Below are 62,929 nucleotides of genomic sequence, written 5' to 3' on the forward strand. Positions count from 1 at the left end.
CTACATCCTTTTTTTAAGGTCTGGTTTTAAATTTCTACTAGAGGTAGAATTCAAGACACATTGCCATTCTTCAGCTTTGCCTGCTCATTAACTTTAAGAACTTCCAGCTGAAGATTGCTCTGTTTTGAGAAGTCCCTAGTTCTCCATGTTTATCGCATGGTAAAACTAGGCAATCAATCAACTCTATTCTGGGTTCCCAAGGAGGCATAATCAACATGACTTCACTTGAGGTGCATTGAAGATGGCAATGAAAACTTCAGGAAGAAGAAGAAATAAATACTAGTAACAGAGCCTGCTCAAGTGGAGGACCTAACTTGAGGATGCAGTTGGACTGGCATTTCCTAAAATGTCAAGTAGTAGATTTAGTAGTTCACAGGTAAACAAGGGACAGAAATACTTCTGATGCAGTCTAATAGTTATTCATTTTCCATGATATTTAAACAAAAGATAGGGGAAATTAACTGAACAGTAGCTCGCACTAGTGGAAAACATATTTTCTCTCTTAATTGATTCAGTTTTTCAGTGCCAGATACACAAATGACTGTAAATGGGAATCATTATGTCTGAGTTCGCACTTCCTTTCGGTGGAAACTGCTATTAAGATCTAAGTGCCTACAGAAGTAAAGCTTTTAGCCTCCCCCTGCTATGACAGTTTATGATGATGACTTTCATTTCAACATAGTGAGCCAAACAAGGTGCACAGATGAAGTAGGATACAATTTACTTCTACACAGCTAATACATTGCTAATTATGCCTGAATAAATATTGAAACAGGAATTTCTAATAACATTAACCATTACACTCTTTTACATGTGCTTTGCTGGAGGACTGTTCAGAACTGTAATCATAATTTCAAGTATAATGAAGCAGAAATAAAGGGAGTTTTTATTATTTTTCGCTTTCAGTAGTGAGGTGAAAATAATTATTTTTTAGCTGTTTGCCTACAAGAGGCCAATGCAAACATCCAGTAGTGCGGAGGTTTCTGCCATTAATAATAAATAAAGTCACTCTGATGAACTCATAGAACTTAATTTATTTTTTAAATTCTTAAAATACTATAAAAAATTTAAAATCTCTATAGAAGCTTTCTATATGGCTACATAGAAAAACTATATAGATGTCGCCCTGCCTGTTCATCATGAGAGCTGGAAAAGAATGACCTTTCCAAAACTAGAAAGATTCCCTGTCTGTACCTATCAGCCAGTCCCAAACTAGGAACTCTTATCCCTTTTCTAGCTACCTGCTGCTGTTGGCTTTCTCCAGTCAGCTCCTCTCCTACCTTCCCCGAGAACACCTACTCTATGCATTCCCAGGCTGACACATCTCAGCTGGGACTGCTTCTGCAGCTATTTGTCCTCAGCCAAGGTCCTCTCTGCCAGAAACAGCATTTGGAGCTTTTCTCTTGTCCAAAGGGGAATTTACAACTGAGGATAGCTGGAGGAAGGGGAGTGTAGCCATCTTGCAACACCATAGAGAAGTCATAGTAGAAGAGCGTTATGTCATGCTGATCCACAGTAGAGCAACTTGCTCATTTTGAGTCACCCTGACTTGTACTGAAAGCACGTTGCAGACACTCCAGGATCTCTCTCTCCTTTTGGTACTCGCTATTAAGAAGCAGAGTACCCCGGGGCCTGCCCAACAGCCGGTGTGGATGTGCTTGGCAGCGTGCTAAGGCTGGGCGTGCTCTGGATGGCGTGCTCTGGCAGGGCATCTCCAGAAGCATTACAGGGAGGGCAGGAAAGTCCTGAGAACATTGTTGAGGCAATCCTTAGCCAGCCGTGTTGACATAAACAGCAAACCTTCAGTCAGTAATGCACTGGCACTTAATCTCTAGGCCACTACCTTCCTGGGTCACAAATATAGAGAAACTTTTTATAGGATGCAGCACACAGACTCGTGAAATAATGAAATAAGGGGATTTTACCTATCCACACTTGAGCAGGTTCTGAAAAATAATCTCAACATGCTGTAAGGTATAGGGACAATGCAGACACTGCTGGTAAAGTTCCTTTACATCATCACAACACATTTGGAGGTAAAATAATGGGCTTGTGTTCCCTATGGAAAATGAAACAGTTGCATATCAAAGATCATAAAGAGTAAGAGTTCATTTGTGTCTCGGTTTGTGGTCCAAGGGTTGCTGAACCTGCACTCAGACTGCTGCATGCTTGCCCAAAAGATTATCTGGTAGGTTTAAAAAAAGGCTTCTAAAAGCCATGTCCTAATTTATGACAGTAGAAATCCAGGGGAAATTACTACAGCCTTAAATGCGGTATAATCTGATCATTTGTACAGCTTTTATCTTATTTTAGAATTCAGGTTCATGTTCCTGTCATAGATACCACAATCTTAAATATCCTTACACTGAAAAGGAGAGAATATTAATGGTGCTGACACAAGTCCTGTTTCAAATTTCTTGTCAGGTCACAGAAACACAGAGCCCAAGTCTCAAAAATTTGTGGTATAATCCTTTGGAATAATTCTCAGATATGTTCTCAGTTGTATCCAGCAATAATTACAGAGAGCAGACAGAGGGTGGGAGGGAGGCGTGGAAAAGGGAATCTCATCTGTGAGGAGGGAACCCTGAGCTTGCTGGTGTTTCCCTGGCTCCGGCTGCCATCTGGTGTTGTGTCAGGCCCAGTGAGGTGCACGGCTTATTTTGAGTCTGCGTGAATCTTCTCCGAGATGGAATTCTGCTTGTATACACAGGATTTAGCACAGCACGTTGAGGAAGAGCTCCTATGAAATGAGTTGTCAAGTATTCAAGGTAGCATCACTTCTGGTGAATTAACCACTTTACCTGGTTTTAAGTGTGGTCTCTACCGAGCTAAGGACAGACATAACAAAACAGAAACTTTGATCTTCCACTGCATGAACAGGGGGTAGGCTTCTGTGCGTCGCTACTGCTGCAGTACAGTAGTTGCTGTTGTATTTTTGGCTTCTTTTGCTTTACTCAAATGGGTGTACAGAAGGCCTGATTCCTAACTAAAGCAACACTGGTGTAGGGAGAATCATCTCAGTGTAAAACTCATCGCTTCAACCGTGCAAACCAAGCGTGAGTATGACACACTGTATGAACTCAAGCTAAGGTAGCAGTCAGCGGTGTAGGCTATTAAGTTTCTTGAACAAGATGCATATACACCCTTATTTTTAGCACCTAACTAGCTTGAATTGTGCTAGGAAATTATTTCTGCTCTACTGTGGAAGAAGTAACACATCTTCCTCAAACAGGCAAGGGTTTGTAGCTCTTTAACAGAGTGGCATGATGTGCTCTCCGCTGAGAGTTTGTTTGTTCTGATGTTGCACATGGCTTAGAAGTGAGGCAGATTTTGTTTGCCCTGTTGTAGCAGGCAGACAGCAGATAGTGGGCACAGAGAACATTCCAGAAGCTCTTGCTGATCTTTGGAAAGCCGCAGATATTTGTGTGAAGACTGTACAAACCGAAGAGTGATGTGATAGCTTACATTCACTGTCACTTTTGGTGCAGCACGAGCAGTAACCAAGGGATCAAATGGATCATGTTATCCAGGAGATCTGGCAGACTCTGGCTCTGGCAGAGACTCTTGAGGTAACAATCTGCTTCTGCTGCCTGCAGTTTATGCAAACAAAGGAAGCCATGCCAGCTGCTGCAGATCCCAAAACAATGTGCTGCTGGAAAGGTGCCCGTCAGTACTTCAGCAACAGGATCAGGCTTGTGAAGCTTGGCTCACAGGCTAGGAACAGAGCTGAATTAGTAGCTGGCTTTAAGAGGATGGGAAGAAGCTCAGGAAAAGAAAGGGATCTCCATTATTTGAATTGCATCATACTGACATCACAGCTTGACATTTTCTATCCAGTCAGAATGTCTGGTTCACACCATTAGACTATGCAGAATTAAAACCATAGCATTGGGTCACAGATATTATGAGGAACAGTCCACATTTCATTGGCAGGGGCAGGGGTGGGATTTTCTGCAAGGCTGCTTTAACAGGGCTGGATGAGAGCCTGAAGCCTTTTATGACTTCACCTTTGGCAGTATTTCATGCTGGTAAAAGCTCTGAAGGATTTAATCTACTGCAACACCCTGCTTTGAAGAAGGAGCAAATCTTTGCAAGTTGTCATAGAAAACAATTGCAAACTATGAACAAATCAATAAATGGAGAGTGCTAGCCAACAGGGATGATAGCCAGGATGGTAGGCTAAGGCTCAGTGCTAAAACTCAGTATTACCTATTTTGTAGTACTGATGATTGTTTTAGGCTAACAATGAGTACCCCTACTCTGAAGACCTTTGTTAAGAATAGCAGCAGGGTCTGTAGCAACTATAGCGATGATGTTGACCATACAAATTCTCACAGTAAAGGTGAAGGGACTGGCTCCATTTGCCCATGAGGTCCTTTAATTTCCAGTAGTTTTTTTTTTTAATTTTTCAGTTGCTCGTGTTGCTGAATCTGTCTGCCTGATCTCCTCCTTTTTGCACTTTTTTTTGAGTTTTGAGTGTTCTTCACTCATAGTTGAGATTCAAACCACAGTGGAATTGGCCAGCTGAAGTCATGAGTTGTTCACTGAAAAGCTGTGCAAGAAAGCTTCCTGTATACCGGACTGTTGATGTATTCATTACCTTAATTTGACAGTCTCTCTGTTCAATCTGTGCTAACTGGTTTTCCTTTCAGATTGTCCAGCAAAAGCTATCTTGTAAATATATAACTTTAATTATTAAAAAAAAAATCTAAGATTATGATCTCTGTCACTCCATCTTTCAAAGCAAGAAAAACAGGTATTTTGTTGTTTTGAGAGGAACTACCTCTCATATATAATCTCTCAAAAGCATTTTGATTACACAGCAATTACAACTTCTGTTTTACTACAAATAACACTTACTACAAAAGTTTGCCAAAATTGCAGGCTAGCATAGAACCAAAAAGAAAATGCCTTTAAACTTAATAATTACATTTTGGTGTCCTTTCACATGATGAAAGAAGTGGCCACATATTAGATGAAGGGTTATCTGAGAAGATAATGCTTAGCAAAGTAGCAAACAACAGGGATTTCGAATGCCCTTGAAAGGGAGACTGAAGTTAAAAAGAAAGCAGACAATTTATAAAAGTTGCCATTTATAGAGTAAAAAAAAAAAAATTAGGTTGGTCTCCAATGCAAAGAGAGTGAGAGGGCCAAGATGGGAAATTCATGTAAATTTTTCCTCTAAGAGCATTATTAGGAAAGCTAACAGTGAGAAAGCTACATGCTTCAACCAGCTGACTGGCCTCCAAAACAAATCACAGGCAAGATAATCCATAAAGTTTGAGCTCTGATGCTGGAGATGACTAACGCACCGTGATCCCATTGGAAGTTGTTGAAATATTCACTTTAAAAACCTTCTGCAGGTGTATGCATAATCTCACTTCTATAAAGGCACAACAGTTTATGATCTAGGTACATCAGAGGCCAAAAAAAGAAAGTGTTCAATTCAGAGCAAGTTTGAAGCCCATAAATCCAGCTTGCTGGGACCCAGCTTTGTACTCTGATGAATGTTAAGAAAGGAAGCACATCTGAAGCCGCTGCTGCTAAAGCATATTTATTTTGAATGTGTTCTCCCATCTCAAGTATTTTCAGACATGTCTCTATTTCACAAATAAGTCAATTTTAAAAAGTTATGCAGAATTTGTCATACAAAAGCCACAGAAATCATACAGTGAACATACTTCCCAAGAAACAATGATGAACACATACAATTTACAATTTACAGTAATAAAAGTACAGTGAAATGCCTAAAAAGTTTCTATCCTTGTCAATGGGAATTAAAAAAGTAAAATTAATATAAGCCTGGCTTTTTGACAACACCTCTAAATAGCAGGCTGATCTCATTAATGTTACTCATCTAGCATTAGATACAACTTAAATACTTCTGCAAAACCTGCAAAAATCAACTGATATAAAAGACTGAAATTTGTAATAGAAGATCCACTGAAACTTCAAGACAAAGAACACTGTTTTTCAAAATAAAAATAGTGGGACAGTAGTACAAAAAGTCAGGTTTTCCAAAGCACTGCTGTGTCTTGACTGGACCACCAATGAGAAGACTTTGTTTGGGACACTTTAGACATGGAAAAATTAGTCTAAAAACTGATCTAAGTTAAATCTTTTTTTTTTAAAGTGCATTAATTATTGGAACAGTACACTGGTACTTTTAACAATCTTAAATACAAAAAAATCAAACAACCAGTACAGTTTTCAAAGTCTAGAACAACTGACACCAATAACGAAATTACAAATATTTCTTAGATTTATAAATCCTTTAGGTTTAGAGATGTATCCTCTTTTGTGTCTGTACACTCTGTAATACAATAGAAACCTAATCCTGCTTGGTCACAGCTTTCATAACTTACAGAAAATTATGTAAAAAATCTGAACTATGGGTTTATTTTTTCACCATCTGAGTTACTGTAAACTCTCTTAGATTTTAATGATTCCTTAGACTTTGAAACATACTTATCCATGGAGAAACTCAAGCAAAATTAACAAGAACTATAACTGCCAAGAATAAACTAGAAGACCTAGTATCAGCTGATTCCAATGGTCAAATGTAAATCATACTTCATCTTATTTTACAGTAAGTCCATTTGGTGATAGAAGGTGTGCTCAGAACTTATTTCAGGGACATGCACATATTTTCTGGAACAATAAATATTATTTTTGCAACTGTAATGAATTTGCAAGCGTAGTGGCCACAGTAAGAGGCTAAAGAAGAGATTGTGTTTATCTACCATAAGAAAGGTAGAATGATGACTACAAAAACAATGATAGCTAAGTAACAAAGGCTTTAAATTAGAGCCAAAACTACAGACAACTAAAGTTTGGAAATGTGTGAACTATAACTTTACAAGAACTGTAACCAGGTAAGGAAAAGGATACACTGATGACACTGAAGAAAACCACAGACAAGATAGAGAAAGACTGGATAAACAATAATGCCTTCATCTTTGGGGGTTCAGGATCAGATGTGATGATGTGGTGTTACGACAGTGAATTTTGTTCCACTTAAGGAACTAGACATTTTTATCTACCTATACATCAAAGAGTGTCTTGCTATTCCTTACAGTGTAGCATAAAACTTGAAAATATTAGTTTTATATATTTGCTTCTTTTTGTAGATCTTTACGTAACCATGATGTTAAATTGAAATACTTAACAGTAAAAGCTTACTTAGAACATTGGCCCAATCTAAAACACTACAAAGCAGTCACATCTGTACTGAAAGACTACCACCTATTTGTCTATCTTTTTATCAGGTTCAAGGTATAGAACAACCATCACATGAGAGTATGAGACAACATTATATAATTACATTTAAGATGTAGTTTTTGTGCTCAGTTAGTTGCATCATCCCTTTTCAGAGGAATTATTTGAAGTGCTTTGGCTATTCTCTCTCCTATAGATCGACTACTTGCTGCAATTATTCTTCGAGACATCAAATCAAACGGTCCCCCTAGAAATCAAAGCAAGCAAAGTAACTAGCTTATATCTGGAGAAAATTAAAAGTTGTTAAGAAAGTGTGCATTGAAAAAACCCAAGTGTAAATGATACATTACTATTTAGGACCAAGTTTGGCCCCTGGATAAAAATGCATTTATGGCAACGGGTATGTCACATGAGTTGCATTTAAATTCTCTTCAGTGTACATTTACTGTCTTTTTACACTCTTCCAGGTGCTCAGCCAAGAGAGTAAAGGTTGTCTTGTAGCTTAAGCTTGACTGTCTCTTTGTCTACTAATTGGATGGGAATTTTGTTCAGTAGTGGTAACTTGGAAAGAGGACTGAAAAACCTCTGCCTTCTCACTTCAGCTATGTTTTGCTCCCAATTAGCTATTTAAAAGGACAAAAGAGTATCACACATGCCCGTGTATTTACCTGATACGTCTAGCAGTACTCCCCCTGCTTCAGTAACAATGATTCCAGCCCCTGCCATATCCCAGCAGTGAATCCCCATTTCATAATAGGCATCAGCTCCACCCGTTGCCACAAGGCACATGTTCACAGCTGCTGTACCAACGGCTCTAATCCTAAAGGAGACACAGTTGGTTTTTTTAATTGAGAACAGTTTGTCAGAAAGTCACAATGTCTGTGTACACTGCACAGAGAACACAAAAACATCATACACAAAGGGAAGTGAGCTAGAGAAATGTGATGGAATGCTGCAGTGAAACAAATAAAAAATTCAGAATGAAGTTTTGCTTAAGTAGCTTGAAGAGGTCTTTGAATTAGTCATTTTTCAGAAATAATATTTATGAATTCTATTAAACAATTTTGTTTCAGAATGAAAACACATGTTGAACAACTTCTTAACCTAAAACATATTATGGAAGGTATCTACCCATGAAACAATTAGAGATATTCTACTTTGCTTTTTGAATACAACAATTCAAGTAGGGTGTACACTGTTCTCAGCACTGAAAAAAAGTTACTTCAGTTTCTTTGGTGATGCTCAGTAAGCACCTCTGACTTGCAAAAACCTGTAACAGCAGTAATCACAAAAAATAAATTACACAGCATAAATTTGGTCTGTAACTTCATCAAAACCCTTGTGTTAAAAATTCCAGTTTCTTTTGGAAATGCTGATGCACTTAGTAAGTGTGACTTGTACAAATAATTGCAGTTATTTCAATTATCAGTAAAATGTACATTCAATTTTAACTGATAGCAGCTAAATTACTGCAAGAAGCAATTTAAATCAACTCCAATCTCAACTTACTGTTTACAAATAAAATGCCAAGGTTGAACTGATAACATACCTAAAATGTATTCCCTACTTAAAATTAAGCATATATTCTCAATTACATCAGAAGACTTTTTGAAAGTACAAAAAAATCTACCTGTTAAGTGTCAGAACAAGAATCCTGAGAATCTCAGCATAAAACTATTAGATCAGAAACATAAGTAGGGTTGAGTAACCAAGAACTGTCTGCTGAAAACACCTGTAGACATAAAATGGTGTGGGGAAATCTAGGCTTTAGCTTATCTTGAGGAGAGGAAGTAGGGAATGTAACCAAAATAAGAGCAGTTTATGGACAATTTCACCTACTCGGACAAATTAAAAAAAATTGTATAGTGTTGAAAGAGGAAAGGGAGATCTACTTTCATCTTCTGAAATATATAAAGAAAACCAACAATGATTTTCATTACTACAAGGAAACTAATAAATGTAATATAGATTCTGTTTATACAGTTTTACTCTTTCTCTGTCTCTGAAAAAAAAAAAAACTCACAAAATTGCATTTTATTTTTTTAACTAGTAAATACAATACGTTTTAGTCCTACAAAACCGGACATGCTTCACTTCTCAATACTGATTGTCAGCCTTCTCTTACACGTGTTCCAGTTTGAAAAGTTAAGCACACTTAGAGTTTCTCTGCAGAAGCTACTGGAGGAAAACATTTAAACCATATTTCACATTTAAGGTGTCAAATGTATTGCAACCAATCCTTCCTAAAAATGATCATATTTACATATTTACAATACTAACACTATCAGTAAAAATAAAAAATAGGAAGTATCTTACCCGTGAATAGGAATACTGAGAAGTCTTTCCATGTTAGAAAGAATTATTTTTATAGTCTCCGGATCACGATTTGATCCCAATTCTGTTACTAAAAGGGATTTTGTAATGTCTGGAAAAAAAAATAAAACCTCACTTTCCCAATAGCACGACTTATATAATAACAGTAATTAGCAGAGTTTACTTCATTGCTTTCTTACAAGTTTGAATAAAAGTAAGGTATTTTAATATAAATATAACATGTATTGAATGTATAAAAAACTGTTCTTATGTGGAAAATGGCAAGGAAAAAAAATACAGTGAACAAAGCATGATCTGGTTCAATTGTACATATACATTAATCAATGTCATTAGTAAATACAATTCTACTGCTGTAAAAATTAGAACAGTCCTCAGATCTTTAAAGGTCCCATTTTAAGTGTGAATTTTCCTTCACATAAGGTAGTAAGTATATAAGAGTGATACTGATTTAAACCGCTAGTTCACGCCTGGAAGAAGTTGAATTGTTTGGCAGATTTGTTACAGACTCTAAAGAACAGATATGTTACAGGCATATAGGGAATTAAAAACAAACAGACAGACACACACACACAGAGAACACAGATACATAGGGAATAAAATCTTCAATTGCTGAGTCCTGATTTTGCAAAGATCACTATCATCTTATATGCATGAAAGAGAACATAAAAGCTCTCTCAAAACTGAACAACCCACAGCCAAAAAAAAAGCCTGTTTTACAAAGCAAAATTATGAGGTAAGAAACAGGAATACATCCAGGTCTAAAACTATTGATGTATCATTTGCAAAACAAATGTAATTAGTGGAAATAAGCTACTCAATTCAGCTTACCTTCTTGGCCAGATACTTGAAGTTTTTGACCATTGCAAAATGCACCTTTTCCTTTTCTGGCAGTATACATCTTGTCTTCTACACAACTATACACAATTCCAAACTCTATCTGTAAGAAAAAGTAAAGATATCTTGAGTTTTTTTTCCCTTTCTTCCTATTTACTGTGAAAATACAGCTCTTAGTTATAACTAGCAACAAGGAATTCATTTGGTTTTGCTTGATTAGATATTAAGTAATAAAAAGTATACCTTTTTGTTTACAACAAAGCCAATTGAAACTGCCACAAATGGAAACCTACAAAACAAAACATTTCACTAATTTATAGTGAGGTACTATGCTTCTTTCATTACCACGCTTACTCTTAATAAAAACAATGTTCAGTTAAACGTAATGTATATTTCAAAAAGAAACTTGGGCTACATAGGAAATACTAGTTTTCTGAAACTGGCACAATTTACTATGAAAATAGACCCAACAACACCAATTACCATTTAAAATACAAGCTTTTCCACCCACTGAAACTAAGCCTGTTACAGCTTACGGACTGTCATCTCTGTTACAGCTGTTACTAGTCTAGGGACTGTCATTTCATAGCCAAAGAAAACAAGCAAGCCTTTATGGTACTAACCTTTCTCAGAAGGAACTAGGTGACCACAATGGTCTCATTAAAAGAAGCAAGTCACCTCTACCCCCATCTCCACTTTCTCCAGCACAGCAACGAGAAAGACAGATATTGAAGTGAGAAGGAAGAATGCAGAGGGAAGAGTGAAGGCAGGGGGAGTGTATAGAACATGGTGGGCTGCATCACGGTCTGTTTTTAACAATAAACCAATTGACTTTTTTATTATTATTTTTTACTCTTCAAAATTTGCAGTTCCAAAGCATTTGCTTTACTACTATCTGGAAAAAAATACAGACTCTTAAGTCTGTAAATCCAGCAGAATGGGTTCTTTTCTTACAGCTTTTCTGAATATGCTATTCAGCAGGATTAGGCAGCTGCTTAAAGCTGTGGCTCACATAGCGGTAGTCATTTCAAAACTGGAACCAAATACGCTCAGAAAAGCTTACCAGGGCCAAAATCTGTCGTGTCTCAAAGACAGAGGGAATGGGTAATCAGCCGATTATTACACCAAAAGGCTTCTCCTCATCCTGGTGCAAAATACCACTACATAGTTACTGGCAATATTCTGCTTTCTTTCATGGTAGTGGCTCCTAAATCCCAAGGAATTGGAAATTTCTTGGAAATCAGCATTGGAGTTGCTATCACCTCTCTGAAGATGCTGCAACTCCTAATTCTGAGTCCTGTTGCTGTACTGCTAAAATCTGCCCACCTGTCTTTGGCTCCCATGCCAAAGGCTGCTGACCCCTGCTATATAGTACAAGCCTCTTGTGGAACAACTGCTGTTGGTTACAGAGTGAGAGTATTATAATACTTACAGGAATATTAAAATTATTACAAAAACTGCCCAATGGCTCTTAACAAATGCAAATAGCAATTTGTAACTATTAACAATTTCATAGTGTCTCTTTTAAAGCAATGTAGAAGTTAAAAAACCTTAGTTTCATGGAATTGGAGAAAGAAAAAAGGTAATCAGTTGAAGATGCTAACATAAAAAAATGAAAGGTGGACCTGTGTACAAAGTTGGTAGTTCCATCAATGGGGTCTATAATCCAGGTGGGGTTATCTGTCAAAATGCTGCCCTCTCCAGCTGCAACAGATTCTTCTCCGATGAAGCTAGAGAAGCAAACACATTTAAAAGATACAAAGAAATTGCTTAAAATGTCTAAATTACAACACTGTCCTTGAAATTAAAAGTACTTGTTTTGAACTGTAAAATTATTGGGATGTGCCTAAATGAGTGAATTCTCTCTTTTTTTGCATGTTAAATTCATCATATATTACTCAACCTATGAAAAGTATGCATCAAACACATGCTTTCCTCCACAAAAATGTAAAATGAGGAAAACTGCTGACAGTAAACAAATAAGGTCCCTTTAATATTGATTAGGAGTTTTATGATTAACTATGAAAGTGAAGATGATTGCTCAGAAAGAAACAGCATGTTTCCTAAAAGCAGCAGATCTTCACTAAGGGAAGAGAGAGACTGAATAGTTATTTAGGTGGATAAGCAATTCACTAGAAAAAGAAATTCAACACCAGTATGTCTAATGTGGTATCAATTATCTAAAAGAAAAAGAAGCTAAAATGTTCTAAAATATTTATCAATGTCACAGAAACTGTTATTTCAAGATCATTCCACAAGTTTGTATGCTTACACTAATTTTGCTAGGTTACAGACATTTTGCATCACCTCAGTTGTTCCAATTCTATGCATATTTATTATGTTTCACATATACAGCTACCATAAGAAAGTCTTCAAGAAAATTTAAGAAAAATTAGCAAACTCACTTTAAGGAAACTGTATTAAATTTGAGTCATTATGTCAAAATGGGAAAGAAATTCCTGCGTAAGTAAAAGTAAGTAAAATACATACAATTCATCCTTCAAGAATAAATTTATTTTGGGTCAAGGAGGAGGGGCAGAGGGAGGAAAAAAAAAGGGAAGAGAAATAAAAAAATCAGTACTTTGTATGACAGACTTTCAGTTATGCAGAATCAGAAGATCCTGTCTTCTTTTAAGGATGTTTGATGTTCTTAAATTGCATGAGATTTGCCAAAGGCACATTCAGTCCCGTGGCACCCATCCAGTACAGCCAGCGAAGGCGTGCTAGTTTCATCAGCCAACAGCAGATAAGAAATTTAGGTTTCAGGTATCTTGGGGCCATGTTTGATTCTCTAACACAAATAACCAAGAAGTTATTTACAGCTGGCTCAACTAGAAGTGACTTTCAGCATAAGTTTTGAACAAGGCTAAACTCATGTCAGTAGATCCTGGGGACACCTTGTGTTGTTACTGCATTCCTGGGCAAGACTTCAACCCACTACTACTCTAACATATTTAATATCTTGAGGGTAAGGGAGAATTCTGTAACTTTCCAGAATTTCAATCGTAATGAAATTTTAACAAGCAAAATAATAAACTTTCCATTGTCTTCTTCCAGTCACCTCTCTCCTTCTTCTATCAAAAGTGTAAAGTCATACCTGTGAGAAGGATACTTTTCTTTTATCGAAGAAATAATGAAGTTTTCTACTTTTTGATCAGTTTCTGTCACTAGATCTACTGGTGAACTTTTAGTCATAACAGATATTTCTTCTTTGAGTGCTCCACGGATTATCTGTTAACAAAACAAAACAAAACAAAACAAAAAAAAAAAAAGAAAAATATTTCTCCATTAACAATATGGAAAATACTAGTTTTCCCAAAACTGTAAGTACCATTTTTACTGTAATTTTCTATACTGCACATATAAAACACAAACACAAGCAGCAACAAAACCTGGATTTAACTGCAGGAGCTGGGACTTATCCTTGCATCTGTCTCCAGTCCCTACTCAGCACAAACTTTTACATTATCTTAAATCTAAGTACTACAAGAAGATCCACGGGTACATAAAACTGAGCACTATTTTGTTAGGACAAGTTTTAGATTTATAAATTTAAATACCAGAGTTGAATGAAACACTTAAGACTGAGCTTAAGTCAGCTATTTTTAGCCAGACCCTGCCTTTATGATCTTAAAACTATCAGAATCAGCTTAAGCAAGAATCCATGCCTCACAGCCCACAAAATTATTTTACTGTAACTTAGAAAGATTTTCTGAGGGGAGACTTTTATGAGGTCATTGCAGAGACAATGTTCTGCATATTCTGCAGCTCCAGAGGACAGAATTAGTGCACGTGCCATCTTGTCTGGCTTCAGCATTCAAATGTACCAAGCAGAACTGAACATTTGGTAACGACTCTTATGCTGAGGCTCTGCTACGATGTGTAAACTCTTTCTTGTTCTAAGCCATCTTAGACCACAAATGGGCAAAGTACCACCATGGCTAGGAATCCTTCCTGTTTATAGAAGTAAAGCAGTCTTCACGAACAGAACACGAGATGGTATCTTGTGCCAATAACAAGCCACTGTATAAAGTTGATTAAGGTGTTCACAAGAAAGACTGTCAACAGCTTTCAGGTGGTAAAATACTAAGGTAGATGGGTGTTGTTTAAGGGGAAAAACAGATGCTTTTTGTTTACCACAATTCAGATTTTTTTTTTAAATCAAATTTAAGGAACGAAAGATACTCCTTAATCTTTAATCAGACTCCAGTCCAAATAAAAGTGCAAGTTGTTGTCTTAAACTAACCAAGCTGTAGACAGGAAAGACGCTTCAATTTTGAACTTGAACATCATTGAACGATTCTGCTAATTTATGTTTTTGACAAAACACTCCTCAGAGGAATATCCAACACCAAACTCCTCCAAAAGCTATATACATACTAGACTCAAGAAATAACATTATTATTTATAGTTTATACTTACCTCTCCAGCTTTCCTCGCTAAAGCAACTGCATAATCCATACATTCTTGCCAAAGATCTGCCATCTTTTCTTAGATGTACAGCCTACCAAAAGAATAGATTAACACAAAAATTATTATGGCTATTTAAAAAAAAAATTCTAATTTTCTACTCCCCCTGTTATGGACTGCACTGTTTTTTCCTTGCTGGAATATGGAATTTTACCCTATCCTTTACTCTAAAAAAACCCCCAACTTTAAAAGTACTAAAAGCTTAGTTTAAGTTACCAGATTTTTACTTGCATTTTGTGATTATCAAAAAGGTATAACATAAAACCATTAACAAGTACAGAGCCTCAGTCTTGAAAGTTACATGCATATACAAGATTCCACATTTAGACACTGACCTCAATGTACATAATGGCTCTGAAAAGCAATACTGTGGTTACACACAAGCACATTCTCAAATACAGCATACAGCTCAGGGCCTTTTTTCCTTAAAAATACTAAAATCTTCACTGTAATTTATTGCAGAAGACTGCTGACATACAGCTTAGTCTGTTTTTAAGTATGGTTTACATGACTTTGAATATCTTAAATTGGAATATTAGAATCTTAAATGCAAGCTCTATCCTTTCCGTATTTTAGTCTCTCATGCTTTGTTCTAGGAGTTTATTCCAAACACAAATATGAAATGGTTTTGATTCTACATGAGCAAGTTACATTAAAAGCTACCTTCTCTTCTATGTATCTCTACTTTCATGAGCAATGTGAAATATAAATCAGCATATCATACATTATTTCTGATGCATCCCCAATAGACTCCAAATTCATTCAATGATGCAATGGTATTCTGAATTCTGGAAGTCTGTTTCACTTTTGAGCCCTAACCCTTTCAAAAGCCTTCTGGGTATTTCCTACTTAAGAGATTCAGTCTTTAAGTGATGGTCTGGGTAACAGTTTTGTAACACTTCCAGATTCACTAAGATTAGATAAATGATCATAAAAAACCAGCACTGAAACAGTATAAAAAATCCTGTGCAATTAACATGATCCACGAGTCCTCAGTCCAATCACCCTGATCTAATGATCCTTTCCTTTTTCAGCCTTGGTCCTAAACAGGTAGAGGCGGCTAGAAAAGCTAGGTAACATGCAAAGGGTATGATGCTTCAGCTACGTTGACAATGTTCTTTACCTATCATAGCTGTTCAAGTATAGTTTCTGTTATATAAAGACAGAAATAATTTGTCAAGACATAGAACTGGGTACAACAGCACTAGATAAAGTTACTGTTATCGGTAAAGGACGGATTTGTAGTGCTAGCAGAACCTTAAGTACACTGACATCCAGCACAATGCCACAGCCTCATGTAGCAAGAGGAAAAGAAAAAATTACATTTAAAACCTCACCAAAACTGTAACTTCAGACACGTATTGTAGTTAAACACCAATGCCTACACTGACTGGAAGAAGTGTCTTTTTTTTCCCTGCCTTAGTTTTGTCCCCTGGTTGCCCTGTGACGAGCCTGTCGCACAAGCTGAGGGTGTGCACTCAGAGCAGAGGTCTGGATCCCGGGCTGGACGGGCTGAAGGGCGGCCCACACCGCCCGGCCGGGCTGAGAGCACCTCCCGCCCGCCCAGGACTCGGTGTGACCCCCGGGGCAGCAGCGCACCCCCCTCACGGCATCGCGACATGGCGGCGGAGGAAGGAGGAAGACGCTCACCGCTGTCACTTCCACCGCTGTCACTTCCACCGCTGTCACCTCCACCGCTGTCACCTCCACCGCTGCCTGCCCGAGGCGCGCAGCCGCGCCAGCGCGCAGGCGCCAGGGGAGACGCCGTTACCCCCGCCTCCTCCTCCCGGTGCCCTGGGGCTGCCGCTGCGCCTGCGCACTGCGTGTTGGCGGGGCAGGGGAGGAAGGGGAGTGGCTGCTCGCCACAGCGGTCGAGGTAGTGGTGGTCGTGCGAGGGAATTTTAGTGCCTGCGCCGTTAAAATTACAGTTACGGTAATGAGAGTCGTCTTTAATGTCGGCTTCGTTTTAATAATTGGATGTGGCAGGGTGAAGATACCGTCAGTGCACTCCCGTGGAGTATGCGATTGGCTTTTAGCTGCCGCAGGCGCCACGGTTGAAAACGGGACTGCGTTATTCAACGTGTGGAAAAAAAAGCACGGAGGCCCGTGGAAAGGAACGTGAATGTGTGTGTAACAGTCCCCTCCAAGTAAAACAGCATTTAATCAGTTCAGGTTACAGTGCTTAAAACAGTAAAGCGAGCAAGTTTCGTACCGATGTGAGTTTTGTCCATTATATCTTGTTTTTTTTTCCTAACAACCAGCTGCCTTTGCCCCCTCACCAGCCCCTCCTGCTGGCAGTTTTACTCATTAGAATAATACCAAGTCAGTAACCAGAGTGACAATTGATATTTTTAAAATATACAGGAAACACATTTTCCAGAAAACTCCCAAGCTTTGAACCAAATATTTTCTAAAAGAATTTGCCGTTCAATTGATGCATTTTTCAGATTACTATAATTAAAGTTACACAGTGGGGAAAAAAAAAACCTTTTCTTTCCAAAACTGACTAATAACTGTGTCATGGTTTTTCTGTGGACTTTTGACCCTATTGTCTTTCATCAAGCAAAGGTAAAACACTGAGGTGTTGTCTTGTGTTCACAAATTGCAGCTGATGTAGTTTACTGTCATATGTAAAATGGTGATGTGCTGTAAACGGGACAAGGGTTGTAGTTTGTTCTATGACTTAAAATGATCATAAAATGTCTACATCACCAAAAGAAGCAGCTTTAACCCATTTCCCCAGTGCTGATCCAACCCACAGCTGGGCACTTGCTCAAGGCCAAACGGGGGCTAGTTTTGTCCTTTCCATGTCAGCAAAGAGGGTTTCCATTCCCAGCGGTGCTGTTGTGTGGGATAAGTCACTGGGCCTTTTCATGTTTCCTCCTTCCCATTTTGTAAACAGGAATAGTCATATAAGCTTGTTTTTAAAGTCTTGCCAGTCATTAAAGAACTGCAGGGGTATGGTTGTTATTAATTATTTTGCAAGTCATTCTTTACAAAGTTATACTAAAAGCATACAGCCAATTGAAACAGGCACTTGGGTTCTGCTTCAGGTTTTTTTTGTGAGGCAAGCTGCCAAACAGTACAAGCTGTATTGGACTACACCAGTATTATGGAAAATGGCTTCTTTGACGTTCTTAATAATATGCTTAGCATTACAGTGAGTGTTTTACAGGCTCTATAAGGGGATTTCAAATTCTGCATTGATCCTAAAATCAGCAGAATTAAAACAAACAGATGCCTGAAATTCTCTCCTCATAAGTGTAACAATTTCCCCAATCAAAACTACAATTTCCATTTCAGTTGAAAGGAAATTTTGTATTTCATGTAAAAGGCTACTATGAGGAGAACTGAGCTGCATCGCGGTGTATTTTTATGTGACACCTGATAAGCAAGATGAACAGAGGTGATGTGTTGATAAAAGACTTCAAACCAGACTGATCACACTCCAGGGCACATACTTTTGTGTCTTTCTATAACACACACAAAAGGAAATTGATGGAAATGAAAGTAAGAGAGATTATTGCCTGCTTTCTTCGTGTAATGTATTATTTCTTGTTTGCTATAGTATTGCCCAGCTGCTCTAACAGGTCACATATCCAAGCAAAATTGAGCTCTTGATGTTAATATAAACCTTTCCAAACTGTGTTACATGTATCACAAACCTATGCCAGGCAATTCTGTAGATGTATTTGAGCTGGAACGAGGCCAGGAGCTGCTACCAAGAGCAAAGCCTTGACCTTGTGCATTCTCTAAAATTACTATATAGATACAGCAACCAAAAAGCTTGATATTCACCTAATTTAATAGTTGTGCTGGAAGTACTGTTTATTATAAAATCATTAAATATTTCTTTGGACAAATTCCTCTTCTCAGTTAAGTAACTTTGCATACATTTTCTTTGCATTGACTATGGGTGAGTTTAGCATTTTATTTATTAACTTTAAAGTGAAACAGTTCAGCAACTTCTAAACACAAGCCCGTAAAATTAACAATGGTTTCAAATGTCAAATATCTCCTCCAAAGTGTGGGGTGGGGTTTTTTTCCAAATCCAGTTTTTAACTTTCCCTGTGAAAATGTGCTAAGATAATAAGCTTTAGAAAAACAAAAATTTGTATATGCTAAGTAGAGATATGCTAGAGTCTGAACTGTGAGCAATTCTAGCGTAGGCAAGATACTGAAGCTCTGGGAAAGTTTCTGGTTTTGTTCCTACAGTTGATGATTAGGACAGAGTTTTCACCTCTCTTCAATTATTTATCTGTCAGACTAGCTTAATTTGGTTTTGCTTCTCAGTTTCTGAAAACTGAGTGCAATGAGCTTATATATACAATCCCAGACACATTCCTGGAATAAGATGAAAGTGAATGTGAAAACTTTTTGGAGTCTTATCAAGTGTGACTTGCCGTATTTGTATTGTCATTGTCAGGCTGCTAGCCCTTAGCAATAACGGGCAATGGATGAAAGCAACCTTCCTGGTAAAACCTTTGAGATCTCGCCAAAGATTTACTTCCTGCATCCCAAGTCTTACCTTCTCTCTATCCACAAAAAAAAAAAGTTATTTTAATTATTTTGCCTACAACTTATAAGGCAAAAAAAAATGAGGGGTAAGAGGGAAGGGGTAAGGAGAGAATGAGGATTTTCTGAAAAAAAAATTGACCCTGTTCTATAGCGACATTTTCCACTTGCTTTGATAACAACAGCAGGAGGGAGTGAGTTCAATTTGGGGATCTTCCCCAGCTCACTTGTGCTGCCATGATGGTTGGCCTCTTACCACAGCACCTCTTACCACCTCTTATTGCTTGCCACAGCACCCTAAGATGCAAAGAAAAGTAAATAGAGAATTGCAGAGGAAAGGGAGGAAAAGAAATAGAAAGGGAAAAGGGACTTGTTGCTCTTACACTGGAAAACAGCTGGAGAGATAGGCTGGGGAAAGTGGAGAAGTGCATGTATACCTCCTGCTGCCAGGAAACAAAGATTTCCAAAATATTCAGCTACTGAAGACCCTTTCCTTCCTGGAAACCAGAAGCACCCTCCTTTTGTGACATCCACATCACATCCGGTAGAGTATTTTATCAATACCCAAGTGTGGTGGGTTGACCCTGACTGGACACTAGGTGCCCACCAAAGCCACTCTATCACTCCCCTTCTCAGCTGGACAGGGGAGAGAAAATCCAACGAAAGGCTCGTGGGTTGAGATAGGGACAGGGAGAGATCACTCACAAACTACTGTCATGGGCAAAACAGATTCAACTTGGGGAAATCAGTTTAATTTATTACCAGTCAAGTAAGAGTAGGGTAATGAGAAATGAAACCAAGCTTCTCGTTGAACTGTATTTCTTCCTCTCTTACCATATTTCTTCCTCTGTTGTGATTTAACCCTAGTCACCACACAGTTCCTTGCTCTCCCTCCCCCTCCCTAGTGGGATGGGGGAGAGAACTGGGAAGAAAGGAAAACTTGTGGGTTGAGATGAAGACAGTTTACTAGAATAGCAAAGGAAAACTACAATAATAACAAAATAGAGGGATACTAAAATATACAAAATGAACGATGCACAATTTCTCACCACCTGACATCTCAATGACTGATACAGCCTGTCCTGAGCAGTGATCACAGAAACTAAACCAAACAGCAAGGAACAGAGTGAGAGTAAGGTGCCTCCCCCCAGCCCCTGCCAACCTTCACTTACATACTGACAATGACGTTTATGGCACGGAATACTCTCTTTGGCCAGTTTGGGTCAATTATTCTGGCTGTATCCCTCCCAGCTTCCCGCACCTGCACATTAGCGAGACCTGGAAAGCTGGACAGTGTTCTCGGTCTCATTAGCAACAACTCATATTATCAGTGTGTTTATCAACATTCTTCACAGACCAAATCCAAAACACATCAGCTACTGAAAGGAAAATTCACTACATCTCTGCCAAAATCAGGACACCCTTTTACACAAGAATGAGAAAAGGATAATTACAAGTTATCTTTTTATCCCCCACCTAATCACACAATGATGCTGAGATTTACAAACACAAGAAAGACATATATGAATTTCTTCCCTTCAGAGAACTGATACACTGCAAGTTTACATTTTCATTATTTATTGATTTTAATACATACTTTTGCCATCATTTACACAAAAATAAATACAAATTTTAAGAAAAACATTATTGATATTATACAGCTAAATAAAGCAAGAATTTATTCTAGAAAGTGAGTATCTGTAATATTAGTTATTATAATAACTAATTTTCCTTTCACGACATGGTTCTGTCAGTCAAGCAATTGAGAAATTGATGGGAACTGTGTCTTTAAAACTGAGAAAAGATTCTGGCATAGCAGTGATTCTAAAAAAAAACTGGACTTGGTTTGAATACCACATGTCTGAAAAAAACCCCTTGATTAACTAAAGTACGATTCCGTATCTTCTATAAATAGAACATCATTATCAAGATATTCCAAAATTATATTTCCACCATTGTACAATGGATTGTCTTTATCAGTTAGCCATGTTTCCAATGTGTGCTCAAATGGCAAGGCTTCTCCAGAGGCAGTATGGCATAATCTCAATTTCTGTAAGACAAACAGCATAGAAATTAACATCAAGATTTGCCTATCTGAGGTGCAAGAAGTGGGGTGGGGGAGGGATAAAATGTTAAAAAAATCCAAAATCAAAACCCTACAACCTGGAGAATGTTTGTTATTATTTCTCATTTACCTGGGCTGTTGATTTGTTGTTGTCATTTTTAAGGCTTGCTAAGGAAGCTGCAAAATCTACTACTTTGCCAATACTCCACTTACTGCAAAAGAACATGGGCTTGCTTCTCTCTTTGTTCCCCTTTGGTAAAAATACTTGAAAGTAAATTCTTTCTGTCTAGAAAAACATGAAAAATAAAGAAAACATTATTCCCAGAAGAAACACATAATTCCAGTCATACACATCTAATAGTTTTTCAGTAAAAAACTTAAACTTCAACCCAAAAATTACCAACTGAAACTTGTTCTATTCGATCAGGACCAAGGCCTCATTTTACTGCAGAATATAAATGACTGAAATCCTCAGATCCAGTCCCCTCCAGCTGCAGACACATACATGATAGACAGTAGTTCAGAAAGGTGGACAGAACATCTTTCACCAGAGTCCCACAGCTAGACTGTTACATACAGACAGACATGAAAAGATGTCTGCCGTGGGTTTACCAGACAATAATGACTGCTCTGAGGAGAAAAAGGTGAGTTTAAATAAGCAGTGCTGGCTTTTGGCAGCAGTATAATGTCTCAAATTGGAATGCAAAGGTGGTTAAAACAGAACAATTCAGCATAGTAGAAATGCCTGCTTCACAAACCAACACTCTGGTCACGGCCAGCTAATCCTTTATCCTGTTTTTCCTCTTGTTAAGCACTCAATGATCTTTCAATATCTGCTAGACTGAAACATTTGTTTTAGAAATTTCAAGAGTAACCTATGAGGGAGAGATTTTGAACAGGACTGGGACAATCCCTTCTTCACGTTTATTTCTTCTTGATATTCAACAGAAGACTCAGAGCAAGCATGAGTGGTATATTCATCAGTTAACATCACCCTTGCTCAGTCCAAGCCAAACTCAAAACAAAAACAGAAAAAAAAAATCAAACAAGACAGAAGTTTTCTTTTTAAAAGATTTATTTATGCCTTCCCTAGAAAAATATGGACCTGCCCTTCCTCCTAGCTATGTTCATAAAACTGAGTCTGAATTTCAACCTGTGTGTTTTCCTCAAAACTTAAGTGCTCTCCATACACAAGACAATCTTTAATATCTGAGAAAGCAGGACATTAATTTTGCTAAAATGTAAATGACCACAACTTGTAAAACAGCTAACACAACAGCCATCCTATTACGGACACATGCTAACATCACTCAACTGCTACCAGTGCCCCAGCACCTTCCTACCGTTGCTCCTCCAGTTCTGAGGATGATGAGACAGTCTCCCACAGCTCACTGGAACTTAATTCACAAACCAGCTCATTATACTCTTGCATCCCTAACTATGGGATATGCCTTCTGGAATTTCTGTGCCATATCCAAGAAAATACCAGTCAATCAGGGACACAATAACTAACACTATTTTGCAGTATGGCTCTCCTGCTTTGAGCTAGTCACTCTCAAGAGGGGTAACTCGTATCAGGTCTGACACCGAAAGAAGCAATAATCTGCAGAAAGCTAATCTGAACAAAGAGGCCAGAGTAAAGATAATTGTAAAAAAGCCTGATTTTCTTGATCATAGAATAAGAAAGGTCCAAAACCACACTCAAAGCATGGGGAACCTGAAAGCTGGACCAAACTATAAAGGTAGATGAGGTTGCACCAAGTTAGATTCAATCAAGTTTTGAACATCCCAAGGATGCAGATTCCACAAATTTTCAGAGCAGCTTGTTCCAAAGTCTGACCACACTCACTGTGATTTTTCCTTCCTATTACCTAACTGGAATTTCACATAGACTCATAGAATCATAGAATCTTTAAAGTTGGAAAAGACCTTCAAGATCAAGTCCAACTGTCAACCTAACACAACCATGTCCACTAAACCATGTTCTGAAGTGCCGCATCTACATGTTCTTTGAACATCTCCAGGGATGGTGACTCTACCTCTTCCAGTGCCTGACCACTCTTTCAGTAAATAAATTTTAATAATATCCAATCTAAACATCCCCTGCTGCAACTTGAGGCCATTTCCTCTCATTCTATCACTAGTTACCTGGGAGAAGAGACCAACACCTGCCTCCATACAACCTCGTTTCAGGTAGTTGTAGGGAGCAATGAGGTCTCCCCTCAGCCTCCTCTTCTCTAGACTAAACAATCCCAGTTCCTTCAGCCGCTCCTTATAAGACTTGTTCTCCAGACCCTTCACCAGCTTCGTTGCCCTTCTCTGGACATGCTCCAGCAACTCAATGTCCTTCTTGTACTGAGGGGCCTAAAACTGCGCACAGTATTCGAGGTGTGGCCTCACCAGTGCTGAGTACAAGGGCACAATCACCTCCCTACTCCTGCTGGCCATACTGTTCCTAATACAAGCCAGAATGCTGTTGGCCTTCTTGGCCACCTGACCACACTGCTGGCTCATGGTTCAGCCAGCTGTGAACCAGCACCCCAGGTCCCTTTCCACCAGGCAGCTTTCCAGTCACTCTTCCCCAAGCCTGTAGCATTGCATGGGGCCGTTGTGACTGAACTGCAGGACCCAGCACTTGACCTTGTTGAACCTCATACAGTTCACCTTGGCCCATCTGTCCAGCCCGTCCAGATCCCTCTGCAGAGCCTTCCTGCCCTTGAGCAGATTGACACTCTTGCCCAATTTGGTGTCATCTGCAAACTTATTGAGGGAGCACTCAATTCCCTCATCCAGATCGTTGATGAAGATATTAAACAGAGCTGGCCCTAGTACTGAGCCCAGGGGAACACTGCTTGTGACCAGCCACCAGCTTATGCCCGTTGCCCCCTGTCCTTTTGCTGTGCACCTCCAAGAAAAATGTGTCAATCTTCCCTATACAGTGATGAGAGAACTAATGTGCCTAAGAGGCATTCCAGAAACTTCCTATTAAAAAAATCTGTCATCAAACCAGAACAAGCTGGGCAGAAAGCTAGAAGGAGTCTAGGAAGCAATTTAAATAGAGAGGTGCTGAAGGTTAACAGGCTTAATTTATCAGTGTTAGAATTACCACTATTCTGGATGATTAAGTAATTAATATCCAAATGAGAAAATAAATAGTAAAAGAAATTAGCATACAGTAATTTGTGCTACACTTTTTAGAGCTTACTGGCTTTGGAATTAGGAAGTAACTTTTACAATTTTCTTATATATCTTGAGGGTCGATTTTTAAAATTATGTTCCATAGTATTTGAAGTTAATCAGTTTCCCTCCAGCACATATTTATTAAAGTGGTACTATCTGTGAAGAATGCTACAAGCAAGTCTTTGTATTATGACTTCTGCCTAAGGAGAGTTACCTAATTTCTAACCATGACAAAGTATAAATAAAGAAATTCATAAGAAGACTCAGTAATGGAATAGCTGTACTTGTTTTAAAAATAATAATTAAATGTATTCTAAGATAACACCTAACCATAAGGCTATCACATAGAATGTTTTCAGCATTATAAAATCAATGTTAGAGAGAATCAAGGTGTTTCTAAACCCAACATAATCCTGATATGTGGAAAAGACTTGAACACCAGGTTTGACTGGCCACAGTAGTGAAAAACAGTAAGGAATCTGTGAAATACTTCAAGAATCAAAGAAATTAAAGGCTGAAAGAAATGTAAAGTAACTGTCAAAACCCTTTTCCAACTCAAAGCCAGGAACAACTGACCTCAGGCCCTTCATACCTCATCTACAAATGTAATAAATGTCTATTAAATCTGAGTAGCAGAAATAAGAATGGAGCTTTGCAGAACACAAGGCTCAGTTTCGTATGAGACAGGTTCAGTCTGACTGGGACAGAGTTGTGCAAACTGTGTCCCGTCTGTGTCAGAAGCCTCTCAGTAACCAGCAAGAAAAGCATCCCTTGAAGATGGGTTTGCCATGTGTAACCAGTAACCCCTGCTCCTGACCCCTTGTAACATGGTTAGCATAACAAATGCCATTTCATATGGCAAACGGCCATTGTCTGTGACCAAGCTGGTCACTCCTACTTTCCTGATGGCCCTGAAGGTCCTACGCACCAGGCAAACTTAATAAATGGAAGGATATGTGTAAACTGGAGGACAGATGGAAGGAAGGAATGTGCTAGCTATTAGCCGCAGTATGGAAAACTGACAACGAACAAGTTGAAAGGTTAGAAGAGGAAATTATAAAGTTGAAAGGTGAATTGTCAGTGAAGGATTTAGAATTAGTATAATTAAATTAAAGACTGATAGTGAGTCTAGAAAAAGAGTGTCTCTTGAAAAACAAACAGTGCCACAAGTTATAGAAAAAGCAAGAAAACATCATGGAAAATTGTTAAAAGGTAGTGATATAAAACTCATAAAGGTGTGTGTAGCTATGTATGCTAGTAACCGGGCTGGAGACATTTGGGACAGCCCAGATGAATCTGGTGAGGAAGTAATTGATTCTGTATCAATACAACCCCTGACTAAACAAGAAATCACTACTGATGACTCACAGGGGAACAATCCACAGAAAAGGAATACTGCTAACATTTGAGATTTTAATATGGATTATTTGTGAAAAAAAATCAGGCAACATACCAAAACTGACCTGGGCAGTCAATAGTTAAATGGGTGTGCCGCCTCTGGCATGATAAAGCAGCAAGAATATCTCCATTTGCAGGAGACGCAAAAGACTTAGATTTAGGTTCAGGAATTTTTCTCACCTTCAGAGAGAATGTTGCTAGAACCTTATGAACCTTAGATACTCAGTGAGCAAGAGGGGTCCATTATCAAGATCGGAGTGAGGGATCTGCAATTCCTTGGCAAAGTCCAGATGAATCGCAGGAAGGATAATTACAAGCGGCTATTATAACATTATATTGAGACGAAGCCCCAGGTGACAAACTGATTCCTTGGGACATACCTGCTACGTCCTCTAATTTGAGGTCTGATGGGAAAGGAACTGCAGGGTCAGATAAATTAATCTTTATGCAAATATGCCAGGGTTCACCTACAGAAATCCCTTTTTCACAAGTGCTTCACCAATGCAAGGACTGAGCCCTGACCCTGCCATACAAAGGGAGCAGTGCCCAGTCCCTAACTCTCTCGAACAAGTGCCCCACACAGCCATCAGGCCAATTTAAATAAACAAATTGATACCATCAGGAGACCTCCTAATCAAACTGAAAGTGCATAGTTCAAGCAAAAGAAGTGGTGGAGTACCTGCATAAATCAGGGGTACACTGCTGACTGCTCCATGGTTTACCTACCAAAAAACTACGATTGCTAGCAAAGGAAGGAGAAAAGAAGGAAAAGCTATTCACCTCTCTACCTAGTGCCCCTCCCATAAATGGAAATCCCTTTAAACCACAAAAATATCCTGACTTATCTCCTATCAGAGAGCAGTATCAGGGAAATTAGACAAGGGGCTCAGACTGGCAGAGCTACAAGTAGCCCAGCCCTCTGCCACTCGAGGACTGAGTCCCACCCTTTGGGCCATAGTAAATGACAAATTAAAGACTGCTTTCCTTATAGATACTGGAGCTCAACTATTTGTGATTAAAGCAGAATCATGTCCTGGAGCTATCCCTCTAACACATCAGAACATATTCATATTCGTAACTGAGGTAAATGGAGCAATTGTTCCTTATTCTATTTTTAAGGTAAAATTGGAGCTTTCCTTTTGCCCCCTCCCACCCCCCAAAAATAGCAAATGTGACTAGGAAACCTAAATATATTTAGTATGGATGTTCTGAGCTACTGAAACAATTGATGAAGAAACAGTGCCTAGCTGGAGGTAGGAAGTAAGTCCACTGGTCCCTTTGGCAAATTGATTATGTTGGAACTTTCCCTCGAACACCCGAGGGGTGGCGTTATATCCTTACTGGAGTAGAAATAGTATCAGGCTTAGGGAAAGTTTTTGCTTGCCAAAAAGCTGATGGTCTTACCACTGTGGCAGGATTTAATTAATGCTTTGCTGACACTCCCATGCCCTCTGCTGTGCAATCTGACAATGGCACTCATTAAAAAAAAATTAAAAAAAATTCCAGGAATAGTGTGAATATCACGGAGTTGCCTGGGTGTTCCACCTGTCCTATAGACCCCAAAGTAATCGCACAATCAAGATGTGTAATGGTCTGCTAAAATGAGCTCTAGTGCAAAGTTTATATACACAAAAATGGGATACAGCCCTACATAAAGCTGTTTGGTGCTGAAGTAACTGGCAGACATCCACCAGATGCCCAGTGGAACAAGCTCATTTTCCTGCTCTCCAACCCATAAAACATCTAAAACCCTCACTGTCAGCCTGTCATTTTTCTCAGGGTGACACTGCTCTTATTAACTACCCTTTATGGTTAAAATATCTGTCACTTTACCAACTCCCTGAGAAAAGGGCATATGGAAAACTGTTTCTAAATGGGGACTCCCTTTAACTTTCACTAAGGCTTGGATAATTCTCAAGACTGAGTAATTTCTTATTGCTTCAGGAAATGAACTATACTTGGACAGGTTCTTTGGCCTGAACAAACCTGCAGTGCACCCTAGGAATCATCACTTTACCTTTGTGGAAACCTCAGCTGTAAAAAGATGACTACAACACTCACTGTATTGTACTTACCCTTATTTGTACCCTCTTCCTCCCTATTTCAAGAATGGGATGATAATTGTGTCATTCAGTTCACAAACATAATTTCTCAAATGGGTAATGAATCAAAGTGTTGGTATTGTGACTGGTACCCCCTGCTCCTGACCCCTCATAATATGGTTAGCGTAACTAATGCCATTTTATATGGCAAATGGTCATTCTCTGTGATTCAGCTGGTCACATATCAGTCCCCTTTCCCTCTCTCCTGATGGCCCTGCGCACCCAGCAGACTTCTCTCCTTCCCTATTGGTGTCAAGGTCCCTGGATGTCAGGCCAACAATTTCCCTCCTTAGCAGTCTTGAAGGTCCCAGGTACCCTGCCAAGCTGGTGGTGATGACCCTGTCACAAAACAGGGAAGCACAGCAGCACACAGAACACATCCCCCCCCCCCAGGGGCCAGGGATGCCTCCACCATCATCTGTGTCCTCCGAGGAGTGAGTGAATGACTCATATTCTTTTACGTGTTTCGACTCTAGATGATGACTGTGATACTGACACTGCAAGCCACGTATTAAGATTTGACTCAATCTGCAGAGAGTCCAGGTGACTAGGAACCATAAGCTAAGGTACACTATAAAATTCTGTGCTACGCCGCTTACAAATTGTGCTACACTGATTCTGATTATAAAAATCCTGTGCTACTCCGATCATAAAATTCTATGCTATGCTGATCATCAGATTGTGCTAAAGTAATAAAGCTTTAATTGTAACTACAACTTAATGCCTTAATCATTCTGCCAAGGATCCCCAAAAGAACCTGTTTGTCCCTGCAGTGTTGGGTGACAGCCATATAGGAGGCAAATACATTTTCCCTATAAAATAGAGGAATTTGACCCGACTGCTCCAAAATCTACACAGACACCTTATAACAGGCATAACGCTAGTGAGACTCCTTTCAGTTACCAGGCTGAAATAGATGTATAAATGATTGTGGGCTTGAGGCATTAAATCCAAAACCAAACTGAGGGAACTAGATGAAAAAGAAGAACAAGAAATTTAGAAAACTTCCCATTTCCTTTGAAAATTCTATTACTAAAAACAAACACAACTGACCTGAGACAAGGACTTGTCCCCACATGCGTGCATCTTCAGTTTCATTAATGCCACTTTTGCTGCTGTCTCTCTGTTTTTCGCTCCTTTACATTTTTTGCTTTTTGCTTCCTCATTTTTTTTAGAATCTGAGAACAATATTATTCCTGTTAGTGTGATGATTCAGACTGCCTCCTGAACCTATCTTGGAATTAACCTCTTGGCTCCAAGGTTCCCATCCCTTTCATGCCCTCGTGAAGCTGTATCAGGTACTCCTAATCAAGAATATTTGGAATTGTTACAGTCTTAACAGAACTCCTTTACACTGAAAAGCAGATGAACACTATCACGAGGTGAACGCAGGTTGCAAAAGCCAAATAGATATAAACTCCTAAATTTCTACACCTGTCACCATCACAGCATTCATACAGCAACAGTTTCAGGTCCTCCTTTCTACACATAAACCCAGTTAGGCAGTGCTGTTTATTTTCTGTCTTGTCCTAGACCTTGTTTAAAAGCTGCGAAACATTACGTTGTAGACTCACATTTTTTTGCCAGCTTGGTTGTGTAGTTATAATCCCCTCAGACTGGCATACGCACCCAATACAATACAATAGTGTTATCTGCACATGAATAAATATGCAAATAATAATGGCTAGGTACAATTCATTACATTACAGTATGTGTAGAGTGAGAACAAGACAATTCTGAAAGAAACCAGAACCCTATTTAATCTTTAAAGATTCTCTTTATAGATGTACGCTACTGTTGTCTCAGTCTAGAAGAACAGTATTACACGCTGACATGTGAGTTTAGGGCTATTTAGACAAGGAACCCCCATCCCTTCTTCTTATTTGGTCAAACCTCAACCCTCAGAGGAGGTCACGAGCTCAAAGAGCCTTCTGCAGAAACTGTAGAATATATATCCCTCTATACTTGCCTATAATATCTTTAACTAGCTGCTGGGTGGCAGCCATTCGAGGTTTTGGTGTGTCCAGTTTCTCACATTCGTGGTCTGACTGGTGCCGATGTCTGTAAACAACAGTGTAAAACTTTTATTACCTATTCCAGACACTAATGAATGAGGACTGATGTTTAAAGACTCTGTTCCACTCACCTTAGACAAAAATGTTTTTCACAGTAGGGACATAAAACTGGCAAAAGCTCCTTTCTGTTGCAGTCCTTGTATGAGCACGGGTAAGATCTGTGCTGATCTGGTTTCACCAAATTGTTTCTTATATTTACCTAGGCATTAGTACAAAATATTTTGTGTAAATAAACAGACGTTACAGATACAAGTCACCACCTCACCTTTCCAAAAGATCTGTGCTAGCTCTCCGTTCTGTGGGCAAAACTAGTCCAGCAATTCTCTCCTGCATTTGTCCTGGCTAAGTTTATCTCAGAGTCAGAAAAAAAAAAAAATCATCCTACTCAAACTCAACTTAGTTCTGACAGGCAGAAAAAGAGTAGGTTCATTTTTTTAAGCTTGCCACATTCTCAGTTAAATAATTCGTATTTATATACTATGTGTATATCTAATCTGAAAATAGACAGTTAAGTTGCAAAGAATTTTAATTTTAAGGCAGTCATACATTATTAGATTACCTCAGAACACCCATGAGCATCCCGGCTCCTGTGCTGAAGGCTTTGTGGCAAAAGAAGAAAATAACACACTGTTACCAACATTTCAGGAAAAGAAAACTGCATATGAAAACATTTTAAGTGCTTAAAAATTGATCTGACAAGTTTTATCACGGCAACACTTCAATTAAATAATGAATCTTCTCCAAAACTTGTTCTAACCTCTGTATTTCACATCTTGAATGGATTGATCATATTCTTCCTGAGTATGTAAAACATTTAGCTCTTGGAAGTTATGTCTCAAGATAACAAGACATTTCAAGAGAATAAGAACATTAGCATGCTTAAGAACTCAGCTCAAAGCAACTGGAGTTTGTCTGTTTTAATGAATTTTGAATCACCTTCCACAACAGCAGAAATCCCTTGAAGGCCTCCAGCATGTTAAAAGTGAAATCTGCCCTCAGTTTATCTGAGTTTATCTGAGCTGCCCTCTGCTAATCCGAAGCGTAAATCAAAGAGCAGGCCCTGATTTGAACCTTGGAAAAGACTTCAATATTTTTTTTTCCTACAAGACAAAATACCGCCTGTTGCTAAAAAAAAAAAAAAACAGTACAAACCGGAGTTTAAGGTAGATGCCTTCCAAAATAATCTACCTGTATTCTAGAGATAATCCCACTGATTTCAAAGCTCCATAACAGCTGCTTGGGAAAAAAAAGAGGCAGGTTCAATGAAACAATTATTTTTTAACTAACTGTATCTGAATTGAGTCACAGAATGTTTTATACAACATTTAGGTCTACACAACAGCCACACTGAGATCTTGTAGGGAAACCAGCTTGATTTCCTTCTACGACAAGGTCACCCATCTAGTTCCCCTAGGGAAGCCAGTAGATGTGGTGGTTTTGGATTTCAGCAAAACTTTTGATACCATCTCTCATAGTATCCTTCTGGATAAAATGTCCAGCACACAGCTAGACAAGTCCATAACATGCTGGGGGAGCAACTGGCTCATGGGTCGGGACTCAAACGGTTATAGTAAATGGGGTTACATCAGGTTGATGACCAGACACCAGTGGGGTTCCCCAGGGTTCAATTTTAGGGCCAGTGCTCTTTATTGTTTTTATAAATTACCTGGATGCAGGAATTGAAGGTACATTAAGTAAGTTTGCCAATGATACTAAACTAGGAGGAGCTGTGGCCTTACAGAGGGCTTACAGAGAGATCTGGACAGACTAGAGAGCTGGGCAGTCACCAACTGTATGAAACTTAACAAGAGCAAGTGCTGGATTCTCCACCTGGGATGGGGTAATCCTGGTTATACATACAAACTGGGGGACGGGAGGCTGGAGACCAGCCCCACGGAAAGAGATCTGGGGGTTTGGGTTGATGGCAAGATAGATTTGAGTCAATAGTGTGCCCTGGCAGCCAACTGTGTCCTGGGGTACATCAAGCATAGCATTGCTACACTGCTACTCTACACTGCACTGGTGCGGCCTCACCTCAAGCATTGCATGCAGTTTTGCACACCTCAGTATAAGAAGGACATCACACTATTAGAGTGTGTCCAGAGGAGGGCAACCAAGACAGTGAAAGGTCTTGAGGGTAAAACTTGTCTGAGGTCACTTGGCTTGTTCAGGTTGGAGAAGAGAAGGCTGAGGGGTGACCTCATCGCAGTCTACAACTTCCTCAAAAGGGGCAATGGAGGGGGAGGTGCTGATCTCCTCTCTCTGGTGACCAGCGATAGGACACAAGGAAATGCAATGAGGCTGCATCAGGGGAAGTTCAGATTGGACATTAGGAAAACGTTCTTTGCTGAGAGGGTGGCTGGTCACTGGAAAAGGCTCGCTAGGGAAGTGGTCATGGCACCAAGCCTGTCAGAGTTCAAGGAGTGCTCTTAGTCATATGGTTTAGTTCTAGGTAGTCCTGTGAGGAGCAGGAAGTTGGACTCGATGATACTTATGGGGGTTAAAGCAGAGTAAGGGAAGATCCTTGCGCCGAATCGTGGGATTCAGACTGGACCTCCTTGCTTTCTAAACTCATATTCTATGATTCTATGAACTTACCAAAAGACACCTGAACAGCCATCACATACAAAGGGGAGAAAATCTGAAACAAAGACATTTGTTTTCAGTTAGACAAGATGGTCATTGTTTTGCTAATAGTTTCTAGCTTCCTTTTTACATTAGCTTTTGCTTACCTATATTATGGGATAGGTGTCTTTACAAGGACACTTACAACTGCATCTACACAGTACCTAGAAGTGGCTTTTGTAAGAGAGTTACACTGTTAACTCCTCTAGTTAGTATTACTGAAAAACATATGGGTAGGTAAAATATATCTATGTGAATTCCAGAAGTTGGAAAGTAAAAGCAGTTTTGCTGCCTCTTTCTAAAAGGTTGCATTTTTGCTAACATCATTAGCATCTAACATCTAATTAGCAGCTAACATCATTCCCTTGACAGGCTGGAGAGGTGGGCCCGTGCCAACCTCATGAAGTTCAACCAGGCCAAGTGCAAGGTCCTGCACCTGGGTCGTGGCAATCCCAGGCACAAATACAGGCTGGGCGGGGAATGGATCGAGAGCAGTCCTGAGGAGAAGGACTTGGGAGTTGTCGTAGTTCAGCCCCGATCGGACCAGACTACGCAGTCTCTCTCTCACTCCCCCCACCTTCCGAGAGAACAGGGAGAGAAAATATAAGGAAAAACGGCTCGAGGTTTGAGATAAGGACAGGGAGAAATCCTTAAAGTTACCGTCACGGGCAAAACAGACTCAACTTGGGGAAAACTATTCATTTATTACTACAAACAGCAGGATAATGAGACAGAGAACAAGATAACCTCCCTCCACCCCTCCCTCTTCCCAAGCTTAACATTATCTCTACTACCTTCCCTCCCCGAGCGGCACAGGGGGAAAGAGGGAATGGGGGTTGCAGTCAGTTCATCATATGTTGTTTTACGCCGCTGCTTCATGGTCGGGGGAAGAACTCCTCACATTCCTCCCCTGCTCCAGCGTGGGGTCCCTCCCACGGGCCACAGTCCTTTGTGGAACTGCTCCGGCGTGGGTCATCTCTTCCACGGAGTTCAGTCTCTCCAGAACAGCTGTCCCAGCGGGCCCTCCACGGGCCACAGCTGCCTTCAGGCATCCACCTCCCCCGGTGCGGGGTCCTTCGCGGGCTCCAAGTGGATCTCTGCTCCTCCGTGGACCTCCATGGGCTGCAGGGGGACAACCTGCTCCACCATGGTCGTCACCACAGGCTGCAGGGGAATCTTGGCCAGGAGCCGCATTACTCCTCCCCCTCCTTCTGAACTGACCTTGGTGTCTGCAGCCGTTCCTCACAACAGGCTGGTAGATGTCTCTCAGGATCTTTTTTACATCTCATTCACTTCTCATCTCCTCTCCACTTCTTGCAGCCGGGCTGGACCGAGTCGGGCCCAGTCGGCTGCCTGGCGAGAGGCCAGAGGGTGAGGCCTGCAAGGCCCATGAGGCCTGCGCCTCCCCCTCTGCGCCTCTGCCCCCGCTCAGCTTCTTCACATCTTCTCTTCTCTCTCACTTTTTTTTCTGTTTTCCCATTCTTAAATACGTTATCGCAGAGGCGTTATCACGGGACATTCTGCTACCAATTGGCTCGGCCTTGGCCAGCAGCAGGTCCGCCCTAGGCCCGGCCGAGTCCACTGAACAAAGGGGAGCGACTTCTAGCAGTTTCCTACAGAAGCTACCACCTTAGGCCCCCCCTTACTAACAAAACCACGACAGGAGTGCTGGTGGACGAGAAGCTCAACATGAGCCGGCAATGTGCTCTTGTGGCCCAGAAGGCCAACCGCATCCTGGGCTGCATCAAGAGGAGTGTGGCCAGCAGGTCGAGGGAGGTGATTCTTTCCCTCTACTCTGCCCGGGTGAGACCCCACCTGGAGTACTGTGTCCAGTTCTGGAGTCCCCAGCATAAGGAGGACATGGACCAGTTGGAGAAGGTCCAGAGGAGGGCCACAAAGATGATAAGAGGGCTGGAGCACCTTTCCTATGAGGACAGGCTGAGAGAGTTGGGGCTGTTCAGCCTGGAGAAGAGGAGGCTCCAGGAAGACCTTATAGCGGTCTTCCAGTACCTCAAGGGGCCTACAGGAATGATGGGGAGAGGCTGTTCAGTAGGGCCTGTTGTGATAGGATGAGGGGTAACGGTTTTAAAATAGAGGGAGGTAGATTTAGATTGGATATCAGGAAAAATTTTTTTACAATGCGAGCTGTAGAACACTGGAACAGGTTGCCCAGAGAGGTGGTGGAAGCCCCATCCCTGGAAACGTTCTACTAACCTCGTAAAATTTTTTTTCCTAATATCCAGTCTGAATCTACCTCCCTCTATTTTAAAATCATTACCCCTAGTTCTATTGCAATAGGCCCTGCTGAAGAGTTTCTCCCCAATGACGGCAAGCAAGAGTAGAGAGTGGAAAGGATGGGCCATAACAGCTCGCAAAGCAGGGGATTAAACACCTAGTGACAGCCCTGAAGCGGCAGGCCGCGGCGGCTGATGGCGCCGGCCTGCAGCACCGGGGAGGAGAGGGGGGCACCACCTCCCGGGCCCCTCACCGCCGCTCCGCCCCGGGCACCGCCCCCGGCCCAGCCTCCGCCACCCTGCCGCGCCCTCCCTTACCGAGCTGGCGGCAATCCGCCACCCCGCAGTGCTGCCCCAGTTCCAGCTCCGCCATTTTCCTCCCGTCGCTAAAAGGCCCGAAAGGGCGGGGGAGCGGAGAAGCCGCAGGAGCCGGGCGCGCAAGGGCTGCCGGGCCCCACGGGTGTGCGGGGCGGGGCTGCCGTGCAGGCGGCCGGGGTCCCCTGCCCGGGCCGGGGCTGGCGGCTCTGCGGGGGTCAGCGGGGCCAGGAGGGCGGCGGAGTCCCGCAGGCCACGACCCCGACCCCGACCGGACCGGCTGCCTCAGAGACACTGGCGCTCCAGATTTCCAGTCTGCCCAGGGCCGCTGCGCTGGGCCTCTTCGTGCGTGAAGCTGCTGTTATCAGGGGGAAAAAAAGTATTTTTTTGTGTTTTTTGACTCTTATCCTTGTCGCGAGTTGCCTCAGTCCTGCGGGCAGGCCCTGTTTCAAGAGGCGGAGGGGAGCGCAGCGCAGCTTTCCCAGATGCTTCCTACACTCTTGTAACTTACTAATGTATTTGTACCGCGGTGGTTTCCTTAGCGATGCTCCTATGCTTTTAAAAACCGCATTTCTTTTAAGATTTAGTGTTTTATTTTCTCGCGCGCGTCGCTGTGCGCGAGCGTCCCCCGGCAGCGCGTTAAGGGCCGTGACCGGTGGCTGGCGCCGTGCCCGCTCCGCCCGCGTTACCCCCCCCGCCGGGCGCGGGCCGCCGCGGTCTGCAGCCCCCCTCAAAAGGCACCTTCCTGCGGTGACAGAAAATGGGGGGCCAGCGCGGCGGGCACCCCTGCCCGCCCGGGGCTGGGCGAGGGGCACGCGTGCGGCGGGCAGCGGCCGTTCGGCCTTTCCGGAGCCGCCCCTGGGCCGGGCCGGGCCGGGGCCCGCCCCGCCGCCAGGTGCGGTGCCGCCGCCCGCAGGCCCAGGAAGTGCCGTGACGGCGTGTGCGGGGCGGGGAGGCTGCTGCGGGCCGGGTAGACCCTTCCGCCGGCGGGTGCCGAGCCGGGGTCGCTGCTGCCGTCGCCATGAGCAAGATTTCCAAGTTCTTCAAGGGGGGCGGCTCGGCCGCCTCCAAGGGCCGCGGGGGGCCCTCGCCGCAGGAGGCGCTGGCCCGGCTGCGGGAGACGGAGGAGATGCTCAGCAAGAAGCAGGAATACCTGGAGACGAGGATCGAGCGGGAGCTGGCGGCAGCCCGGCAGCACGGCACCAGGAACAAACGAGGTGAGTGCTGGCCCGGGCCCGGCTGTTTGCGAGGCTTTGAATCCCCGGGTCCCAACGCCTCCCGGTACGGGGCTCTGTTTAGAAGAGGAGGGGTCTCGGGATCTGGCAGAGGCTGCTGCGGGGTCGGTGTGTTGGCTCGGCGGGTTCACGGTGTGTTCGTGATCCGGCCGTGGACTCCGAGCGGGCGTCACCACGCTGCGTGCGCGCTGGTACGCGATGGTGGCTTTGGGGCCTTGGCAACTGTTGGCGTTTAATGCGCTGCGGATTCGTTCCGGTGGGCTGATGATGGACACTAGGAAAAAATGTTTTACAGTGAGGGTGGTGGAACACTGGAACAGGTTGCCCAGAGAGGCGGTGGATGCCCCATCCCTGGAAACTTTCAAGGCCAGGTTGGACGGGGCTCTGAGCAACCTGATCTAGTTGGAGATGTCCCTGCTCCTTGCAGGGGGATTGGACCAGATGACCTTTGAAGGTCCCTTCCAACCCAAACCATTCTATGATTCTGTGACACCTTATTCCTCACTAGTGTCTGTGGTTCCCTGTGCGATACTTTTGTTCATGCGTTGCACTGCAGATGAAGCAGGTATCAGCTGGGTAAGTGGTGCTGCAAAGCCCCGTTCAGTATGGGGTGAGGATCATGGCTTGGGTGTGGAGTATCGGCTGTGCGGATAGCAGAGGAGCTGAAGCATGTGAGGATCTCCTGTATATCCGTGGATGAGCTCACATGATCCCCACTGTGAGGGCTGGAGAATATACTACTGGCAGCTGAGGAATAAAGTGATTCAATGATTTCCCTCAAATCACTTAGGAAGTACGAGGTATCACAAAAAAATGAATGATAGCTCAGAGCATTAGTGACTACTGATCAGTGCTGCTGTTAATTGCAAAGGAGTGGATACTAAGGGATAATGAGGTCTGGATGCTGCTTATACTGATGTCATCTCGGGGAAGCTAATGACGGTAGCCAATGTCTTTGGGATATACAGGCCTTTGAGAAACAAGTCAATTACTTCCTAAAGTCACCTGGAGTCCTATTTGTCTACACTGAGCTGTATTTTTCCTTAAATACTTCAAAACAGAAGCCAAACATTTCAAATTAAAGATTTGTGGTGTAACGAGAAAGTAGCTCTTTCACCTGCTCGTTCTGTTGCTGGATAACTTAAAAAGTCAATGCCATGTAACTTAGAACTTCTGAGGAGTTGTGTGTTAAAAGTGTTTTGGTTAGCCCTTTAATGTATTCGTCATACTTTATCATTTAATAATCATTAGCAAAAAGCATTGGTTTAGAAAGGATTTAAAAGCATTGGTTGAGATGTGACTGATTGAAGGCATAAACAGACGGAGGGAGTAAAGCCAGTTCAGCAGCTCAGCTGAGCCTGCTGCTCTGCAGAGCACGGCAGCTGTCATGGTTGTCCCAGTCCCAGTTTTTATACTCCACTGGCTTCAGCCAGAGTGTCTATCTTGTCCCCTTGTGCAGGTACTGGCACCTGTGTGCTGGCGCAGTGAGCTAGTTCAGGAAGATGATCCATCTGAAAACTAATTTGCTGTGGGACAAAGGGACCAGGTAGTTCCCAGGATGGGTTCACTGTGCAGTTGCCCGAGTGATGGGGCTGATGCAAGAAAACAGGCCAGCTCCTATGACTGTAGCAATTCCTGTCTAGATTCCAGACACGTTGCTCTGGAACTTCATCCCAAGCCTGGACTTTAAGCTGGCATGGCTGCAGGAAGAAGGAATGCTTCCTGCCTTGCTCCTGCCTCTGTGCTGCTCCCTTCCTTTCTTTGGCCGAGCTCCCTGAAGGGTGTGTCTCAGAAAGCTGGATGTGACTGTAAAATGTTGTGAGTTTTTTGGCTGGGTTATTTTTTCAATTTTTAGGTTAAGTTACACTTACTCAGTTGACTCCACAACTGCACAAGCACTTGGGCACCTTTGAAGGAGAGGGTTGGTGCGCAAGCAGGAATGAGTACTTGTTGGGAGAAGGTGGATCTGCTTCTCCTTTAACTGGGCTAGTTGATTCTGGTTCCAGGTCTTCGTCAAACTATGGCCTTGTGCTTCAAGCAGGCAACATTTGACATATGAAGCTTTTCTCCCAGATTTTTGTTTCCACTGCTGTGCTCAGTATGCAATTCTCCTAGTTTTACCTATGACAGTGTTTGTGGAGTCATGCTGCAAACTGGATTGTTGAGCTGATTGTAGTTAAAAATAACTCCTTTTTATCTTGTCATTTGCTCAGGAACCTATACTTAAGGACAATAAAGAGACAAGAGTAGGGCAAGAAGTTCAGAGTGGGATTTTTTTCATGCCAAAAATGGTTCTAAAGCCAAAATGGGACAGTGTAACAACAGAGGAGAAACAAGAGAAACTAACCTTGCTGTGCCGAAGTCCTTGAATTAGCAAGCTAGTAAGTGAACTTAAATCCCCAAGAATACCCCTTCATTTGATATGTGAATCGCTTTGCAGTTTTATTGATGTTGATCTACATATAGCAGCTTATTATACTGTACAGCTTGGAGGAAATCTGGGCTAACCAACATCTATTGTAGCATTATGTAAATGTACATGCAAATGAGAGAATAGAAGTGTTAATCTGCATTGCCTTGTTAAGATGAATGTTTCAAAGGGACCTCACAGGTGATTTTTTTATGTAGTTTTTTTTCTGAACTGCATCTGCAGAGAAACCTGTGGAAACTAAAACAAGAGCATCCAAGACTAAAGCAAGATGTATCTAGGTATAGAAAATGCACCAAATTAGTGTGACCTCATTTGTTTTTTAGGCACGGGTCTGAGTCAGTTATACTGACTCAAGAGTGAGCAGATTCAAGCACTGGCAATTTTCCATGAGTTCAGATGATTCTTGAATGGGTTCATGTGACATCAGTAGGCTTAACTTGATTTAAAAGCCATAACACGTTAGCTATGCAAATAGATGTGAAACATCACTTAAATATTTTTGGCTTCTCCTTTATGAAGTGAGTATGTCTGCAGTTCCTGTATCTCATCTGCCATTAGCTACACTTTTAGGGTGATGTCTCCAGCATTTCCCATTGATATCTTACTGTACCTAGACCACTTGAGGGTTTTTGGAACAGAGATGTGTGTTGGAATTCCTCCTGCAGAGGTTATGCCATGATAAGTAATATTTCTTTTCATGGTTAGTACTGCTTTTTCATCTCTCACCATCACAGATACAAACTCCAGATTTTTTTTTAGTGTCTCGTGCTGTATTTTTGGGGCTATCTCAGTTTCAGCCAGTGCGCAGCTGCAGACTGGCCTTTCATCTTCAGTATTTTGAAGGTCATACAGGAAAATTTAAAGGACAGAAAGTGATACTGAGTATTTGAGAATTCTGTTTAAAAGGAAATGTGTTTTCTGAAGTGTGCCTGTGAAAATAATATACACATGAATGAGTGTTTTTTCAGCCTGGAATCTTTCACAGATCCTTTAAAAATAGCTATATGAAGAGAGTTAAGTTAAAAGAAGCCATCCAGAATAGGATTAAATCGTAACCATGGTACTACTACAGACCCATGTAGTACTACTGAGGACAAAACCTGTAGGGAAAGTTGGAAAAACAGGTAGGCTTTTACAAGTAGGTGCTGCTAAATATGTTGTGTGGTACATTTGGGCAGGGCTTATGTAGCCGTGTAGCATTCCTTTTCAATGAGTTAGTTGTAACCAGAATGCTATTGAAACCAAACAACAACATAGTGGTTGCATGTTAACATGGACAGGGCCATCTTACCTATGACAGGGTGTATGACAGGCTGGGACTGAGGGTTTATGGTGGGGAGATACGAGGAAGCTTTTAGCGTGACTTTGTTCTGTGAGTTGCTGCTATTGTTCTCTGATCTTCATGATCACATCTCAAATGCCTTGCCATGAACTGGAGTGGTTGTAATGAGTCAAGTGTGTTATTGTTCTTGAATTAGTGCCTCAGTTGTAACTGTGTGAGGGAAGCCGCATAAGGTTTTAAAGCTTATGAGTGCTGATAATGAGCTTACTTAAGGTGGTATGATTTTTATGGCCTCAGCAGATTTTCTTTTGGTTGACCCTGGTGTAAGGGAGGTCAGGAGTTGTAATCCGTTTGTCCCTTGCAGGACTGAGGTAGATGTTTGTGAACTGTATCCAAGAATGAGATCCAGTATTTTCACAGTGGTGTTATATCTTCTGAAGAAACACTATTTTCCTTTTTCACCAGTTTCCCCCTGAGAGTTCTAAGGATTGCTAGACAGTGCTTTTATTTCTACTTCAGAAGATGAGATCATCAGTAGTTCCTGTACTGAGGTGTTGGTAGTGGGCTTGATAGGGAAAGGTGTTGTATCACTGTAATGTCTCTTTTTGTTCTAATCCGTCATGAAAGCATGAGGAGGGTGCCATGACTCTGTTACTACTTTGTGCTTTCCTTTAGAAACCTGGATGTTCAATGTGGCCAGGATTGCTATTGCCCAGCTGGCCATTTCTGCTTCCTTAATAAAGTATTAGCATAGTAGTGATATTGGAAAAGCATAACTTTGTATGTTAATAACAGTAGTTCTTTAATATGCATACTTAAACGGACATAATAGTCTATTGTTGTTCCAGCCACTTATCTTGAAAATAAAATAAAATCCCAGATTAAAAGCAGTGGTTCCTAATGTATGAGCTGTATCCTACTTGCTGGATTCAGAAATAGAGCACAGGAAATGTGCTGAAGCCCAGCTAACTGCTAACCACTTCGTTACAAAATGCAGGAGTTGAATTGGCTTCGTTGGAGCACTACAGTGTATGAGTTTGCTTTTTTCCTAGGGAAGACCTCCACCTCTTCCTGGTTGAATTGGTATTAATTACTCTTGCTTTCTGAGACTCTGCATCTGCTTAGACTCTTCCTCCCTAGGCTGTCTTCCTTCTTTGAAATCTTTGGAATGGGCAACAGTCTCTTTCAGTGCCACACTTAGACCTTCAGTGAAGTGAGTTTGTGTTCTCTGCTAGATTTATTTATTTTTTGATAGATGTGTTCTTCAGTTTGTTTAGTATAATGAAGTAGCATTTCTGTGAAGCATGTCAATCTTCTTTGTGTAAGAGTCGCACACAAATTTTAAAATTCTTGTATGCACAGTAGAAAAGCACTTAAAGTTCATGATAATCTGTAAACCACAGAAAAACAGATTTCATGTAACAAGGAAGTTCTCATGTCTTAGCTATCAGAGCTACTATTACAAAACATTGTGCAGTGAAGACATTAATTTAATAAAAATGAGAAGAATCATATAGTGTGGTGTGGGAATTATGCCTTGGTTGGTAAGGAGGGAGTATGGCTTGATTTTCTATTAAGTGCTTTGTTCTCTAAGTCATGGGTAAAACTAAAGAGAATGAATAAAGATTATATGTTGCACTACAATAATTAGGAAAAGCTGTTCATGAATAGGTGAAGTCACACAGAGTCTAGCTGCTTCTGTGGTTTCTTAATTTCGGTGTGGTTTAATTAAATCTTCATACAGGATTTTGAAAACACCTGCTTTGTCTGTAACTGAGGAAATGCATTTTCAGAGCAGTAAATAACAACAGCACCATTACAGAGTCCCATTTCTGAAAAACACTGACTGGAAGTATTTCCCTGTGGTAGCCGCTTACTCCAGATGAGGCCTTTCTGCATCGGCCAGTTGGTGCTCCTCAGTCCACAGGGCTTTAGAGTCTTCTCTGGCACAGCTGGTGTTACGTGCAATTTCAGACCATTAAATTTACCTGGAATCTCTGGCTTTCTAACATAAGAATCCGGGATCAAATTTTGATTCAGCTGAAGCTGAGGGAATGGCTAGTGTCTAATGCTGCCAATAATAAGCATAAATAAGTAGGGAAATAATAACTAGGTAAAAAGATTATTTGGCATTAAGTCAAACTGATGTATTTTAGAATTGGCAGTGAATGTTTTACAGTTCTCACATTTGCCATTTGCTTAACATCATCTGGGTTTCATGCATCTTTTTCAGAAGATGGACCATCCCTTAAAATCTGGCAAAATTTTGAATTTGAGTACTGTAATTAATCTGTTGTGATTGCTGTTCGCTGTCCTGAAACATTTTGCTGCAGGTGCTAGAAGGCATTGTGTATCTTAGCCTGTGTGAACACTTGTCCTTGCACAGATAATGATGAGCAATTTTGACCATGTTGATTCAAGCATTTGAATCACTCAATTTTTTTAGGGTGTTGTTACATACCCCCCTCCTTAGAGAGATCCTAACTTCATTTGAGAAGTTGTGTACCCCCATGGTACATGTTATTGTGTACCCCCAAGGTTCATGTTATTGCAGCTATTGCTGCTGTCGGGTGTTTGAGGGGCTGCAGAGCTGCTGTTACCTACTGGCTCTGAACCTCATTTAAAAATTAAATGTAAGAGATAAGGGAAAGGACATGGGTATTAACAGCATTGAAAAAGCAAGGGGGTTAACTTCGTCTCTTTTGGTTTTATGTGGTTTTTTTCTTGCCTGGTACATGTGTAGTTTGGAAAGGACAGTGGTCAGGAAATGCTCGTGGCAAGATTGTGTGTTCCACACCCAGAGGCCAAGAGAAAGCGCTTTTCTCCTCTTGCTTGTCACGTGCATTTATTCTGGTAATTATTTACTCTGAGCAAAGTATGCTACTCATAACTTAGCAAATAGAAAAGACTAATCTCAATGATTTACAACAGTAATGGGGAATAGCTGTGGCCATGTCTACAAAGTTCTTGTGTTTTCAGGTTCTAAGGTTTAAAGATTATGCTCCTAAGTGATTGTAAGGAGTAGATACAGCTGAAAGACAAGAAATATGAGTCCTCCTGTGATCTAACCCAGCTGCTTGGTTAGGCTGTTTGGACTTTCCATTGCACTTAAGAGTTTCTGCTGTTGATAAAAAGTTTAGAAAGCAGCATTGTTGGAAGTGTGGTTTTCATGTAGATCTTCTTACTCTGTCTTCCTTAGCTTTTACTTATGTTTTGCAACCTCTTCTTTTCTTTCTTTGCCCTGTTTCCTCCTTTCTGACTTCTCTCTGACATTTTTCTTTTTCCTCCCCATCTTCCTTGCTTTGCCTCTGTGCACAGGATGGAGTTCAAGATCTCCCGCAGTGGAGGAAGAAGCTGCTCTTCCCTGTGGTGCTAAAATGAGTTAATCTGAAAGAGGCTTCCCAGCATGTTCATGCAACAGCATGTTGGTGATAAACAGACTGCTGATCTGGTGTGGTCAAAGTTTGTCTCCCTACTAGTAAGGTAGGAGAGTGAGCATTATAAATTCTGCAGGTTGGCTTGGTGCTGAACTGCTGTTCCTTGCATTTTGCTATATAAATACAAAGTGCACTTTTCCTCTTTGCTTTCCAGCTGCCTTACAAGCACTGAAGAGAAAAAAGAGATATGAGAAACAGTTGAGTCAAATTGATGGGACACTTTCGACCATTGAGTTCCAGAGAGAGGCACTGGAGAATTCCCACACCAACACAGAAGTGCTGAAGAATATGGGTTATGCTGCACAAGCCATGAAAAAAGTGCATGAAAATATGTAAGTGCTTTCTAATAGGTTTCAAGTTAAGCTTACTAACCACTTTCAAACTGTTTTATCACTACAGTCTATTGTATCAAGTCAGGCAGTTTTGACTTCATTTTGGGCTCAGGCTTTAATGTCAGGAATGTTATTTTTGGAAAAAAAAATATATTTTCTTAACAGCAAGTCTAGGAGGAAGTCCTAACTAGAGAGATCCACGTGGTACCTGTTCTTTTAAGTCTGCCTTGGCGGTAGAGACTGGCCTCTGCCCTTGTTTTTTCCAGAAGAAAACTTAGTTGAAGAAGCTAAGTGGACTCTTTTCCTCATAGTCCATAAACTGGACTGTGTGATTCAAAGTACTAATTAGACCTGAATAAAAGAGACGGTAGGGTTTTTTTTGTGCATGTAGTATTTTTATATGCCTGATATTATTTCATGAGGCATTTTTCTGCCTGAATAAACAGAGTCAAATCCGAAAGGTTGTTCTGTGAGAAGTAAACAGGAACTGAAACAATATTGAAGTTAACAATAAGGGGAAGCTTTTAAAGGGGGCATAGTCCCGTTAAGTTCTCCCAGTTCTGGTGAAAGCTTAACATCAAAAAAGATCAGTCTATGAAGATGCTGACATTGGGAAGGAGATGGGATCTTCTAGGGATTGTGGCTGTTGGCTCGTAAAGGTATGAGAAGCACAGAGAAGGTGGCAGACACAGGTTGCTGCATTTTGACTTTTGTTATAATCCCAAAGTGGAACAAATTGGACTGGCTAAAATACACAAAGGCTTGCCAGGAAACAATTAAGGTATAGGTGAGGGACATTATTCCCTGGGAGTTCTGCTGTCTATACAGGCATGGGCATAGAAAGAAATGAGGCTCTGAGCAACCTGATCTAGTTGGGGATGTCCCTGCTCCTTGCAGGGTGGTTGGACTAGATGACCTTTGAAGGTCCCTTCCAACCCTAACCGTTCTATGATTCTATGATTCTAAAATAGAATCTGTTCAAGTTTCTCTGAGTCTCTTCTGTAGGATTTGAGTGATGTATGTGTAAAAAATGTTTCCATGTTATCTTGACAGGGACTTGAACAAAATTGATGATTTGATGCAAGATATAACTGAACAGCAAGATGTTGCCCAGGAAATTTCAGATGCTATCTCAAACCGAGCTGCCTTTGGTGATGAGTTTGATGAGGTTAGTACTTCAGTAAAGCCTGTGAGTTTTAGCTGTTAAGTGACTCCATAGTTATTTTGTTCTGCAGTGGCTTGTTTCTCAAATGGTGTGAATGTGAAATTTCTTGGTTTTAGCTTACCCTGTCTAGGATGTGTTTATATTTTTTTATGTACACACACACACATATATATATAAATATATAAATAATATATATATATATATAAAATATATATAAGTAATAATATATAATATAATGAAAAATCTATATATGTAAAATATAAAAATATTTTTACTAAGATATAAATTTTTTAAAGACAATTTTCATTGCAGTCTTGTAGCTGTTATTCTCATTTGTACCATGGAAGGAGGAGGTCACTAAAACATGTAATTTGTACTGCTCTAAGTGGACATAAACATATAATTTTTTGTGCTCTAAATAGACATCCATTTGACTAAGTGCATGTTCCTATGCCGTGAACAGGTTGCTGTTCACAATTTTGAATATTTAGACCACTTTTTTTTTTTTAAGGTCTTTTTTTTTTTTAGTGCTTGAGGTGCAGTTCCTTTCCCTGTTTTCCAGATGTTCTACAGAAGTAGATCCATTGGGTAGAAGTAATTCCCGTTGGAGGCAATATGGTTTCTTCCTTGAGCTCTTTTCTTCTGAAACACCTGCAAGGCACTTAGGACCGTGTGAAAATTTGTTGCAGTAGCTTTCAGGCAGTGTCTCTGGACTTCATTTTGTATATTTAAGCAGGACATGACTTATTTCTGATCCAACCCTGACTGAGGACTCAGGGGTCAGATATACTCAAAATTCCTGCAATCTGTGGAATGCAGAGCTGGGGATCAGGCTCAGTATCAGAACCAGTTTGGTTTTGGTTTTTAACTATGTTTTAAAATGGTTAAGCACTGGGGATCATTCGAAGAATACCCTAAAGAATCATCCAATTCACTCTCTCCCTGACTAATTAACTCCTACCTGCCCAAATAGACAGCAAAGGAAAATACATACGCTATATTGTATTTGCTTGACTGAGGGGGAGGGGAGTTTTCATTCAACAGTTATAATTTGTTGAAAATTGTAATGATTCTTTGTATTTTCTTCCCATTATCTGCTTTCCTGTTTTTCCACTTTGAATGTAAATAGGCTTTTCAAGATACATTTAATCAGTGCTGGCATTAAGGAATGGGATTTGGCCTGTGTAAACTGGTCTTCAAACAACTGAAAAACCTCCTGCCATTCCGAACAGCTGTACAGTGTCACTTCCCATTTCATCAGTGCTTAACTTTTAGGACTCTAGATTTGGTAGGCATGTTGTAGATTGATCTGGAAGTTCCTAAGAGATGCTAGTCTAAGTCAATGGGCATGTTTGCTCTACTGGGAAAGTAAGCCACTGTCACACGGGGCATCATACCAGCACCTGCCTTTGCATAGGAGCCTAATACTTATAGCACTTGTCCAGTAACTGGAAAACCTAGTTTGCAGGCAACTTCAGCTTAAGAGCACTAGAATCAATGACTTAATTGCTGGGTTATGAGGTGATTTGTGTTGGAGGATGATACTTAGTTTTCTTTGTTTGGAGAACATTTTGACTACCCACTTGGATTTCCTCTTCACATGTATGCCATGGGTGTAAGGAGATCATAGAAGCATGTAATTTTTACTGCTCCAAATAGACACAAAAACATAAGGGTTCTTTCTCCCTGGGTTGACACAGTATATGTGATGAAACATGCAAAAAACCTCTGTCCTACCCGAGTAAGAATGCTCACAGGGAGGGGTGATCCTTGCTTGGAGGTCTGTTTCTGATAATCGAATACGAAATACACGTTCCAGTGGACGAAGCCTGGAATCTGAGAGTTCACATAATAACTTCCCTTTGTTCTCTTTTTTTTGGCTGGGGTTCAAGAGGAGAAAGGGAATTTGTTGTAGCTATTGCAGTACTCCACAGCCTGGTTGTAGAGCAATTCCTGAGATGTGGGAAATAGAAGTTAAATCCATGCTTGAGGATGAGAGGAATTTACAGCTTGAGTCTCCCACTTTAAGAGCAAATGTTCTAGCCATTGCAGTATTATGTTAAAGGTGTAGGGATCATGTTCATGGTTTCCTTTACCTCTTTTTTTTTTTTTTTTTTTTTGAGAGCCTGTCATGGCTGACACTACCTCTTAATTATTTACTTGTTCATCAGAGGCTGATAAGGGCTAATTTGGTGTGGGACATGGTTAGATGTCCATCTGGAGGTCTTCAGAAATCTCTGTTTCCATTGACTTTACAACAGCTTTGGCACTAACTTTTAAAATAAACTTGTATTCACAGCACAGTACTGGCTGAGGCATTTAAAGTACAGACATGTTTGCACTTCAGCTAAATGCCTAAGTTAGTCCTGGGGTCCTAACTTGCCCATTTCCTTGAGAGATCAGCTGTGAATTGAACATCATCAGGTGTAGTCTTGATGCTGAAATTTTTAGATTATATCCTAGAATTTGCACTGTGAACTCTACAAATATATAGTATTTAGCTTCCTTTCTTTGGGAAACTCCAGCTAAGGAATAAGTCTTTGGCTTTTTAAAAAAGTGTATAGCCTTTTTATTTTTAGTATTATACACGTGGATTAGATAATCTGTCCAAATCAGCTTTTGCAGCTAAAAGCCCAAGAATGTTACGTGCTTCAGGAGTGATTAACAGGACCCAGGATGACAGCTCTGATTCCAGTGCTGCTTTGAAATCATATGTAATCTTGGACTTGTGTGATAGGGCTGAAGCATAATTTTTAATGACAGTCTACCTTATAACTAGTGGAAGCTATTTGCTTTTTAAAATGGGAGAAATTACACACTAAAATTAGAATTTGCTAAAGAGTACAGGCTCTAGATTTGCAACAAACCTAAGGACAGCAGAGGGACCTCCCACCCCCACCCGTCGTGTTTACCTTTTTAATGAGTATTACACTGCCATCAGTTTTCTTCTAATCTTATTCCTTATGCTCTTTCTAACTTCTGTCGTCCTTCTTTGAACTTTCAATTAAGGCTTATTGTTATTGCCCGCATTTAGTAAAAACTATACTTGTGGTATGCTGGTTTTTGATATTTGTTTTCAGGTGTAAATGTTTTTTTTCAGTAGTGCTTTGCATCATGGTGGTTAACTGTGTCATTGCCTGAGATCACTGTCAGGACAATGAATTTGTAAATAATGTTTTCCTTGAATTTAGGATGAGTTGATGGCAGAATTGGAAGAACTGGAGCAAGAAGAATTGAACAAGGGAATGAGAGATGTCAGGTTGCCAAGTGTTCCGTCCACATCGCTGCCTTCTCGCCCTGGTAAACTGCCTGCTTGCCATTTTACATTTCTTATGATTAAGCCATGCTGTGAGTAGGAGCAGAGGAAGAGAGAGTTCCAGATGTGTATTTAACTCTGTTTTAACTTTTAAAGTAGTATAGGTTTCTTTTCCTATTTTTGTATCTATTTATCAGAAAAAGCAGAGTGGAATTGTGGTTTGCTGTACGAAAGCATTTAGATGTGGATTTGGGGAGACAAATTCAAGGAACTTGACCTTGCACATATACTGATCCTACTGAAATGTAGTGAGATCACTGAGGACTGTGAAGACTCTCTTATTTTTTCTTTTTGGCAATTAAATCTTGAGTCCTTTTTAGTTAGAGTCAGACCTAGATTCAAAATGTTTGCATCACAGAGATCTAGCTTTGTGGGGCAGTAGTTTGATATTTGCACTGGTATTTTAATTAGAAATGAAGGCAGCAGCAGGAAGTACACATTTAAGGAAATAGTGTCATTCGTTTGCTTTCTTTCTACAAAATAAGCTTGTTCCTGACATTAAACAGTGGTCTTATTTTTCTGTAGTTCTGCCCTCTTCATTTTTAATTAAGCCAGAGACAGGCAACTTTTAACTACACCTTTCACTGTGTCCCTGTTGTCCTCTATCAGCTGAAAGACTTGCTGTGCACTGATGCCAGTAATAGAGTATAAATATTTGGTGGCAGGGACAGTGTACGCATGGCACAGGTTGTTCATGGTATGTTCTGCTGCAGAAAGAGGTTACCTAGACAAGCTCAGCTCAAAGACTCTTATGTATTTTTTTTGTCAGACAGCACTTAAATCTCAGAGGAGCAGTTTAAGATGTTAAACTGGGATTGTGGCCTGGATGCTAATTGTTACACAGCTTGGCAAAATAAGAACGATGGTTCTATAATGCTTCTAGTTGGAAATGCATGTTACCCTCCTGATTTCAGAGATGAGTAAACTGAGATGGAGCAAGGCATAGTGACCTTCCCCAGTCGCACAGTGATCTGGTGGCACTTGCAGAGTAGGGACTGGACCCCTGGTCTCCCGTGTCCTTCTCTCAGCTTTAGTCCCCAAAGATGGTAGCAGCTGCATCCCTTCTCAAGATGGTGGCTGCTACAGGTGGGAGCCAACTGGCTGCTGTAAAGGTACACGCAAGGGCGTTGCACCCAGTAGCAATGTTCCACTGACGTTTGGAGGAATGCAAATCCTGACACGCACAGCCCACAGATGGAGACAGCCTGAGGTTGGGCTGTCGGGCATGCATTTTGTAGGTGGGTGAATGAAGCCTATTTGGGAGAGGTTTTACTTCAGGAATGTGAATGATGTGTGATAGGAGATTTGAGTGAAAAAAAGAGAGAGAGAGTGTGTGGGGGACCTGGTACAGAGCTGGGAATTGCTATTGCTGTGACCACAGCAGTTAACTGATGTCCTGAGCAAAGTAAGTTCAGGAATTTATTTCTCCCTTTTAATAAATAACAATTAAAATGGGATGAGTCTGTTTGGTGACTGGACCTGCACATGCAGAACTCTTCAGCACTATTTGGAAAGGTAGCAGGATGCACAACTAGCTAGGGTAGGTCAATCGTGCCTGCTTAAGTGGCGGTGAGAGAACTGGCAGCATTCTTGTGGATGCTTGCTCTTTGTGACAGCTTTTAGAGCTTAAATGTATTTTCTATGGGAGCCTTTCAGTAGGAGTTGCATCAGATCTATATTGTTAACCTCAACATTGGATATGAGATTACGATGAGGCAAAATAGTTGCATCTCTCATCAGCTTCATTACTGCATTACATGTTTAGCTTCCTACTCAGTAAATTGATCTGAGATCTTCAAACTGAAGAGCACTGTGCAAGTTGTCATGCTAACAAATAAAATGGTTCTGACTTACATTAGTTGATGGTTATTGTTAATCTCTCTTTTCTCTGCAGCATCAAGCAGGAAGAGAGTGGAGGATGAAGATGAAATGAAGCAGCTGGCTGCCTGGGCTTCTTAAGAGCACAGTCTTTTTATAACACTGAACATTACAGTACAGGTGTAAAGAGCTGTAGTGCTGTTTTATAACTGTACCAGTACTGGCTTTTTTTATGGCCAATCTTGCTAAGAGTAGTATTACTGCATATTACAAAAACTAGTTTAAAAACAAACAAACAAATGCAGTAGTTGCCAAACCTCCAAGCGTCAAAGTTTTTTCAGCCTTGGCCAGAGATTTCTTTTGTTATTAGTATCAGTTTTTATTAGGTAATGTCGTACTGTATCTTGCTGGTTTGTAAAACCTGTGTGCCTCACTTATGCACACGGCTGGATTCATTGCTGAAATGAAAAAGTTAAATAAGTCACCAAGGCCCTATCCTAGAGGGTTATTTGGTTCAGACTATTTGAATATTAGCAGAACAGCTTTATACATGTCCTGACTTGAAAGCTCCTGTGAGCCCAATAGCCATTCATTTGGGCATGGAGATTTAAACAGTCTGTCTGGAGCAACTTCTGATGTCCTAGATATTAAGAGGAGACTCTTCTGTAGATTTTGTTTAAGTGGGATAGGTTTTTTTATTCTGTTTTAAACTTTGACCAGAATATCCCATGCACTTCTGTAGGTCAACTTGAACCATATTTTTAACTATTTCCAACTCAGTTAAAGAGCAGTTTTACAGAGATTGGGGAAAATGTAATGTCCAAGTTCTTATAGATCACTGCCAAACAAAACTGATTTCCACTAACCCTGTCAGAAATCCAGAAGAGATTTTAACCTTCCTGTGTTCTTCTGCACTATGTCTTTCTAGGGTGAGTCTTTACTCTGTATGCTAATATCCATTCTCAAAGGAATTAGCAACACATTTCTTTTTAGTTATACAATTTCAAAATAATTTTAATTTTTGAGCATTTGGTTCTTTCCTCTTATTCAGTTTCTGAACGGAAATAATACTAGTGTGTTGTATTTGAAATGCCTTTTTAACCCTAGTTAAAAGCTGTTCTGAATTACTTGTAAAATTGGCGTGTTACTGTCCAACTGACAGCTCTTTAGCTTAAGGAACAAATGCCATTCTGAGTGCTAAACTACTACATATATAGAGAAATTGCTGTTCAAATACAAAACAAAAATTAAATAGGCTGCTTTGTACTAACAATTTTTTTTTTAAATAAGACTTAAGCACTGTGCTAGTAGCTTGCTGTCAGTCACAAGGAAATAGTAAAACACTGGAGTTACTAGGGAAGTAGAATCAGATGGACCTAGGTTTCTTGTTTTCAAATTAACTTAAATTTGCGGATGATTGAACCACTTGGGGAACAGCGGGAGACTTGGTTTCTGTAGATCTGTAGCAACAGAAGGCTGACCCCTTCTCCTGTGGGCTTTAGCCTGTGATTTGCTGGGTGTTTAGCTTTGATAGGCTACAATAGGCTTCAGCTTACTGGATTTTAGGGTAAGCAGAAGGTAATGGGTGTATCTGGACACGGTGTACTGCCGTGGTCAGAATCTTTCAAGTTGAGTTCCATGGATGAAACCCGAAATTTACAAACCCTGTGGAGAGATTCAGTTTTTCAGGACTCTTTCATTCTCTGCTGTGAAATTGCTTTTGGTTTGCATCCATATGAAAGGAAAATCAAGCCTTGCCACTTTACTTGGGATAAATTTCCTACTGGAAAAAAAAAATTGTCTATCCCAAAGCTTGGAGGTACCAGGAAAATTGTCCATTTCTGTTGAGAGTACAGAAAACCTGAAACTATTCAGTTTAAAAAAGAAAAAATTAAGGAACTGCCTTAAATTAAAGAACCTCCTTGAATATAAAAATACATTTTGAACTCTCAGTAGGAAACCGAACACTAACAAAATGTTGCTCAGTTTTGATGCTTGCTGAAACTCAGGGTGAGGTGCCAGCTGAAAGCAGGCATATTTAATAAAATAACAAATATTCTGAGTTATTTAGAATTCATTTGCTAATCCTTTTGACTGGAATCCTGTTTCAAGGTATGGAGTCTATGCAAGTCTCTGAACTGGGTACAGAAAGTATTAGTGTACACGGTCAGGCTGGCCGTGTGCTTGTGGACACATCTGGTATTTCTAAATGTGAGGCCATGCCAACATAGTCCCGTGCTTAGCTTGGAAAAGCTGGCTTCTAGCATCTGTTCTTGGTCAGGTGAGTATTTTTCAAATACTTGGCACTTACCTAGCACTTAGTGTATTTAAAGCGCTCTACAACCTAACCAAAATAGATCTCTCAGCTTCTAGTTTGAAACTAAAGTGATTTTCAGTCTGTTTTGGAAAATATGGACTTACTGTTTTTGTACAAGAACTTCCCATGTGAACACACTGCAGGGGAGAAGAAATCCTAGGGAAGGTCTTCTGCTTTGCAAGCTGGTGTCTGACTGCTGATCTCCAGCAATGTTTGGCCAAGTGTTGATCCAGGGAAATTTTAGGTCTCTTCAGCTTATTCATTTCAGACCAGGCACTTCAGGAACAAAATTTGTGAAGGGTGAAGAAACTGGCCGTTTGAGTGAGCTTCTCTAGAAGTTTGTGTGTAGTGGCTGGTGATTCTGGAGGACAGAGTCACATACCAGTTCACAGGCTAGGACAAGTGTGGTTGGTGAAGCTATACTCAGAGATACTGTAGTCTTGTACACGAACCAAAATACAGTGTGGACCTCCAGAACTGGAGTGCTTGTTGCCATATTTGTTTGGGAGATGACTGATTTTCTTCAAAAGGAAAGGGGTCCCAGGGATTTAATTCAGCTGAGGAGGTGGCTCTTTCCTATGTAAATTCAGATGATGATGGGACAAATGGCTGTTCCTTTTTTGAACATATGTCTCCATGCCAAGATGGTATTTATTTAGTGTACAAGGAGACAAGAGTGAATAGTGTCAACATGTTACTGTAAATGTACTCTCTGTTAACTGGAACATATTTTACAAGAGGACTGTGGAAGCAGATGGTGTACTATAGCTGATTTCCTTTCTTGTTTCTTATTTATTTTGAGAATGTTTTCTTGTCTTAACAGGCTTGGACATTTTTAATCTAGATAGCCTTAAAAGGGGAAAAATAATAATAAGTAAAAATAATTAATATATATGTATCCTGTAAATAAATATTTTGGTGTCATATTTGTGTTATATGATTGTATTAAATTTATTTTCCTATGAGGCAAAACTGTAAGTACTCTCCTTACACCCTCATAAAGATACAGTGCTCTTTAGAGGATGTGAGGATATATTGAAACATTTTTTGATGTATTAATCTTTCAGCATCAGGTTAGAATTCAAGAATTCTTCAAAGGTGATTTGGTTTTAAAAAACAACCAACCAAAAAAAAAAACCAAAACCAGTGCATGCTGTGGTGTTTGGGCTGCATTCCTTCACACTTAATTGTGTTGCAAGAGATTCTTTTTGGTTTAATGTGTCCAAAATAGTTACCTTTCCCCTTTACTGCATCCCGTTGAAGATCTTGTCATTGTTTCAGAAATGTGTGTATTTCACTTTCCAGGCCTTAGTTGAAAAGAATAATGTTCTGGTCTTTTAAACATTGAAAAGAAAAATTACTATAGACAAGGATGAACTGAAACAAATAAAATAATGCTTTTTTTTAATGCGTCTCATTAGAATCTCCTTAAAGCAAGTGTGTATGTGTGTAGTATCTCACATTTTATGTGCACACACACATATATCTACACATACGTATAAAGTGTTAAGACCATCGTTCATTATCTGGTGTGGAAAGGGTTCAGTTGCTTTGGGCAGCTCATCCTTTGCCTCTTCATAAAGCCTGAAGGCTTCATCACAAAATGTCAAGAAACTGTTCTGCTGTGTATGCGTGCCAGCTGTGTACACAGGTGGAAGAACAGGATGAGCATGTATGAGGAATATTTCCAATGAGAAAATCTCACAGTTTTTCATGATGTACAGCCTAAATTATTTTAATTGTGTTTTGGTTTTTTTTTCTTTCTTTTTTTTTTTTTTTTTTTTAAGAAACATAAGGAGGAAGCTTTACTCTCAAAAATTACTTAGCAGCAGGGACTAGCTTAAACACCTTCAGAAATGGCAAATGTCATAAGTCTGATCTCAGGTAGCTGTGATATTTTGTCACATCTGTCCCTATTGCAGAGACCATTGCAAGACCTGCCATCATAGCACTGTTCAGTCAGATGTGTATTTGTAGGGAAAACCTGCCCTGTTCATGTGACTGGTTTATTGTTTTGTTATCAACGTATAATTAACGGCCCATTGCTGAACTATACACTTGGGATCAATATCTGCAGTGCAACAGATACAAGATAGTTACAAAAAGTTAATATGTGCCTAGAAATTTCTAAACATCCTTGTATAACTAGGATGGCTGTGTCTGCCAGGGTCGTGGTGGCCCCTGTGCTGCCCTGCTCCTCTCTTCTCCTGCACACTACACATCCTCCTGTTTTCACGGTTTGCTTGTATGACTGCTTAGGTGATCTCCGATGCCAAACTAAAAGTCTTCTGGCAATTCCCCAGTTTAATACAGTTGATTGTGGTCTTCCTCTTTACCAAGATGAGCTTTATGGTTACTTTATTACCTTATACGCATCTATTGTATATAACCTGTGTGTATATAGGGTTGTTGAAGTGCCTGGGGCACCGCTGTCTGTGCCAAGCAGCAGTGATGAGCTCCATCAGCAGCAGGACTCTGCAAACCTCCAGGAGGAGCTCTGGATTCAGCATACAGCAAGAAACTCCAGCAGGCTGGGAATGCTGCACTTTCACACAGGACCTGATTTCAGTCTTTCTTATTGCTCATGCTGGAGGGAAAAGGGCTTGCTTGGAAGTGCTGCTCAAAAAGTGTGGGGGAACCCTGTCACCCTCCCCACTCCCTCCACAAATCCCGACTTTTTCAAAGCTAAAGTGCTCCTTTAAATACTAATCCACCTTCTTGGCTGCTTTTCTGGCCTCTTTCTCTTCTCTTCTCTTACCTTCCCCTGTCCATGGCCACCTTGGCATCACCTTGGTTCCCCGCTCTGGACTTGCAAACGTGCAGGAAAGCAGGACCTCAGAAGCAGATCTTCATGCAGAAGCTTCCTAGCACCCTCCTTAAGGACCACACCATGACAAATGAGCTGTGACTCAAGTACTAAATCTGTTAAAAGTACTCATTTTTGAAGAGAAGGTTAGCCCAGCATGATAAAGGGACTTACTTAACCTCTTTAACATTGGTTCAGTGAATTGTACTTTGCAAGCTGGGTGTCATTGCAACACACTGAGGACACTGAACAGTTGAGAGGGATTTCTCAGTCAAATCTGTCTCTCAGCCCTTGCTGGGATTTCAGAGCGCTTCTGTAGATGCCTGGTAATGTCAGTGCTAGACTGGGTTAGGTGGGAATGTGTGGGACATGCCTATAGGAAGATATTGCAGCTGTTGGTTTTGAGGCTGTTGAGGACGTTCAGGTGTAGAATTAGTCACTTCGGTTATTGAGCATTTGGAGCTTAAAAGGTAATTTTACCAAGAAGGAAATTCAGTCTGAGCTGAGACATTCAGCGAATTGGCCTCATTTTCAGGACTGGCTACACAGTAGAGCAGAATTGGGTTTGAGCCCTTTGTCAACTGAGGAACAAACTCTGCAGCCCCGTTAGCTGTTCTAGCGCTGTCTCTATGTGTAACGAGGGTGGTTCACTGAACTCTCCAGGACGATTGTTACCATGGTTGGAGTAGTATCGCTGTACTCTGGAGCATCTCCTGTATCCCTCTTCAGGTACTGTGAGAGTACCTGAAGTAAGGCACTACAAAATGGTCCTCCTGAAGGGAGACAATAGGCTGGAGAGAGGAAACCATAGTAGGAAAGTATCAAGAACAAGGGGAATAAATCATAGATAATGCTTTGATCCTTTCACCATGCTTTGCCAACGTACTTTTTACACTGCAGAAACAAGAGCTTGAGAGAAAAAGCCCTTCAGAGTGTGTGCAGCAAGAGGCTGTTAGAGTGTCTTGGCTAAGCTAGAAACGGTGGCAGTGGCAAACACCAAATTTGGTTGCAAGAGTAGGTTGAAAAAAAGGCTCGGATGATTTATGCTAAAAACAAAAGCAAATACAGTGGAAACTGCATATAGATGCACAAGTAAAGTGAGTTTTCTTACTAGTGACCTTCCTATGGCTGTAACACCAAGTTGCAGAAGTTAATAGCTGGACGTGGGTAGCAGAGACCACCTCACACTTTTCAGGTTAAAACCTTCAGCTCCCAAGGCTTTGCAAGCTGTCAGCAAAATGTGTCTAATAATTGATTTAGTTTGCTGAGCTAGGAAAAATAACCCTCCTGCACGGACCAAGAAATTCTGGAAAAGGTTTGTAAAAGCCGTACTCTGCCAATGGGTCTTATCTATATGTTGTATCAGACATTTGTGGTTGAACACAAGCAGTTTTATTTCACAAAGAAGACAATAGGAGAAAAAAAATGATGGGGGAAAATGATAAGTAGTTGAGACATTAATTTATGTAGCCTGAGAATCTGTCTAGAGCACATATTGTGTCTGAATAAACTGAAATCTGAGCCAGCAGCTGCTTCCCCAGAGCAGAACAGAGCAGCCCCTTTGTTGAGAGAAGAGATCTTGTGCTCTGACCTTTGGACAATCATGAGTCCTGTGTAACGCACGTCATTTAAGAAGTGAAAGATGTTGGTCTTTCTGTGGTTTTCTAGATTCAGAACTGAAACACATACTTCACAGAGGATGCCAGTAGTTGACTACAGCATGCCAACAGCAGAGAAAGATAAAAGTCATTACTTGCAAATGTTCTGTTTCTCAGGTTAACTCACAGCAAGATTGAACTTAATTTTTCATTAATACTCCTTCGTAACACATTACTTTGCACATTAATTGTGCAACACTCAAGTTTTTTTTTTTTAATTGCCTGTTTAAGTAGGGATGATTGAGTCAGATCTGACTGATGCGAGATGAAAAAGCAGCAATCTCCACAAGAAGCTGGCTTATCTGAGCTCTTCATGTACATGTAAGCAGAAATGACACCTCTATAGGCACGTCAACATCTTACTGAAAGGCTGATTTAATTGGTTTTCAAAAGATTACATCTGCCTATTCCCACGCAAGTTATTATCCCCTTGCTGAACTCAAGAGGAATGTTGTGATGCTTTTGTAAGCTTTACATTATCCTACAAGCTGTGCTGTAAGATTTCTAAATTAACATTGCGCAGCAACACACAGAAAATAAACTTCTCAGGGCAAGACTTTCTCTAAATGTACAAAGCAGCTGCCATAATAGGGTCGGTCTGTTGCCCAATGCTTCTGCTTATCCCTGTAAGAGGCATATTTATGCTACAGAATGAGGTGGACAGGGAGATCCCTTCACATCACAAGCTCTCCACCCCATGACTGTGTTATCAGAAATGCTGAGAACATCTAGGAAAGAGCCACAAGAAATTTGGGAGGAGAGATGTTGTAGGAAGTTTGCCACATGTTGCAACTGCTTCCTAAACTACATTTGTATATCTATTTATTTTTCAGACATGCAAAGCAGTAATGAGATCTTGAAAGGTCGATGTGCAACCTTCTCCCATTGGGCGCTTGCCAACGCTTGACAAACGCACATTAACTGCCAAACAAATGCGCAGCATTTCATAGGCACCCTCAGCATTTCCATAAAACAGCTGTGGCAGCTGAAGTTTCTTCTAGATGAAAAGCATTAATCCACAGGGGGTTCAGCGAGCAGAGGCTTGTTTCTCCACCATGTTAATACAAACACCCTAGCGCCTTCAGTTTGAACCAGTAGAAGGAAGGAATATCATAAAATGTAGACTACGCTAATAATTCATAAGCAAGGATATTTAGACCTACTTGAAATCCAGTCGAGATATCCCAAGACACAGTTCCTGTATATAGACAGAAGTCTCACCGGATCAGCGAATCATCAGATTTTAACCTGCTGACAAGTCTTTGGGATCAGCAGCAACACTAGGATTACACCAGCTGACTTACTGTGCAATTAGGGTGAATCAAGTAATTGCTTTCTTCCTCATTTTCCCTATTTGCAAAGCAGAGGGAAATAGAATACCTATCTCTCAGATACAAAGTGGAACAAATTCATTCTTTAGAGAGCACCTCGATGATCCTTGAGGAGCACAGGAGTGCTGAGTACGAAATAGCAGGTGTTGAAGATCTTCATGAAGAGCTTAAAAGGGGTAAAAATGGGAGAGGTCTCCCTGAAGATTGTGTTGAAAACCATGAAAACATAGGTTAGATTACTACTCCTGAAGGCTTAACAAGGGTTATGCAGAACTGCTAACTTCCCTTAAGACAGATGAGACTCAGCCAGCGCTGTGAGTTGAGCCCAGAATCCCATTTATTAGGCCAGTGCTTTAATCAGATGAGCCACCATGCCCACTGGCAGGAAGACCCACAGTGATGGTTTCTGCACTGGTGGGTGAATCTCTTCTCTGATGATGCACGTTCCTGTCTCCTGAAGCTGAAGGGTTCGGCTCTGGCTAGCAGTGACAGAGTGAAATAATTATTCAAGTTTACCACCCCCACTTCCAAGTCTCCTCTTTCTCCAGGACCACACTGCCCTGCTTGCAGTTTGGGATCTTTACAAGCAATACCAGAACTCCAGCCTGGTCCCTGGCTGGTCCCCTGCGATATCCTTGATGAGACAGAAAAGGCACAAGTCACACAAACAGAGGCAGGCAGAGGGTAAGGATCTGGCTTACACCTGAGACAAATGCATTGCAAACTACTTTGCTGCCTGTCAGTTGGAGTTTAAAGGTATAAGAAGAGAAAGAGTAGTTTTGCCAGTTCAGCTAGAGCATCATTAGCTTTCCCAAATTGTCATTTTAGTCAGGTGCTGTTCTGTTGCAGAAAGACTTCATGCTAAAAATTTTCAGTTCTCTCTTAAGAATGGCTTATTGTATCAGGCTTTCTGATTTATCCAGCTACACAGAATTACATTTCAGGACTCAGTGACTTTGGCCATTTGCACAGCTCCTTCAGCCTTCTCGTTACCTCTCAAAAACAGCGAAAAATGCCCGTCTTTCAGAAACAGCCTGTCTGTACACATCCTGTGCTCTGGGCAGCGTAAGTGTAACTCAGGCTGACCCTTGTTAAACAGGATCCGTCAATACCAGTATCGCCTTATTTTGATGATGCTGGATAAAAACTGCAGTTTAGGGCTTTAAAATGTGCCCACCAGCAGAAAAACGATGCTTTGTGTGTGCCATATGGGGTTAGACACATCTCTTGACAGCCTTTGCCTGACTCTGGAACAACCATCAGAATGGTTCTGAATTCATTAATCCAAGGAGAAATTTCGAGTGAAACACTTCCTCTTCCAGTGTAACACTTGAATTATCCATCTGGAGAATGATCTATAAAGCAACAGCAGGACAGATATGGCTAACAGTCACTCTAAGTGAGGATGACATAAGTTTGTTGTTTATATCTTTTACAAGATAAGAATACCTTAATCTTTTATTGTTTAGAATAAAGGACTGCATTTTCCCCACCTTTCCACTCTTCCAAATCTGTATGGTTGCATCAGATGACAAAAGATGCATCAGACTTCGGAAGAAGGCTGAAAACATTTAACAAAAGCCCTGGCTCCGTTTGTTTTCCTTGCACTGCAGAACCTGAGAAGGACCAACTACAAAAGGTTGCCCTTTGAAACAAGGCTAGGACAAAGGTTAGCACAACAAGGGTTTCCAAAGAAACACCAGTGCTATGGAAGAAGAAACCTTAAAAAGAGGTTCCTGAATGGGTTAAGTAACATAGAACCTAAACCACTCACAACACAGAAATTAACATGTAGTGGAGAAGTGCTTCTGCTTAGCAAATGCGTGAACCAATTTTCATTTTGAAAGAGAAAAAATCCTTAAGTGTAAACTATGGACAAGGCAATTCCCTCTTTCTCCTCTGCCTTTTCCACTTTCTCTCGTCTTTTCTTTCAGCTAGGAAGTTAAGATCGTATGCATTAAAAATGTGATGAAGATAATAAATTAAAATGTAGAACAAAAAACTCCACTGGTCAGTACATTGCTCATCCAGAGCACGAAGTGTTTAAGAGATCGTTTGGAGACAGTGGCAGTATCAGTACTCCAAGTTCAAACACACACACACAGATCTGAGGATGCATTTCAGTCACCCTAGCATCCCTTAAACCAAGCCCTGTGTTTGATAGGAAAGTACACATCTGGATTTGAATGTTGGACCTGTCTAGGGATCTGAACGTACTGATCTCCGGGAGAAAGATTTAACTGAAATACAGAAAGGAATGACAGGAAGAAGAAAGATCCCTAGACCTGGTATTCCATAAAGGGAGTGTTTCCTACAGGATTCTTGCCTTTGGTGATTCATGACCTTGGACTATTTGTCTGTGTTATTTGACGTTTCTTACAGAAAACCTGATTGCAGCAGCAGCAACTTCAGAGTGTAACACTTCAGAATTCCTCTCCCAGTGTGTATTAGAGCCTGCTGTAGCATAGGGAAAAAAAAAAAAAAAAGGAGAACAAACTACAAACCAACCATGTAAAATTTCCTATAAAAAGTTGCATTTGTTATCAGTTCTACTAAAAATGCAAATTTCTGGCAGGATAATTGCTACTGCTTCATAGCTACATTTCAACTGCAGAGAGAAAAATGAAGCTTAGTGGTCTAATACAACGCACAGAGTAAAATTAATTCGGCATAGATATACGTACCACCTACAAGGGGAACCTTCCATGTCCTTTTTCTCTGCAGCTCTGACCCCTCAGAGCAACAGAGATGAGGGCAGGAGCACACTGGAAAACACATGGTGTAGGTGATTCCTACAACTGCCAGAGAACCTCTGTGAATTTGCTCCCTTCCTTGAGCTGGTTCAGTGGGACTGTTATATTCACAGTAACTAACGGTTGTCACACTGGGAAAGGTATGAAGTGGGAGTTTTATAGGCACTCATTCTTGATTCAGTACTAGTCAGCATTCAAACTGATACAGAAGTACACAAATCAAAAGCAGGGAAGTGGCATGGGCAGACTGCAAGTACTTTGGAAGATAAAAAAATCCTGCAGGATGATTAAATTTAACATGTAGTATTAAATGAAAAAAAAAAAGGAAAATCCAAGTAAGATTAAGGTAGATAAATGTACTAAAATGTAAAACTAAGGGAAAAAAACCTACTGCAAATCAGTGGCTGAACTATTAAGACAATTACTTTTGGAATGATTTAACTGCAACAGAAAAGAACTGTGTGTTACTGGTTGCAATTCTTATAACTAATATACTCTGCTACAATTCCACTTTGAATACTCCTCTGCTCATTGTGAAGAGCACAGAATTCCACTGTCAAATTCTCATGAATGAAATAATTGAAAATTGGCTTCTCCTGTACTAAAACTGCAGCAGTAAGTGAAATGAGAAGAAAATTAGTGGAAAATAGTGCCAAAATGGGAGCAAGTCTGCCAGAAAAAAAAATCAGTATGGGACAGATTTGGAAACCACCTCCCTCAGGACGTTCAAGGCCACCATGGGTTGTACGCCTCAAATTTTGCATGTCCCTTAGAGGGGTAACCATTCATTAACCAATGACATACGAAGATTTACTTGAAGTACTTTAGAAATCCCTACCATGTATGACCCAAGCACCTTTTCAAGATCTTTAAAACATTTATCATTGTAAAGCTACCATTATTTTAATATATACAGTTCAACCTTCTTTCCAAATATGTAGTTGACATCTGACAAAAGATTACATGAATTTTCAATAAGGTGTCAAAGCTTTATTGACTTCACTCAACCTCTATGAGGATTTATGTAGAATATAAAAAAAGATTAGTTCCTTTTTTATTTTAATCTTCAACACAAGTACAGTAAGTTTTCTGGTGTCTTGTTACAGCATTCTCACTTGTTTTCATGCAGACAGTTTTTGGTACAAAACCAGAACTCAAACCAAAAGTTGAGTAACTGTAGGAAATCACTGAGGTAAGAAATGTCTCTTTCTAATGGTATTTTTATCCTCCTCCTCGACAAGGTATTGAACTTGTTTGTTTGGTGTTTTTTTTTTTCTCCTACAACGGAACAAAGACAGGTGTTTTGTCCATAGTTTTATTTCACCAGGAAGGTTTATACAGTTCTGCATAAAGGTCATTGTATGCACAGCCTGAAGTACAAAGCTCCCTTTGAAAACTCCAGCACAAAGACACTGCATATTGACAACATTAAACAGCGATGTGGGTGGTATAGGGTGAAAAAAAAGATTAAAACAAAACAGCATTCTTCTTATTGGAAAAGCAGAATAAAACAAGGCACTTTCAGTAAATAAGCGAGGAACAGAAACAAGCCATATCAAAGATTCCACAGAGCTGATCCAGAGCACTGTAACAAAATTCTGCAGTAATGAACAAGTAAAACACAAAAAGGCACTACATAATCCTCTCCCTGCAACTCCCCTTTCTCAACCAATTAGCCAACTG

The 62,929-nt window shown here is 40.7% G+C and overlaps 3 protein-coding genes across 7 annotated transcripts; 1 reads left to right on the forward strand and 2 right to left on the reverse strand.

Annotated features, from left to right (window-relative positions):
* Window positions 1-5,538: 5,538 nt before the first annotated feature.
* IMPA1 (inositol monophosphatase 1) lies at window positions 5,539-16,464 on the reverse strand. 3 transcript variants are annotated; one of them, XM_086740964.1, is made up of 9 exons: window positions 16,242-16,464; window positions 14,809-14,890; window positions 13,484-13,617; window positions 12,012-12,116; window positions 10,630-10,675; window positions 10,381-10,489; window positions 9,535-9,643; window positions 7,887-8,038; window positions 5,539-7,465 (listed from the first exon to the last, which is right to left on the reverse strand). In XM_086740964.1, exons 2-9 carry the CDS (start codon window positions 14,869-14,871, stop codon window positions 7,347-7,349), a joined length of 837 nt encoding a protein of 278 aa, XP_086597090.1. In that variant the 5' UTR covers window positions 14,872-14,890; window positions 16,242-16,464; the 3' UTR covers window positions 5,539-7,346. The 3 variants fall into 3 exon arrangements, with proteins under 3 accessions (XP_086597090.1, XP_086597089.1, XP_086597091.1); XM_086740963.1 differs by having other exon boundaries at window positions 16,194-16,464; XM_086740965.1 differs by lacking the exon at window positions 16,242-16,464 and adding an exon at window positions 15,581-15,600.
* A 3,854-nt stretch (window positions 16,465-20,318) lies between these two features.
* ZFAND1 (zinc finger AN1-type containing 1) lies at window positions 20,319-35,728 on the reverse strand. Of its 3 annotated transcripts, none has more exons than XM_086740967.1 (9): window positions 35,369-35,728; window positions 32,790-32,832; window positions 31,380-31,424; window positions 30,751-30,790; window positions 30,263-30,390; window positions 30,086-30,177; window positions 29,170-29,294; window positions 21,567-21,722; window positions 20,319-21,421 (listed from the first exon to the last, which is right to left on the reverse strand). In XM_086740967.1, the coding sequence occupies exons 1-9, from the start codon at window positions 35,421-35,423 to the stop codon at window positions 21,251-21,253; spliced, it is 855 nt and encodes a 284-aa protein (XP_086597093.1). In that variant the 5' UTR covers window positions 35,424-35,728; the 3' UTR covers window positions 20,319-21,250. The 3 variants fall into 3 exon arrangements, with proteins under 3 accessions (XP_086597093.1, XP_086597092.1, XP_086597094.1); XM_086740966.1 differs by having other exon boundaries at window positions 31,380-31,427; XM_086740968.1 differs by lacking the exon at window positions 31,380-31,424 and having other exon boundaries at window positions 35,369-35,725.
* A 590-nt stretch (window positions 35,729-36,318) lies between these two features.
* Window positions 36,319-52,182, forward strand: CHMP4C (charged multivesicular body protein 4C). The gene is made up of 5 exons (XM_086740969.1): window positions 36,319-36,582; window positions 43,905-44,082; window positions 45,136-45,250; window positions 48,439-48,547; window positions 50,458-52,182. The coding sequence occupies exons 1-5, from the start codon at window positions 36,387-36,389 to the stop codon at window positions 50,520-50,522; spliced, it is 663 nt and encodes a 220-aa protein (XP_086597095.1). The 5' UTR covers window positions 36,319-36,386; the 3' UTR covers window positions 50,523-52,182.
* Window positions 52,183-62,929: the final 10,747 nt, after the last annotated feature.

The sequence above is a fragment of the Chlamydotis macqueenii genome, chromosome 2 (genome assembly GCF_036417535.1).
Source record: "Chlamydotis macqueenii isolate bChlMac1 chromosome 2, bChlMac1.mat, whole genome shotgun sequence".
Lineage (NCBI taxonomy): Eukaryota > Metazoa > Chordata > Aves > Otidiformes > Otididae > Chlamydotis > Chlamydotis macqueenii.

Coding starts and splice junctions, on each gene's coding strand:
- ZFAND1 (XM_086740966.1), bottom strand. CDS start 35,423: ATGGCGGAGCTGGAACTGGGGCAGCACTGCGGGGTGGCGGATTGCCGC. Junction 30,391..30,750: donor ATGCTCATGGGTGTTCTGAG/GTAATCTAATAA, acceptor ACTAATGCCTAG/GTAAATATAAGAAACAATTT. Junction 21,723..29,169: donor GGGACAAGTCCTTGTCTCAG/GTCAGTTGTGTT, acceptor ATGTTTTTCTAG/ACAGAAAGAATTTACTTTCA.
- CHMP4C (XM_086740969.1), top strand. CDS start 36,387: ATGAGCAAGATTTCCAAGTTCTTCAAGGGGGGCGGCTCGGCCGCCTCC. Junction 36,583..43,904: donor CGGCACCAGGAACAAACGAG/GTGAGTGCTGGC, acceptor TTTGCTTTCCAG/CTGCCTTACAAGCACTGAAG. Junction 48,548..50,457: donor ATCGCTGCCTTCTCGCCCTG/GTAAACTGCCTG, acceptor TTTTCTCTGCAG/CATCAAGCAGGAAGAGAGTG.
- IMPA1 (XM_086740964.1), bottom strand. CDS start 14,871: ATGGCAGATCTTTGGCAAGAATGTATGGATTATGCAGTTGCTTTAGCG. Junction 9,644..10,380: donor TCAAGTATCTGGCCAAGAAG/GTAAGCTGAATT, acceptor TTTTTTTTCCAG/ACATTACAAAATCCCTTTTA. Junction 8,039..9,534: donor CTCAGTATTCCTATTCACGG/GTAAGATACTTC, acceptor TGTCTCCTTTAG/GATTAGAGCCGTTGGTACAG.